The 72089-nt window shown below is 43.9% G+C and overlaps 1 pseudogene across 1 annotated transcript; it reads right to left on the bottom strand.

Annotated features, from left to right (window-relative positions):
• Positions 1-25582: 25582 nt before the first annotated feature.
• On the bottom strand, positions 25583-58870 carry LOC311138328 (protein phosphatase 1H-like; annotated as a pseudogene). Its single transcript has 9 exons — positions 58639-58870; positions 43900-44018; positions 40749-41087; positions 40319-40431; positions 39642-39731; positions 38502-38565; positions 37564-37671; positions 37152-37303; positions 25583-25739 (listed from the first exon to the last, which is right to left on the bottom strand). The product of its transcript is annotated as a protein phosphatase 1H-like (transcript).
• Between the last annotated feature and the right edge of the window lie 13219 nt (positions 58871-72089).

Here is a 72089-nt window from a genome sequence, read left to right as displayed (position 1 = left end):
AGCATGTATTACTTAACAACTGTAAAAACAACTGAACCTCTGCTACCCAGAGGTGTGACAGAATGGGGGTTGGTGAGATTATACAGCGTTTCTAAGACAACACAGAGGAAGCCTTGCATAGTGTCACTTCAGGGGGCGGGACTGCCCTACAAAGGTTCTAACAATGAACTTAGCCTTAAGATGCTTCTGGAAAACCGGGCTCTGGTAGTACAGGAGAACAAATCCCATTGACATAACATCTGTCGTGGAAATTCTAACCAATAAGGAGAGACTTTGTTATTTCATCAAACAATTAAACTTTATTTATCGATTAATTATTGCAATAATGAGGCTGGTCGGTCATGCACTTCTGAGGTGAAAGTCTGAGAGGTCTAAAACACAAGGAGTACAGAAGCCTCATATAGTCAAGCTGTCTTATGCAAGCGTGTAAAAAACATGTGATCTTGGTATGTGTATGTGTGTGGAGGATTAAGACGAAACTGGGGTACAGGTTACAGACTAACTATGAAAAAGGTTGTCTCATTCTGTAGCAACTGCTTGTCATTCTAGTCTTCTAGTGAGGACAATAGAATGTCAGAGCGACAGGAGATCTCTCCAGACAGTTCCTCAAAAGTAGATGAATGGTTCCCCAAACCAGACAAGCAAGGTCTGCCTAGATGATGTGGGGTTTTACACCCACACACATACACAAGCATGCACCTTTCGCCCATCAACAGGCTCGGGCCAGGACAACAGCTTTATCACTGGTGCGCAGGGTTTAACACTTTGCTCTGTTTTCAGTAGATTAAGAGGAATCAATTATTTCCCTTCTGACTAGCAGGAAACCATACGTCTCGTCTGTCAGCTCTTGGCTGTGTCCCAAGAACATCATGGGACATGCTTCCCTACTTAGGTTCTTATGCTACACACAAAACAATTAAAACATGCCTATTCTAATGCACACACAATTCCATCTCATATGATCTAGTTTCTTTAACAATTTCAACCTTAATGTCCAAGCAAGTAGGCTTAAGGAAAGATCTTCTAGTATACAAGCATTACTAAGGTTTAACAGAATTTTCCCTCATACATCCCATCTGCTGGCCTTGCCCTGGACTGGCCTCCAGACAGCTAGGCTACTCCTGATGACCAAGAGCCACTACCTCTACACTCCAAAACGAGACTGTTCGTTAACCAAAGCCTTATGAAGAGGATGGGAGGATACACCAGAGAGACAGATTTGTTTACGAACGCAAAAAAAATATTCAAGTATTATGTTTACTGTGTGGCTGTGTGGCTGTGTGCTGTATGATTGTGTGGCTGTGTGGCTGTGTGGCTGTATGATTGTGTGGCTGTATGATTGTGTGGCTGTGTGGTTTTGTGGCTGTGTGGTTTTGTGGCTGTGTGGCTGTATGATTGTGTGGCTGTGTGGCTTTGGTAGAATGATTACTTTATCCTATCCCAGGTATTCCTTAAAGAGGTGGGGTTTCAAATGTCTCCGGAAGGTGGTGAGTGACTCCGCTGTCCTGGCGTCGTGAGGGAGCTTGTTCCACCATTGGGGTGCCAGGGCAGCGAACAGTTTTGACTGGGCTGAGCGGGAACTATGCTTCCGCAGAGGTAGGGGAGCCAGCAGGCCAGAGGTGGATGAACGCAGTGCCCTCGTTTGGGTGTAGGGACTGATCAGAGCCTGAAGGTACGGAGGTGCCGTTCCCCTCACAGCTCCGTAGGCAAGCACCATGGTCTTGTAGCAGATGCGAGCTTCAACTGGAAGCCAGTGGAGTGTGCGGAGGAGCGGGGTAACGTGAGAGAACTTGGGAAGGTTGAACACCAGACGGGCTGCGGCATTCTGGATGAGTTGTAGGGGTTTAATGGCACAGGCAGGGAGCCCAGCCAACAGCGAGTTGCAGTAATCCAGACGGGAGATGACAAGTGCCTGGATTAGGACCTGTGCTGCTTCCTGTGTAAGGCAGGGTCGTACTCTCCGAATGTTGTAGAGCATGAACCTACAGGATCGGGTCACCACCTTGATGTTAGCGGAGAACGACAGGGTGTTGTCCAGGGTCACGCCAAGGCTCTTCGCACTCTGGGAGGAGGACACAACGGAGTTGTCAACCGTGATGGTGAGATCATGGAACAGGCAGTCCTTCCCCGGGAGGAAGAGCAGCTCCGTCTTGCCAAGGTTCAGCTTGAGGTGGTGATCCGTCATCCATACTGATATGTCTGCCAGACATGCAGAGATGCGATTCGCCACCTGGTTATCAGAAGGGGGAATTACATTCAAAATGTAACGAGTACTTTTGGGTGTCAGGGAAAATGTATGGAGTAAAAAGTACATAATTTTCTTTAGGAATGTAGTGAACTAAAATTAAAAGTTGTCAAAAATATAAATAGTGAAGTAAAGTACAGATACCCCCCAAAATTACTTAAGTAGTACTTTAAAGTATTTTTACTTAAGTACTTTACACCACTGGCTGTATGAAGACTTTACACTTAAGTTGCACTTACGTAAGTATGGATCATTTCTGCATTTTTTATTTCCTGGATGGTATTCTACACACCTCGATATCAGCGATGTACTGTAGTTCTCGAACACTGTGGGCACATAGACCTCGGGGAATTGGTCTTTACTGTAGACGATGAGCAGACAGGTCTTTCCACAGGCTCCATTATTATTCCTAATGGCTGCCATCACTGTGGAGAAACACAGGGAACACTTTACAGTCACAACACTGGATTTTCCTAATACTTTGACAACCCTAATAATAGTTGGAAAGTAAAATAGTTTTCTGAGTCTGAATCTGCTCAGCGAGAGTATAGAGACAAGAAACCTGTGAGGGAATAAGAGTGTGATAAGGAACCAGGATGTAGCTATGCCTATTTCTGTTCTACCCCCGCAACAAAGGGATTTTTATTTTTTACAAACATTTGGACTACATTGACACTTCTATGACATCACATCTCTAGAGGGAGGCCATTTGATCTCCAGGTCGAGAGAGAGAGAGGGAGAGATCTTGAATCCCGATAATGCCAGATCTAGATTACAGAGAGGAGAGGAGAGAGGTTGAGACAAGCTGGGACAGGGAGGAATGTTGTGTTCTATCACCCCCTTCTCTGACTATACCCTTCTTGTTTCCTACTACAGTCGTTCGGTGGAAAGGCGGGCAGCACGCGGAAAGGGAAACTAACAGCTGGAGAAGCACTGAGCCGTTTCCTTAAAGTAGTCCAAACAGTATTGTTCTGTCTCTGTCCCTTTCAAGTTGCCTGGTTACATCTGTTAAACCTACATTTCATCAGTAGCGCCCGATATACAGTATCTTCTGATGTTGAAATTTAAAAAAATATATATCCAGATTGCCTTCCCTAAAAACCACTGAAATATAATCATACTAGCCATAATGGAAATGCCTCTGCCTATGATTACAATTAATGAAAGTAGATAATACAGGTGGCTCCAAGAGATAAGTATAAATATAAGTATACAGTGGGGAAAAAAAGTATTTAGTCAGCCACCAATTGTGCAAGTTCTCCCACTTAAAAAGATGAGAGAGGCCTGTAATTTTCATCATAGGTACACGTCAACTATGACAGACAAAATGAGAAAAAAAAATCCAGAAAATCACATTGTAGGATTTTTAATGAATTTATTTGCAAATTATGGTGGAAAATAAGTATTTGGTCAATAACAAAAGTTTCTCAATACTTTGTTATATACCCTTTGTTGGCAATGACACAGGTCAAACGTTTTCTGTAAGTCTTCACAAGGTTTTCACACACTGTTGCTGGTATTTTGGCCCATTCCTCCATGCAGATCTCCTCTAGAGCAGTGATGTTTTGGGGCTGTCGCTGGGCAACACGGACTTTCAACTCCCTCCAAAGATTTTCTATGGGGTTGAGATCTGGAGACTGGCTAAGCCACTCCAGGACCTTGAAATGCTTCTTAGGAAGCCACTCCTTCGTTGCCCGGGCAGTGTGTTTGGGATCATTGTCATGCTGAAAGACCCAGCCACGTTTCATCTTCAATGCCCTTGCTGATGGAAGGAGGTTTTCACTCAAAATCTCACGATACATGGCCCCATTCATTATTTCCTTTACACGGATCAGTCATCCAGGTCCCTTTGCAGAAAAACAGCCCCAAAGCATGATGTTTCCACCCCCATGCTTCACAGTAGGTATGGTGTTCTTTGGATGCAACTCAGCATTCTTTGTCCTCCAAACACGACGAGTTGAGTTTTTACCAAAAAGTTATATTTTGGTTTCATCTGACCATATGACATTCTCCCAATCCTCTTCTGGATCATCCAAATGCACTCTAGCAAACTTCAGACAGGCCTGGACATGTACTGGCTTAAGCAGGGGGACACGTCTGGCACTGCAGGATTTGAGTCCCTGGCGGTGTAGTGTGTTACTGATGGTAGGCTTTGTTACTTTGGTCCCAGCTCTCTGCAGGTCATTCACTAGGTCCCCCCGTGTGGTTCTGGGATTTTTGCTCACCATTCTTGTGATCATTGCGTGGAGCCCCAGATCGAGGGAGATTATCAGTGGTCTTGTATGTCTTCCATTTCCTAATAATTGCTCCCACAGTTGATTTCTTCAAACCAAGCTGCTTAGCTATTGCAGATTCAGTCTTCCCAGCCTGGTGCAGGTCTACAATTTTGTTTCTGGTGTCCTTTGACAGCTCTTTGGTCTTGGCCATAGTGGAGTTTGGAGTGTGACTGTTTGAGGTTGTGGACAGGTGTCTTTTATACTGGTAACAAGTTCAAAAAGGTGCCATTAATACAGGTAACGAGTGGAGGACAGAGGAGCCTCTTAAAGAAGAAGTTACAGGTCTGTGAGAGCCAGAAATCTTGCTTGTTTGTAGGTGACCAAATACTTATTTTCCACCATAATTTGCAAATAAATTCATTAAAAATCCTACAATGTGACTTTTTGGAATTTTTTTCCTCAATTTGTCTGTCATAGTTGACGTGTACCTATGATGAAAATTACAGGCCTCTCTCATCTTTTTAAGTGGGAGAACTTGCACAATTGGTGGCTGACTAAATACTTTTTTTCCCCACTGTAAGTATAGATAAGTATGTGTGTAACCTTAAATATATTTAAAAACAATGATACAAAAATATTTGTATCCAGTTGGACGGCAGGCATGTTTTAATCCACCGAGCATACCATTGAGACATATTCAGCAAGATATGGAGGGATTTGTATACCTCCACTAATATACACTACATGGCCAAACATATGTGGACACCTACTCGAACATCTCATTCCAAGGTCATGAGCATTAATATGGAGTTGGTCCCCCCTTTGTTGCTATAACAGCGTTCACTCTTCTGGGAAGGCTTTCCACTAGATGTTGGAACATTGCTGCAGTGACTTCCAATCAGCCACAAGAGCATTAGTGAGGTCGGCACTGATGTTGGGCGATTAAGCCTGGCTTGCAGTCGGCGTTCCAATTCATCCCAAAGGTGTTCGATGGGGTTGAGGTCAGGGCTCTGTGCAGGCCAGTTAAGTTCTTCCACACTGATCTCGACAAACCATTTCTGTATGGACCTCGCTTTGTGCACGGGGGCATTGTCATGCTAAAACACGAAAGGGCCTTCCCCAAACTGTTGCCACAAAGTTGGAAGCACAGAATCGTCTAGAATGTCATTGTATGCTGTAGAATTAAGATTTCCCTTCACTGGAACTAAGGGGCCTAACCCGAACCATGAAAAACAGCCCCAAACCATTATTCCTCCTCCACCTAAATTTACACTTGGCACTATACATTGGGGCAGGTAGTGTTCTCCTGGCATTTTTATTTATTTATTTTTATTTAACCTTTATTTAACCAGGTAGGCCAGTTGAGAACAAGTTCTCATTTACAACTGCGACCTGGCCAAGATAAAGCAAAGCAGTGCGATAAAAACAACAACACAGAGTTACATATGAGATAAACAAAAACGTACAGTCAATAACACAATAGAAAAATATAAAATCTATATACAGTGTGTGCAAATGTAGTAAGTTATGGAGGTAAGGCAATAAATAGGCCATAGTGCAAAATAATTACAATTTAATATTAACACTGGAGTGATAGATGTGCAGAAGATGATGTGCAAATAGAGATACTGGGGTGCAAATGAGCAAAATAAATAACAATATGGGGATGAGGTAGTTGGGTGGGCTAATTACAGATGGGCTGTGTACAGGTGCAGTGATCGGTAAGCTGCTCTGACAACTGATGCTTAAAGTTAGTGAGGGAGATAAGAGTCTCCAGCTTCAGAGATTTTTGCAGTTCGTTCCAGTCAATGGCAGCAGAGAACTGGAAGGAATGGCGGCCAAAGGAGGTGTTGGCTTTGGGGATGACCAGTGAGATATACCTGGTGGAGCGCATACTACGGGTGGGTGTTGCTATGGTGACCAATGAGCTAAGATAAGGCAGGGATTTGCCTAGCAGTGATTTACAGATGACCTGGAGCCAGTGGGTTTGGCGATGAATATGTAGTGAGGGCCAGACAACGAGAGCGTACAGGTCACAATGGTGGATAGTATATGGGGCTTTAGTGACAAAACGGATGGCACTGTGATAGACTACATCCAATTTGCTGAGTAGAGTGTTGGAGGCTATTTTGTAAATGACATCACCGAAGTCAAGGATCGGTAGGATAGTTAGTTTTACGAGGGCATGTTTTGCAGCATGAGTGAAGGAGGCTTTGTTGCGAAATAAGAAGCCGATTCTAGATTTAATTTTGAATTGGAGATGCTTAATGTGAGTCTGGAAGGAGAGTTCACGGTCTAACCAGACACCTAGGTATTTGTAGTTGTCCACATATTCTAAGTCAGACCCGCCGAGAGCAGTGATTCTAGTCGGGTGGGCGGGTGCAAGCAGCGTTCGATTGAAGAGCATGCATTTAGTTTTACTAGCGTTTAAGAGCAATTGGAGGCTACGGAAGGAGTGTTGTATGGCATTGAAGCTCGTTTGGAGGTTTGTTAACACAGTGTCCAATGAAGGGCCAGATGTATACAAAATGGTGTCGTCTGCGTAGAGGTGGATCTGAGAGTCACCAGCAGCAAGAGCGACATCATTGATATACACAGAGAATAGAGTCGGCTCGAGAATTGAACCCTGTGGCACCCCCATAGAGACGGCCAGAGGTCCAGACAACAGGCTCTCCGATTTGACACATTGAACTCTATCTGAGAAGTAGTTGGTGAACCAGGCGAGGCAGTCATTTGAGAAACTAAGGCTATTTAGTATGCCAATAAGAATGCAGTGATTGACAGAGTCGAAAGCCTTGGCCAGGTTGATGAAGACGGCTGCACAGTACTGTCTTTTATCGATCGTTTAGGACCTTGAGCGTGGCACCCATGACCAGCTCAGAAACCAGATTGCATAGCGGAGAAGGTACGGTGGGATTCGAAATGGTCGGTGATCTGTTTGTTAACTTGGCTTTCAAATACTTTCGAAAAGCAGGGCAGGATGGTTATAGGTCTGTAACAGTTTGGATCTAGAGTGTCAACCCCTTTGAAGAGGGGGATGACCGCGGCAGCTTTCCAATCTCTGGGGATCTCAGACGATACGAAAGAGAGGTTGAACAGGCTAGTAATAGGGGTTGCGACAATTTCGGCGGCTAATTTTAGAAAGAAAGGGTCCAGATTGTCTAGCCCAGCTGATTTGTAGGGGTCCAGATTTTGCAGCTCTTTCAGAACATCAGCTATCTGAATTTGGGTGAAGGAGAAGCGGGGGGGGGGGGGGGGGGGGGGGGGCATGGGCAAGTTGCAGCGGAGGGTGCAGAGCTGGTGGCCGGGGTAGGGGTAGCCAGGTGGAAAGCATGGCCAGCCGTAGCAAAATGCTTGTTGATTATCGTAGATTTATCGGTGGTGACAGTGTTTCCTAGCCTCAGTGCAGTGGGCAGCTGGGAGGAGGTGCTCTTATTCTCCATGGACTTTACAGTGTCCCAAAACGTTTTGGAGTTAGTGCTACAGGATGCAAATTTCTTTTTGAAAAAGCTAGCCTTTGCTTTCCTAACTAATTGTGTATATTGGTTCCTGACTTCCCTGAAAAGTTGCATATCGCGGGGGCTGTTCGATGCTAATGCAGTACGCCACAGGATGTTTTTGTGCTGGTCAAAAGCAGTCAAGTCTGGAGTGAACCAGGGGCTATATCTGTTCCTAGTTCTGAATTTTTTGAATGGGGCATGCTTATATAAGATGGAGAGGAAAGCACTTTTAAAGAACAACCAGGCATCCTCTACTGACGGAATGAGGTCAATATCCATCCAGGATACTCGGGCCTGGTCAATTAGAAAGGCCTGCTCGCTGAAGTGTTTTAGGGAGCGTTTGACAGTGATGAGGGGTGGTAGTTTGACCGCGGACCCATTACGGATGCAGGTAATGAGGCAGTGATCGCTGAGATCCTGGTTGAAGACAGCGGAGTTGTATTTAGAGGGTAAATTAGTCAGGATGATATCTATGAGGGTGCCCATGTTTACGGATTTATCCCTGATAATTTGTGTGAGATTGAGGGCATCTAGTTTAGATTGTAGGACGGCTGGGATATCCCAGTTTAGGTCACCAAGCAGTACGAACTCTGAGGATAGATGGGGGGAAATCAATTCACATATGGTGTCCAGAGCACAGCTGGGGGCTCAGGGGGGTCTGTAGCAAGCGGCAACAGCGAGAGACTTATTTCTGGAATGGTGGATATTTAAAAGTAGAAGCTCAAACTGTTTGGGCACAGACCTGGATAGTATGATGGAGCTCTGCAGGCTATCTCTACAGTAGATTGCAACTCCGCCCCCTTTGGCAGTTCTATCTAGACGGGAAATGTTGTAGTTGGGGATGGACATTTCTGAATTTTTGGTGGCCTTCCTAAGCCAGGATTCAGACACTGCTAGAACATCAGGGTTGGCGGAGTGTGCTAACGCAGTGAATAACTCAAATGTAGGGAGGAGGCTTCTAATGTTAACATGCAAGAAACCAAGGCTTTTACGATTACAGAAGTCAACAAATGATAGCGCCTGGGGAGTAGGAGTGATACTGGGGGCTACAGGGCCTGGGTTAACCTCTACATCACCAGAGGAACAGAGGAGGAATAGAATAAGGATATGGCTAAAGGCTTTAAGAACTGGTCTTCTAGTGCGTTGGGTACAGAGAATAAAAGGGGCAGATTTCCGGGCGTTGTAGAATAGATTCAGGGCATTATGGACATACAAGGATATGGCATCCGCCAAACCCAGATTCATCCGTCGGACTACCAGATGGTGAAGCGTGATTCATCTCTCCAGAATCCAATGGCGGCGAGCTTTACACCACTCCAGCAGATGCTTGGCATTGCGCATGGTGATCTTAGGCTTGTAAGCTGCTGCTCAGCCATGGAAACCCATTTCATGAAGCTCCTGACGAACAGTTCTTGTGCTGACGTTGCTTCCAAAGGCAGTTTGGAACTCAGTAGTGAGTGAGAGCATACATTTGACGAACTGACTTGTTGGAAAGTTGGCATCCAATGACTGTGCCACGTTGTAAGTCACTGAGCTCTTCAGTAAGGGCCATTCTACTGCCAATGTTTGTCTATGGAGATTGCATGGCTGTCTGCTCGATTTTATACACCTGTCAGCAATGGGTGTGGCTGAAATAGCCGAATCCACTCATTTGAAGGGGTGTCCACATACTTTTGTAGTGTATCTGTGTTGACTGAGGAGATGGCATAACACTGGGAGCTGTTTGCTATTCTCAGTTAAAACGTCCATGAGGGTAAAACACACTTTCTCAAAACCAGAAAGACACTGTTGAGGTACAGAACAAGCCACTTTTGCAGGTTTATAACCAGTGCTTAATTTGTAAATCGGGAGGTGCCGGAACAAAAAGTGAGCGTGAGAGGGGGGTGACCTGGGGAGCTCTGAGGTACCGGAATGCATGAGAAGAAAAAAATAATAATTACATGCATATCATCGCATTTGCGTAGTGGCATAGAGCAGTAGAGTTGAGGCACTTACAGAAGTTGCACACATGGGGAACATTTTTAGTAACCTAGGGTCTGGGAAAAATGTGGCCTTTTATAAACGCATTTCATGCAATTCTACATCATTTTACATGACTGGAGACTGGTATTATCTATTTTAATACTGTACAAATTATCTAAATGATAGGCTACTTTGACACTGACAAACTGAGATCAATAAAAACGACCTTGTCTTGAATCCATCAATAGCCAAGGCCTAGGTGTGTGTGGAGAGGTACATACTGTAGGCTACAATATGAGGAAATGATAGTCCTAAAAATGCTTTCCAGTTTCACTGACTCACCAAATGATGCACAGCTCACTCCTTGGTGATGGCACAGGTGGCGCTCGTGCCAAAAGCCTCTCTCTCTTGTTTTACTTTGTAAAACAATATTTGGAAGTTGATCAAATATTTTGGTAGCATACAGCAGACAGATTAGAGTCTTCTCTTTTCAGTAGGAGCCATTTGCTTTCCAACCTATGTTTTCCCGCTATTGTATTAGAAATATTGCGAAAGACCTGTTGTCTGCATTCCCGACTGTGCCTGGTTATTGGGCTACATCCATAGCTAGGCTATGTAAAAAAAAACGAAGCTATTGATCCTCTGTGGCTAAATTATAGGCATTCCCATACAGGGGAAGGAAAAAAGTATTTGATCCCCTGCTGATTTTGTACGTTTGCCCACTGACAAAGACCTGATCAGTCTATAATTTGAATGGTAGGTTTATTTGAACAGTGAGAGACAGAATAACAACAAAAAAATCCAGAAAAACGCATGTCAAAAATGTTATAAATTGATTTGCATTTTAATGAGGGAAATAAGTAATTGACCCCTCTGCAAAACATGACTTAGTACTTGGTGGCAAAACCCTCGTTGGCAATCACAGAGGTCAGACGTTTCTTGTAGTTGGCCACCAGGTTTGCACACATCTCAGGAGGGATTTTGTCCCACTCCTCTTTGCAGATCTTCTCCAAGTCATTAAGGTTTCGAGCCTGACGTTTGGCAACTCGAACCTTGAGCTCCCTCCACAGATTTTCTATGGGATTAAGGTCTGGAGACTGGCTAGGCCACTACAGGACCTTAATGTGCTTCTTCTTGAGCCACTCCTTTGTTGCCTTGGCCGTGTGTTTTGGATCACTGTCATGCTGGAATACCCATCCACGACCCATTTTCAATGCCCTGGCTGAGGGAAGGAGGTTCTCACCCAAGATTTGACGGTACATGGCCCCGTCCATCGTCCCTTTGATGCGGTGAAGTTGTCCTGTCCCCTTAGCAGAAAAACACCCCCAAAGCATAATGTTTCCACCTCCATGTTTGACGGTGGGGATGGTATTCTTGGGGTCATAGGCAGCATTCCTCCTCCTCCAAACACGGCGAGTTGAGTTGATGCCAAAGAGCTCGATTTTGGTCTCATCTGACCACAACACTTTCACCCAGTACTCCTCTGAATCATTCAAATGTTCATTGGCAAACTTCAGACGGGCCTGTATATGTACTTTCTTGAGCAGGGGGACCTTGTGGGCGCTGCAGGATTTCAGTCCCTCACGGCGTAGTGTGTTACCAATTGTTTTCTTGGTGACTATGGTCCCAGCTGCCTTGAGATCATTGACAAGATCCTCCCGTGTAGTTCTGGGCTGATTCCTCACCGTTCTCATGATCATTGCAACTCCACGAGGTGAGATCTTGCATGGAGCCCCAGGCCGAAGGAGATTGACAGTTCTTTTGTGTTTCTTCCATTTGCGAATAATCGCACCAACTGTTGTCACCTTCTCACCAAGCTGCTTGGCGATGGTCTTGTAGCCCATTCCAGCCTTGTGTAGGTCTACAATCTTGTCCCTGACATCCTTGGAGAGCTCTTTGGTCTTGGCCATGGTGGAGAGTTTGGAATCTGATTGATTGATTGCTTCTGTGGACAGGTGACTTTTATACAGGTAACAAACTGAGATTAGGAGCACTCCATTTAAGAGTGTGCTCCTAATCTCAACTCCTTACCTGTATAAAAGACACCTGGGAGCCAGAAATCTTTCTGATTGAGAGGGGGTCAAATATTTATTTCCCTCATTAAAATGCAAATCAATGTATAACATTTTTGACATGCGTCTTTCTGGATTTTGTTGTTGTTATTCTGTCTCTCACTGTTCAAATAAACCTACCATTAAAATTATAGACTGATCATGTCTTTGTCAGTGGGCAAACGTACAAATTCAGCAGGGGATCAAATACTTTTTTCCCTCACTGTAGTGTAGTAGGCTATTCAGAATTATTTCATTTATTTCTGAAAAGACAGCAGTAATTCTATAACTTTGGCGAATGTATTTGAATTTATCACGGGTGCTGCAGCTCCTCCGGAACCCTTGGCGCGGATATGATTCTATAAGGAAATAAAGGATGAAGTGCAATGCTGGAGAGATGAAAGTTGCAGGCTCATGTCTATCAGAGCAGAGAGAGGGAGAGAGATCAAGGAACTTGAATCTCATTCTCGTTCTGTGAGAGATACAGGCGCTCTTCTCACACAGCGACGGCCACGCGTTGGTCTCAAACATAGGTTACTCTAGAATATCAGGCCCGGCCTGAAAAACTACTTTTTCACATGATGTTCTTTTGGGTAACTAAGGAGGATTGAGAGGTAACTTGAATAAACTTTGTCTCTTTGTTTGTAACATATTTTATTCTAATTTTTACATTGCAAAAAGGCATGAGAGGTACCGGATCTGGCCAAATAGGTTCTGGAATGAAACAGTCCAAAACGGAGCAGGATCCGGCTCAAATTAAGCACTGTGCATAACATTCAGCATTGGATGACGGCTAACTTTTATGCAATTAATCTAACACCTGACATGATCTAATCGATCAAGCCTAATATTTTGGAATACACATCCTGAATGACCAGAAAAGGAAACCGGGTCATACTTAAGTAGATGTAAAGCGAAACATCCACCAGGATATGTAGACCTACCACCTGTTCAGGGAGCACCAGACTAGTGTGACCTAATAGAAGGGGAGACTGATGCAACTCTGTGTGAGAGTGAATCCACTACTAGCAGAAAAACCCTCCCCTCCCCCTCAAAGTTAACAAACACTACACCTTTCCTAAGTTTCCTGAGGCCTTGCCAGGCAGCCAGACAGTCAGACACCCAGCAGTTTTGCAACCAGAGCAGTCCTAGCGGTACTGAGGACAGTGACCCAGGCCCGGTCTGGTGGAGCAGCTTTCATCTCTCCGTTGTAGGAACAATAAACCACACACACACACAAACACACACACACAACCAACCTGGGCAAGCATAAACATCACATAATGTGATGACCAAACAGGGAATTCAGGAGTGGTTAAGGAAAAACATTGCAGGCCATAATCCAAACAGCATTTTTTCGTATCTCCTAACACTCCACGACTTTCAAAATCCTAACATCGCTTACGATTTGAAGTTCAGTCATTCACCCTTGCCATACAGAGTTTAAATATCTAAACAATACATTTTGAATTGAATAACACTGCTTGTGAACTTCAGAGCTGTAACGATTTGACGCTTTGGTTAAAGGCAAGTACAAACGCATTCTAGTAGTAGTCATCGCTCCTGCTCCAGAGTCTACACATTCTGGGTGATGCGATACAATGTCATCATTGGCTTCATCTCTGGCGAGTGCTCATTGGCTATTGCTGATCATCGTTCTCAAAACGTGTCGTTGCACATCTCACACTACAAGAGCATTGCATATTTTGTGGCGATAAAATCTAAACGTTTGAAAATATCAGGACGGCTCAAAGACGGGACCGGAAGTGCTCAGATTGCTTCTCTGACCCCCTCACATTAAACAAGGTTCGTTGACGGCCTCGCTCCCTGAGTAGGCAACCATGTGGAGATTTTGTCTCCGATCTAAAAAATGTGTCTGGGACAGCTAAATTGGGGCCAAAATCGTGTAGTGTTACCCGGCTTAACAAGTGAGAGGTTTCTTCTAGTAGCCTATACTACACAAGTCCAGCATTTTAAGTCAGCTGACATCAATGTTCAGAGGTCATTTCCTGATTGGGAAATCTCGCCAGCAAGTGTTGAGTAACTTTACGCACAGTTCAGACGGCAAATTTATGGCGAGTCAAACTGAAACAGTTAAGAGCTTTCCCACTGGGCACAGACGTCAATTCAATGTCTATTCCACGTTGGTTCAATGTAATTTAATTGAAATGTTGATTCAACCAGTGTGTGCCCAGTGGGTTGCTTGACGTACCGATTGGTTTCATACAACCGCTCAACACTGCAGCAGACTTCCTCATTGGTTTTGGGTCAAATTCAGGCATAACAGCAACCTAACACAGAAGTCCTCCACCTGCGAATCCGAGGCCATGATTGTGCTTCCGTTGTGTGAGTGGTAGAGAAGAAACCTTTATTTGCATGCAATTATTATGCAATACCATTTCTCCCGACAGTAGAAGAACTGCTCTGCCGAAGAAGTGGTAGAGGTTGCCGAACTATTCCAAAAGCCAGACTAGGCGCACTCCATTGTTTCAGATGGCATGCTTTCACCGCTCTTCCAAAGAGAAAGTGATGTATTTCTCAGTTCGGTGCGGCGATAGAGCGCTGTTTGAACTAGGGCTAAGTAGTCTTGTAAAACACAAATAAAACCCTAACCTGCACAGTTCTAGAGAAACTAGTTTTATTTACCCGTTTTTCATGATATCCAATTGGTAGTTACAGTCTTGTCCCATCGCTGCAACTCCCCTACGGAATCGGGAGAGGCGAAGGTCGACAGCCATGTGTTCTCCGAAACACGACCCTGCCAAGCCGCACTGCTCGCTTAACCCAGAAGCCAGCCACACCAATGTGTCGGAGGAAACACCGTCCAGCTGGCGACCGAAGTCAGCTAGCAGGCGCTCGGCCTGCCACAAGGAGCTAGAGTGCGATGGGACAAGGAAATCCCAGCCGGCCAAACCCTCCCCTAACCTGGACGACGCTGGGCCAATTGTGCGCCGCCTCATGGGTCTCCCTGTCACGGCCGGCTGTGACACAGCCTGGGATTGAACCCTTGGTCTGTAGTGACACCTCAATCACTGCGATGCATTGCCTTAGACCGCTGCACACTCGGGAGGCCCGAGAAACTAGTTTTGTATACGGCAGTCGTAGAAATAAACATTTTACTGGAAAAATGTGTACGTTTGACTATGTCGGTCAGTATTGATAGGTGGAATTTCAAAGGGTATGTGAACCAAAACGTAGCATTTTCACAGAATTAGAAACATATCCTGATTCATTTGCCACTGCCAGCTAGACAGTCTAGACCACATGGGGCCAACTCACAGCATGGTTTCTGTGTGGGTGGTACAATAACCAAGCATTAAAGGTGGGTGGGCAAAATGAATTTATTTCACTTCTGAGCGTATCTGAGAAATGTGCCAATGACTCAGGTTGGCTCCATACCTGCCTAGCACATGTCACATTGTATGCTAACACCACAGCTTATAAGTGTAAATAGGATCTTGGTCACATTTATCACTAGTGGAAATAGACTTCGTTCTCTCTCCGAGGATATGTACCATGTTACCATGTAACGAGAGACTGCTTGGGCCTATGTGCTACTGTAACATCTTGTGTTAACTATCAGCAATAATGGCTTCATCCTCATGTGGGTGCTAGCAAGCATGCTACTATAGATAGTGCTAGGTATCAACAGCCAATCCAGTAGGAGCTAGAAGCTATAGTGAGCTTCGATTGGTCAATTGCGACGCGATATCGCAGAGTATTTGCATAAAGTTCAGCTTTCCCCAACTTATGTCCCGCCCTGGTCATGCCCATGCTATCGTTGCCCAATGGAAAATGGCTTCCGTTGTTTTACCATATTCAGTTAACACATACTGTAACTTCACATTTCTATGCAACAAGCTTATTAATGATCTTACGATTTAGGTCTAGGCTCCTTGGTCCTTAACACACATTGTTTTCCATCTTCAATCAAGCCTAGTTAAACTTAGAGTACCTCTGGCCCTATAGTCAGACCCGGCGCAAGGATAAAGTGACTAAGGGGGGAGTTGAAATCAGTGAGGGTGCAAAATGATACTGAATTCTGCTTATATCACACTATACCACAATAAACAAAGTTCAAATGCTGAGACTCTGAAACCATTGAGTGCTTTCGAAGTGACAGGTTGGCGCGAAATCTGTAGCCTATCAGCACAATGGACAGCGCCCTACACACTAAAGCAAGGCCGTTTTGGTGATTAATATAGGCTACAAGATAGATAGGGTAATTTACCTATTACAAACAGCCTATGTGAATTCAACCTGTCAGCTGTCTTACCAAAATTATGCAAACTAAATGCTGAAAGTAGTAGCCTAGTTATTTATGCATGCAAACAAAGATACTGAATAGCAGTTTGACTTAGAATACTGACGTGAATGCAAACGAATTAATGCGAACAGAACAAAAACAGCGGTACCAAGTAGGCCTATAAAAATATCAGATTGATAAAGGCGTGACACAATCTATATTAGGCTAGTTACATTAACAGTAAACAAACGCAATACACAAAAGGCGAATGGAGATCCAAATAACCAAAACACAGCCTACAGCCTACTACAGTGAGATGCAGCCATGCACAGCTGTCTTGCCAAACAAATAGGCCTATAGGCCCACTTCAAACATGAAAAATCATGGCACTCGTGTTCAGCAACACGTTGTGATATGGCACAATACACATCTGTGGATCAAATTCTACCCACGTAATCAATTAAGCAATGCCAGTTCCATTTACAACCACGAAAATCAATAGGGTACCATGAAAACCATAATAGAATGTGTCTATTGCGAGCTCACAGAAGAGGGCTCCGGGCAGCCGAGCGGAAATGGAGGAAAACTAGACTCCCTGCGGACCTGTCATCTTTTCACTCCCTCCTCTCTACATTCTCTTCCTCTGTTTCCGCTGCTAAAGACACTTTCTACCACTCTAAATTTCAAGCCTCTGCCTCTAACCCTAGGAAGCTCTTTGCCACCTTCTCCTCCCTGCTGAATCCCCCTCCTCCTCCCCCTCCCTCATCCCTCTCTGTGGATGACTTCGTCAACCATTTTGAAAAGAAGGTTAACGACATCCGATCCTCATTTATTAAGTCAAATGACCCCGCTGGTCCTGCTCACACTGCCCTACCCTATGCTTTGACTTCTTTCTCCCCTCTCTCTCCAGATGAAATCTTGCGACTTGTGACGGCCGGCCGTCCAACAACCTGCCCGCTTGACCCTATCCCCTCCTCTCTTCTCCAGACTATTTCCGGAGACCTTCTCCCTTACCTCACCTCGCTCATCAACTCATCCTTGACCGCTGGCCATGTCCCTTCCGTATTCAAGAGAGCGAGAGTTGCACCCCTCCTCAAAAAACCTACACTCGATCTCTCTGATGTCAACAACTACAGACCAGTATCCCTTCTTTCTTTTCTCTCCAAAACTCTTGAGCGTGCCGTCTCTAGCCAACTCTCCTGCTATCTCTCTCAGAATGGCCTTCTTGATCCAAACCAGTCAGGTTTCAAGACTGGTCATTCAACTGAGACTGCTCTTCTCTGTGTCACAGAGCCTCTCCGCATTGCTAAAGCTATCTCTCTCTCCTCTGCTCTTATCCTTCTAGACCTATCCGCTGCCTTTGATACTGTGAACCATCAGATCCTCCTCTCCACCCTCTCCGAGTTGGGCATCTCCGGCGCTGCTCACTCTTGGATTGCGTCCTACCTGACAGGTCGCTCCTACCAGGTGGCGTGGCGAGAATCTGTCTCCGCACCACGTGCTCTCACCACTGGTGTCCCCCAGGGCTCAGTTCTAGGCCCTCTCCTATTCTCTCTATACACCAAGTCACTTGGCTCTGTCATATCCTCACATAGTCTCTCCTATCATTGCTACGCAGACGACACACAATTAATTTTCTCCTTTCCCCCTTCTGATAACCAGGTCGCGAATCGCATCTCTGCATGTCTGGCAGACATATCAGTGTGGATGTCGGATCACCACCTTAAGCTGAACCTCGGCAAGACGGAGCTGCTCTTCCTCCCGGGGAAGGACTGCCCGCTCCATGATCTCGCCATCACAGTTGACAACTCCATTGTGTCCTCCTCCCAGAGTGCAAAGAGCCTTGGCGTGACCCTGGACAATACCCTGTCGTTCTCCGCTAACATCAAAGCGGTGACCCGATCCTGCAGGTTTATGCTCTACAACATTCGCAGAGTACGACCCTACCTTACACAGAAAGCGGCACAGGTCCTAATCCAGGCACTTGTTATCTCCCGTCTGGATTACTGCAACTCGCTGTTGGCTGGGCTCCCTGCCTGTGCCATTAAACCTCTTCAACTTATCCAGAATGCTGCAGCCCGTCTGGTGTTCAACCTTCCCAAGTTCTCTCATGTCACCCCGCTCCTCCGCACACTCCACTGGCTTCCAGTTGAGGCTCGCATCTACTAAAAGACCATGGTGCTTGCCTACGGAGCTGTGAGGGGAACGGCACCTCCTTACCTTCAGGCTCTGATCAGACCATACACCCAAACGAGGGCACTACGTTCATCCACCTCTGGCCTGCTAGCTCCCCTACCTCTACGGAAGCACAGTTCCCGCTCAGCCCAGTCAAAGCTATTCGCTGCTCTGGCACCCCAATGGTGGAACAAGCTCCCCCACGACGCCAGGACAGCAGAGTCACTGACCACCTTCCAGTGAGACTTGAAACCTTACCTCTTTAAGGAATACCTGGAATAGTATAAATTAATCCTTCTTCCCCCACCCCCCATAAAAAAAATTAAAAATAAAGTGGTTGTCCCACTCGCTATCATAAGTTGAATGCACCAATTTGTAAGTCGCTCTGGATAAGAGCGTCTGCTAAATGATGTAAATGTCTATTTGTATGATGAAACACCAATATGTAGCTATACCCAGGGGCATCATTTGGGTTCTTGCATTAGGCTCAGGGATAGTGACACTCTGCTTTACCATTGAAACACTTTAGCATTAGGCTCAGGGATAGTGAAACTCTGCTTTACCATTGAAAAGTTTTGCATTAGGCTCAGGGATAGTGACACTCTGCTTTACCATTGAAAACTTTTGCATTAGGCTCAGGGATAGTGACACTCTGCTATACCATTGAAAAACTTTAGCATTAGGCTCAGGAATAGTGACACTCTGCTTTACCATGGAAAACTTTAGCATTAGGCTCAGGGATAGTGACACTCTGCTTTCCATTTAAAACTTTAGCATTAGGCTCAGGGATAGTGACACTCTGCTTTACCATGGAAAACTTTAGCATTAGGCTCAGGGATAGTGACACTCTGCTTTCCATTTAAAACTTTAGCATTAGGCTCAGGGATAGTGACACTCTGCTTTACCATTGAAACACTTTAGCATTAGGCTCAGGGATAGTGACAGTCTGCTTTACCATTGAAGACTTTTGCATTAGGCTCAGGGATAGTGACACTGCTTTACAATTGAAAAACTTTAGCATTAGGCTCAGGGATAGTGACACTCTGCTTTACCATTGAAACACGTTTGCATTAGGCTCAGGGATAGTGAAACAGACAAGATAGAAAGTGTGTTGTCTGACATGTCCAGGACATGGTGACCCTGAAAGGTATGCCATCGGCAATCACTCATGTGGAGATGCAGAAGGCTGATATCTCACGATGGGAGACCCAGACTAAACTCAAGTGGATTATGGCATATTTAGGCATATTTGAAATGTTTAAATTATGACATGGGGCGTCATTTTATTTCCATGGCATTTTCCTACCTTCCACTAGGGGCAATGCAAGCACCAATTACTATCTAGTAGGCTCATGATGAGCTAGGGCAGGGGTGTCAAACTCATTTTAGCTCAGGGGCCACATGGAGGAAGATCTATTCCCAAGTGGGCCGGACCGGAAAAATCATGGTATATATAACTTAAAAACAACAACTTCAGATTGTTTTCTTTGTTTTAATACGATCAACATACAACATAAAGCTGGAGCCTGAGGACAGTGTGTCCAAAATAGTACAAGCACAACATCACTATTAATCATAAAACACGTCAAGTTTATTTGAAAATTCTAAAGAAAAAGAACACACAAACACACAATGCCTCAGTGATTAACAGAACTGTTTCACAGATCACAGAACTATATCAGGGTGTCATTTCTCAGGCAGAAATGTAGATAAAAATAATGAAATCCTGTTCCCCAAACAAGTGCAAGAACCACAGAGTCAAAAATAGGTTAAATATACAAATAAAATAAAATCAATTAAAAACAATAGCACATCAACATAAAAACATATAAACATAAATCTGAAAGCGTTGCTCAAACTCCCGTAACAGTCCCGTTATTTTATCTTTGAACCGCTTCATGTCTGCCACATGTTGGGTCGCGCACACATTTTTCAGACAGGGGAAGTGAGCTGCATCACCACCGGCAAGTTGCGTCTCCCACAATGACAGCTTCAACTTGAAAGAACGTATGCTGTCATAATACTGCGTGACAACTTTGTTGCGCCCTTGCAGCTGTTTGTTCAAGTTATTCAGGTGCTCTGTAACATCCACCATAAATGCAAGGACCGGCATCCATTCTGCGGAATGAAATTCTAACACTGGTTTGCCCTTTTCTTCCATGAACTGTTCAATTTCTTCTCGTAAATCAAAGAAACGCCTCAGCACAGCACCTCGGCTTAACCATCTTACCTCAGTGTGGTATGGCAGGCCATAGATGTGGTCTTTCTCTCTGAGAAGGCTGTCAAACTGACGGTGATTCAGGCTTCTGGATCAGATGAAATTAACAGTTTGGATGATCACCTTCATGACGTTATCCATCTTTAATGACTTGCAACACAAAGCCTCCTGGTGCAAAATACAGTGAAAAGTCAAAAAATCACGTCCTCCATTTGCAGATTGCACTTTCTCTCTGAACTTTGTCACAACGCCTGCTTTTTTCCCGATCATTGAGGGCGCACCATCTGTAGCCAGGCTGACAGCGCGGGACCAGTCCACTCCGACCCTGTCCAGCGCGCCGACGAGTGCGGTAAAAATATCAGCTGCTGTCGTTGTATCTGTCATCGGCACCAACTCCACGAACTCCTCGGTGACGGTCAATGTGTCATCAACTCCGCGGATGAAAAAATGGCCAGTTGTGCAACATCTGTAATGTCCGTGCTTTCATCAATTCATCAAATGACTTTACTTTTTGCTTCAACTGGCTGTCCAAATCCACTGAAAGATCGGAAATCCTGTCTGCAACTGTGTTTCTTGTCAGGCTGATATTTGCAAAAGCCTGGTGCTTTTCAGGGCACACAATCTCCGCTGCCTTCATCATGCATGTTTTTACAAATTCACCCTCACTAAATGGTTTTGAAGCCACTGCGATTTCATTAGCAATGAGGTAGCTAGCTTTCACTGCAGCGTCACTGATGTCTCGGCTGTGAGTAAACACAGACTGCTGTTTCTTCAGACCCGCCAACAGTTCATTCACCTTCTCTCATCTCCGTTGTCCTTTAAAGTTGTCATATTTGTCGGCATGAAGACTCACATAGTGGCGACGAAGGTTATATTCTTTCAGCACTGCAACATGCTCTGAACACACCAAACATACAGCTTTCCCATTCAATTCCGTGATTAAATAGGATGACCATTTTTCTTGGAACACTCTGCACTCTGCGTCCACTTTTCTCTTTTTTGACAGCGACATATTGGGGCAATGAGGGTGCCAAAGCACATAATGTTAAAAGTAGAAGCCGTAATAAATATCGCGGGCAAAGCAAAGTAGCTCATTGGCTGCACGTGCTTGACCTACTTGCTCTGCCCCGGTATAAACAGTTTGCTTGCTTAACACAATTGCTATTGCGCCATCCAGTGGACGCAATTGGAACAGCAGCTTATTTTATTGAAAAATTGCAGCGCATTTTTATACTTTACCATTTTTATTTTATTTATTATTCTTTTTTTTTTTATCATCTCGCGGGCCGGATTAAACCCGTTTGCGGGCCTGATCCGGCCCGCGGGCCGTACGTTTGACACCCCTGAGCTAGGGCATTGGGGTTGGGGTTAAATCGCAAGCTACGGCTCTGAGGATCGCAGGTTCAATCCCAGTGCTAGGCACTTGTTTTGTAATTTCTGTTTCTGTTACTTTAACCACTCTGAATTAATACCTAAACTTAACCATCAAGGTTAGTTTCCGTTTCACTTTTGCCCAGTTTGAATGACAGCTAACATATGGCAAAAAATAAACGGCAACACACTCCATAATCTACAGACGGCACCACATGCCATAATTAAAACGTCCAGACATGCCACATCTCTGTTGCTGCAGTTATGGCGAGGTATGGTGTTTTCGTCAGAGCTTGTGTTGCAGAGACCAGACTCTTCATGACTCAATGTCACTTTTACTCAACAACTCAGGCAAAGCAGCCCTAACAGGACCGGATGGCTGACAGGTCGGCTCTGCAAGCTTTCCATTACAACTCTCTTCAGTAAGGGGCACAGGCACACCGCCTACATTCCTTTCCAAATCACAGAACAGCCCTTAGCCCTTCACCATGACAGATTATTTTTTTAAAGTTGGGGATTTGTTTTAACTATTCAACTTAAAGTTGAACAATGTCTGTTCACAAATGAGTAGGCTAGTAGGCTTTTCAGACCACCAGCAAATTACTGTATTGTTTTCTGGCACTTTTATTATGTGGAAATCCACATAATCAGGCTGAAACTGGCTGAAACTCAAACAACGCCCTCGCTTGAGTTTAGGCTACATTATTTCAATTCCTAAGCCAAAGAAGCTCGACAGGGCCTACGTGTTTTAAGTTGACCGCTTTAAAAAAATAGTTTGGCCTATTGAAAACCTTTCAACTGAACAGCAATCGATATACGACTTGTCAGTGCAGTATGTTGTACCCCATGAATGATGCATCGCCCCCCTTGGGCCAATTGAGATATTGCGTGTGACTAAGACATGTTAATTCCTATAGCTCCCGCCTTAGGCCAATCAGTGTAATTTAGTAAATGCCGGATCTCTATGGCAAGACTCATCATTCACCCAAATTTCATCAAAATCAGGCCAGTGCTGTCTGAGAAATCGCGTGTGACTAACGTACAAACGTATAAATGGACCGAGACAGATCCACAGTCACCTCCCCGAAATCAGTTACATTGAAACGGTACAGGGCGGTAATAAAAATTACTCGGAGTCACTTTAGAATACCAAGGAATAGATTAAACATAAAGAAAATAAGAAACTTGTCGATTGACTAACTTTAGTCCAGTGGCGTCAGTTCAGCTAAACCTAGGGCATGGCAAAATTCTCCTCCAAGGAATTGTTTGGAAGTTGAAGAATTTACAGCATTTTTACAAAAATGCTATTTGGAGAACAGCAAAAACAATCCCAAAATTACCCCAGCCATTAATTATTGCCACAATATAAGGTTTAGAGGTCTGTGGAATGTCATATACAATGTCAACCGCTACTCAATCTCATCACAAATGTACTCATTTACAGTGGGGGAAAAAAGTATTTAGTCAGCCACCAATTGTGCAAGTTCTCCCACTTAAAAAGATGAGAGAGGCCTGTAATTTTCATCATAGGTACACGTCAACTATGACAGACAAATTTAGAATTTTCTTTCCAGAAAATCACATTGTAGGATTTTTTATGAATTTATTTGCAAATTATGGTGGAAAATAAGTATTTGGTCACCTACAAACAAGCAAGATTTCTGGCTCTCACAGACCTGTAACTTCTTCTTTAAGAGGCTCCTCTGTCCTCCACTCGTTACCTGTATTAATGGCACCTGTTTGAACTTGTTATCAGCATAAAAGACACCTGTCCACAACCTCAAACAGTCACACTCCAAACTCCACTATGGCCAAGACCAAAGAGCTGTCAAAGGACACCAGAAACAAAATTGTAGACCTGCACCAGGCTGAGAAGACTGAATCTGCAATTGGTAAGCAGCTTGATTTGAAGAAATCAACTGTGGGAGCAATTATTAGGAAATGGAAGACATACAAGACCACTGATAATCTCCCTCGATCTGGGGCTCCATGCAAGATCTCACCCCGTGGGGTCAAAATGATCACAAGAACGGTGAGCAAAAATCCCAGAACCACACGGCGGGACCTAGTGAATGACCTGCAGAGAGCTGGGACCAAAGTAACAAAGCCTACCCTCAGTAACACACTACGCCGCCAGGGACTCAAATCCTGCAGTGAAGTTTGCTAGGGTGCATTTGGATGATCCAGAAGAGGATTGGGAGAATGTCATATGGTCAGATGAAACCAAAATAGAACTTTTTGGTAAAAACTCAACTCGTCGTGTTTGGAGGACAAAGAATGCTGAGTTGCATCCAAAGAACACCATACCTACTGTGAAGCATGGGGGTGGAAACATCATGCTTTGGGGCTGTTTTTCTGCAAAGGGACCAGGACGACTGATCCGTGTAAAGGAAAGAATGAATGGGGCCATGTATCGTGAGATTTTGAGTGAAAACCTCCTTCCATCAGCAAGGGCATTGAAGATGAAACGTGGCTGGGTCTTTCAGCATGACAATGATCCCAAACACACCGCCCGGGCAACGAAGGCGTGGCTTCGTAAGAAGCATTTCAAGGTCCTGGAGTGGCCTAGCCAGTCTCCAGATCTCAACCCCATAGAAAATCTTTGGAGGGAGTTGAAAGTCCGTGTTGCCCAGCGACAGCCCCAAAACATCACTGCTCTAGAGGAGATCTGCATGGAGGAATGGGCCAAAATACCAGCAACAGTGTGTGAAAACCTTGTGAAGACTTACAGAAAACGTTTGACCTGTGTCATTGCCAACAAAGGGTATATAACAAAGTATTGAGAAACTTTTGTTATTGACCAAATACTTATTTTCCACCATAATTAGCAAATAAATTCATTAAAAATCCTACAATGTGATTTTCTGGAATTTCTTTTCTCATTTTGTCTGTCATAGTTGACGTGTACCTATGATGAAAATTACAGGCCTCTCTCATCTTTTTAAGTGGGAGAACTTGCACAATTGGTGGCTGACTAAATACTTTTTTACCCCACTGTATATAGTTATTTTCTCACAGAGCTCCACTGTCTTCTGAGAAGTGGCTTCACTCTTCAACTGATATCAGAGTCGCGCTATCTGCGTTAAACAATGTGCATGGCCATCTACCTCCACCTGTCATACTGTACTCTACACAAGCCATAAATTAGATTATTTTAGCAATTTAGCATGACATAAATCACATGTGGGGGTCATAAGGTGATAAGGAGGTTTTATACAGAAGGGCGAACCAAGCACTGAGATGATGGGCAAACCAACCCTGCTGAAATTATCAGCCATTCAGTTAGAGAGATTAAAATGTGAAACTACAGGGGCAGGTTTCAGAAATGGACATGTGTCGGTCGGTCAGGTAATAGGTAATGTCACTGAACACCGGTTACAGGAGTACCAAACATTAACAATAAGGAGAGTGTGTTGTTGTAGAAGCCAGGGAAATGGGCCTGTCAACAGGTGTTAGCAGCAGGCTCTCCAACCTGAGGCTTCCCTATAAGGGAGGTGTTTTCTTTGCCCCTCCCCCAGGGTAGGGTAGGAGGGACGGAGTGACACTGGTCGGTCCTAGGGAACTAGTCCTCTCCTGCGGGGTGGTGGGACAGGGCCTGTCATTTCTCTGTCTCGGGCCCCGCCGGTCCCGCCAAGGGGATCACATAACAAGTGATGTCGTCTCCTGAACCCAGCCTCTCATTGGGTAACCACCAGCCCCTCTCCTTCAGGACCCCTCGCGACCGCATCAACAGGTCCTGGGCGGCCAGTGTGTATCTGGATGAGTGCAATTTATTTCAAATGTGTATTTTTTTTTTTATGTTCATGAATTGAATTTGAAATGTACTGCATCCCAAATATGTGTTATGTGAAGGTGTTTGTCCAAATGGTATTGCCATTTCAAAAGTACCGTATTCATTTTTACAGGCTAGATACTGACCTCTAGTGGAGATATTGTTTAATTACTCCTCCTTTACTAACCAATATTCAGTAGTTTCTTTCAAGGCCACCTGACTATTCAATATCTAATAGTGGAGGCTGCTGAGAGGAGGATGGCTCATAATAATGGCTGGAACGGAGCAAATGGAATGACATCAAACATATGGAAACTATGTGTTTGATGTATTTGATACCATTCCACTTATTCCGCTCCAGCCATTACCACGAGCCCATCTTCCCCAATTAAGGTGCCACCAACCTCCTGTGATATCTACTCTGTATTAATTGGTAGCAACTGTAATAGTATAAGCCCTCTTACAATGTATTCCCCTGATATGAATCACATCCTTCCATGACAAGGCAACCAGCCATTCTCTGCCTCTGGTATGTTGGACAATCACCTCCCTGGCTCCGTCGCCTTGGGCGTCCGGTGAGTTTACAGAAAAAGAGAGGGAAATGTGCATCCGGTAATGGAAGTTGTAGAGATGGCCTATTCATAGTTTGAGTCGTGAGTATTATTCGTACAATGTTGACTATGCTTACATATTTATGCTACTGCTGAACTTCATGTGTGGCTCTTACCTATATGACCATGTGTCCTGGTATTGTCTCGTCCTACCGCAATGGTTTATTAGATTATGGTTTATGAATAAGGCGTTGCCATATTTATGTCAAGCTATTTATTTAGTTCTGCCTACCAAGCATGTTGTTATACAGTGAGGGAAAAAAGTATTTGATCCCCTGCTGATTTTGTACGTTTGCCCACTGACAAAGAAATGATCAGTCTATAATTATAATGGTAGGTTTATTTGAACAGTGAGATACAGAATAACAACAAAATAATCCAGAAAAACACATGTAAAAATGTTATAAATTGATTTGCATTTTAATGAGGGAAATAAGTATTTGACCCCCTCTCAATCAGAAAGATTTCTGGCTCCCAGGTGTCTTTTGTACAGGTAACGAGCTGAGATTAGGGAGTGCTCCTAATCTCAGTTTGTTACCTGTATAAAAGACACCTGTCCTCAGATTCCAAACTCTCCACCATGGCCAAGACCAAAGAGCTCTCCAAGGATGTCAGGGACAAGATTGTAGACCTACACAAGGCTGGAATGGGCTACAAGACCATCGCCAAGCAGCTTGGTGAGAAGGTGACAACAGTTGGTGCGATTATTCGCAAATGGATGAAACACAAAATAACTGTCAATCTCCCTCGGCCTGGGGCTCCATGCAAGATCTCACCTTGTGGAGTTGCAATGATCATGAGAATGGTGAGGAATCAGCCCAGAACTACACGGGAGGATCTTGTCAATGATCTCAAGGCAGCTGGGACCATAGTCACCAAGAAAACAATTGGTAACACACTACGCCGTGAAGGACTGAAATCCTGCAGCGCCCGCAAGGTCCCCCTGCTCAAGAAAGAACATATACAGGGCCGTCTGAAGTTTGCCAAATAACATCTGAATGATTCAGAGGAGAACTGGCCGTGTTTGGAGGAGGAGGAATGCTACCTATGACCCCAAGAACACCATCCCCACCGTCAAACATGGAGGTGGAAACATTATGCTTTGGGGGTGTTTTTCTGCTAAGGGGACACGACAACTTCACCGCATCAAAGGGACGATGGACGGGGCCATGTACCGTCAAATCTTGGGTGAGAACCTCCTTCCCACAGCCAGGGCATTGAAAATGGGTCGTGGATGGGTATTCCAGCATGACAATGACCCAAAACACACGGCCAAGGTAACAAAGGAGTGGCTCAAGAAGAAGCACATTAAGGTCCTGGAGTGGCCTAGCCAGTTTCCAGACCTTAATCCCATAGAAAATCTGTGGAGGGAGCTGAAGGTTCGAGTTGCCAAACGTCAGCCTCAAAACTTTAATGACTTGGAGAAGATCTGCAAAGAAGAGTGGAACAAAATCCCTCCTGAGATGTGTGCAAACCTGGTGGCCAACTACAAGAAACGTCTGACCTCTGTGATTGCCAACAAGGGATTTGCCACCAAGTACTAAGTCATGTTTTGCAGAGGGGTCAAATACTTATTTCCCTCAGTAAAATGCAAATCAATTTACAACATTTTTGACATGCGTTTTTCTGGATTTTTGTTGTTGTTATTCTGTCTCTCACTGTTCAAATAAACCTACCATTAAAATTATAGACATATTATGTCTTTGTCAGTGGGCAAACGTACAAAATCAGCAGGGGATCAAATACTTTTTTCCCTCACTGTATGTGTCTCTGCGTTTGGTTAGTTTCTGAATGTGGTCCATCCATGCTATTCATTGACTATGGCTCAGCGTTCAACATCATAGTGCCCTCAAACTCATCACTAAGCTAAGGACGCTGGGACTAAACACCTCCCTCTGCAACTGGATCCTGGACTTCCTGACGGGCCGCCCCCAGGTGGTAAGGGTAAGTAACAACAAGTTCTGGGCTGATTCCTCACCGTTCCCATGATCATTGCAACTCCACGAGGTGAGATCTTGCATGGAGCCCCAGGCCGAGGGAGATTGACAGGTCTTTTGTGTTTCTTCCATTTGCGAATAATCGCACCAACTGTTGTCACCTTCTCACCAAGCTGCTTGGCGATGGTCTTGTAGCCCATTCCAGCCTTGTGTAGGTCTACAATCTTGTCCCTGACATCCTTGGAGAGCTCTTTGGACTTGGCCATGGTGGAGAGTTTGGAATCTGATTGATTGATTGCTTCTGTGGACAGGTGTCTTTTATACAGGTAACAAACTGAGATTAGGAGCACTCCCTTAAGAGTGTGTGTCACGTGAATTTCTATCTCTAATCCACCCTAAGCTTGAATCATTACCAGAGGTTGTAAGGCTCTGGTTTTAATCATCAATGATTCAAGGTCCACAACTCACAAGTCTTATCTGTATTTTTATTCATGGCGAGAGCTCTGCTCAAAAACACAAATCTCCTTTCTTTATACCTCTTGACAAACAAAAACACTATGCTCCTCCCACCTTTCTTTAAACAGTTCCCGCCTCCCCCCTTGAATGGTTAGTAACGCCCCTTCTGTTAGTGGGTTGACACTACATGATAATTCTAACATTTATACTGTGTTTGGGGTGAAATTCTTTAGTCATTATTCTTAAAATCCAAATTAATCTAACAATCCACCCCTTTGACTAAATATTCCCACATTCAGGATAAATGTATTTTACAAGCATGATTAATCTCAGAGATCACATCAGAACTAATAAACATTTCATCCAATTGCGGTCTTTCAGGGTCCAAATCTTCATCATCCACCAAGCCTGGAGGATTGTTTTTCACATTCCCCTGGTCAGAGTCCGGAGTCAGTCCATCTCTCATCATTGTTTAGATACTGCATTTCACCAACGCCTGACTCACCAATCCTCGGACACAGGGAACAAGACAACAACCACATAATACAAGAATACCCATACAAACACTGATCGCTCCTAAGATGGTGGCTGCTAGGGTTTTCCATTTACCAAATATTTCATCAAACCACCCTATCCACAATGTACTAACTTCTGAGTTCAGTTCATCCTTCACTCAGTGCAGTTAATTCTGTAAGAGCTCTGGTGACTGTCCCATCCAGTGTGGTGTTGTTAGGGATAAATATGCAACAATGGCTTATCTTTCTATAGACACCGGCCCTTTCTGCCTGATCTAGAACCAACCTCTACTAAGTTACGAGCGGGATGGCGGATAATCGCTCAGAGATCCCCTTACTGCATCTCTAGTCTTGTCAATAAATCGCTGTTGGTTGTAATAGATATAATTTATCCAATCCATATTTTTGTTTGTCCCCCACCAGAAAAATGTTGTAGTAAAACTCTCCCATATTTGATTTATAGCTTTGTATTCGTCTAGAACACCCCTGGGGATGCCTATACCATCTATCCAAATTGGGCTATTTCATTCCTGACTTATTTATTTTTCTCCTAATTATTCTTCCTGTCACTGGTCTTTGATGACCAATTCTTACAGGTTGGACCAACAATACTGGTACACAAGTACCCACCCATCCCTCTGGTAATGTCTGCCGAATGCTCCCTGTTTAGTGCATGCCCACCACACATCAGTCAAAGGGATGGTTAGGTTCCTAATCTTTTTTCCCTTCCTTCCTTATCTAAATCAGTCACATTAATTATCTCCTTACAGCCATCAAAATCACCCAAGTTACGGGTGCCATTTCTATGTCTGTAACACTGGTATTCGCCAGGAGTTAAAGTGAATCTAGGTGGGCTGGCCGAGTATGTCAATTTTGCCAGCCCAATCCCTGTGCAATTTGGCTCTTTTTGATTGGACCCCAGGTCTAATACACAGGGAAACATTGCCTTTGGCATTGGGGCGGTCAACATTGCTGGTCACCCAATGGAGCATGCATAACAATTTGTCTCCCCCAAGGCCCTAGCGGTGTATTTCATCCACTTTAACCAGAGATTCTCATCAGGGACCCCCTCCACTTCCCCATTGTTCCATTCCTGGAGGAGAAAATCTTTCATAGTGGACGGGTTAGTCAAATTGACTCCGTCATCCCTTGACTGATTTACTCGGTCTATTGTCATTAATGGATTAATGCCAGTACCTGCTCCCTCTATATCTTTTAACTCCATTAAATATAATCTTAGACAAGTATCCCGTCCGTATACGTCCGCGCAAGCCCAGTAAGTTCTTTTCATGTCCTCTTTAGTGACCTTTACTATTGTTACTACCATCTTCGTGGGGATGTCGTTATACCTTCTTATCCTCCATCTGGACGTCCAGCCCCCCCCCCCCGTCTCATATCTCCTTCCCCCAGTATGTCTAAATACCTGAGCCCAGGAACAATCCGCTGAGGGGGCTGAACATAAATACAACGGGATCTTATAATCCCATGTTGCTTGCTTATCCGCTCTGATAAGATCCCTAATCATAATTTTGAATCTTACTCCCCACCCTTCTCTGACTCCTATTTTGTAGATCACTCGCCCTTGATGGTCAGTATGTCGGGTCGCTTTCCCTTTATTTCTTAATAATGGTAAGGCCATAGCGTAATTGGTGTGAGGTGGTGGTGGATTTTGACATACCACGACTATTGCCGAGACTATGATGCAGTTCAGGGTCACCCATATTCTCAAAAAAAACCCAACCCTCTCCTGTCTTGAGTCCTTCTGCTCGGTACCACCCCATACTCACACCCTAGGAACACACTACAGTGATGATAGGTCTGGGTAGGAGATCTTCGTTGACAGAGGTGACCCCCGCACCCTGTGGCGCAGTTCCGCTCGTCAACTCTGCGTGTGCTAAGCGGTGCTTGTATGTGGTCCTACCTTCTTGCAGTGGGTAACATGGACCCAGGTTCCTCTCTCTGCTTTTCTAATGGCAAAGGCGGTTACCAACATAACCTGATAGGGGCCCTTCCCAACAGGCCTGCTTCCAGTTTTCCTTCTAGTGTCTGGATGCTCACCAGTCACCTGGTTAGATAGTGGGTCACCTTCTCCTTTAGTTCACCTGTGGGGCACAAAACCTCTGACATACGGGTGTGGTTAATAAACTATCTTCACACATGTTCAGATTAATGTAACAATTTCTGACTGCATTCTCTTTTTAGACTATCTAAAAAATGTTTTTTTTTAAAAGTATTTTGTCCTCTCCTTCGTATATTATCTAATACAATTAGCCTCTTCCCCCCTCTTGACACATAGTTCTGCTTATGTGTCAATTTTTTCCACCTTCCTAAACATTCCCTTAGATTATTTATCAACCAATTGCCATGCCTTTCATTTTTGAGATTCTTTTTTGCTTCTTTATTGCTCCTCCCACTTCCTTTCTCTTTATGGCGGCTAAATTCGACTTTCATTCAGTTCAGAATCAATTAGTAATCCAATCAAACAATCTCTTATCTTGTAAAAACACTTATGTTTAGTTCAACCTCTGTTCTACCCCGGCTCTCCCGGGCTTGACCTGAAGACTGATTGTTGGACATGATAAGTCTATTTTTTAAGTCACCTAAGTCTTCTGTCTAGCAACAAAGAATAAAAAATCTCTATGTTCATGATTAACCCAGTTATATCTAATAGCCCACCAAAAAAACTTCATCATCTCTAAATCACTACCAATGTCATATCCCTCGTTACTCTCTACCATTTGGATAACATCCCTGATGTATGTATGCCTCCTTAGAGTTCCAAATTACTTTACCATGGGCTACCATTGCCTTCTCATAGATAAGATCACTTAATTTACCCGTATGCAGTACATAATGGAGTACGCAAACTTTACAGCACTTTATCATTATCAATAAGCTCATCATTTGTTTTTTGTTTTAACGGTTTTGGCGCTTCAAATATAGCAGTTTTCCTGGATGAGTTTAACATTCGCCCCTCCTGTGTTATAGTGTGTCCTAGGTAAATGACCTCTACCAAAGTTGAAGTTTCTTTTTGCTCACTTTGTGTCCCTGTTCTGCCAGGAAGGTTAACAATTGGATTGTATCCCTCTTACATCCTTCCTGAATGGGATTAGCCAATAGAATATCATCTACATAAACTAACATTTGCGTCCTTCCCTATGTTCAAACTTTCCCAAATTCCTAGTTATAGCCTGGTCTAAGATTGTAAGACTTTCCGAGTAGCCTTGAGGCATCCTAGCCTAAATCCATTTCCTTCCCTGAAAAGTAAAGCCAAACCACCCCTGACTATCCGGATGAACTTGGATACTAAAGAAAGCATTAGCTAAATCTATCACTGTAAAATAGGAGTTCTCTGGTTTCAATTGGTTCAGCAATGTATTTCAGCAATTATATTTCTATTAACCCCCTGCAAGTCCATGACCATCCTCCAGTCGGCGCTAGGTGCCTCCTTTCTAACAGGAAAAATTGGAGAGTTTCATTGTACCTCATCTCCAGGAATTATCACCTCTCCCTTAAATAAATGCTCAAATGTAGGTGTTATCCCTTTTATTGCTTCTGGTTCCATAGTATATTGCTTTTGGTATGGTCTATTATCGAATCGAGGAATCACTTGTACTGGAGCTACCCCCTTAATTAGTCCTACATCTGCTGTCCTTGTCTATCCTGGAGTTCTACCGATCCCAGCTATTTCCCCTAGTGGCCATTAAATACTCTGCTCTTGTCTGTTCCTTTTCTTACTCTGTTAGTCTCTGCTTTTCAAGCTCCAGAAACTGTTATCTCTGTCTCTCAGCCTTTTATTCTCTCCCTCTCTAACTTCCTCTGTCTCTCTAAGTATGTCTCTGCCTCTCCTTTTTCCCGCCAACCAGAGCCACAAATCATTCTCCTTGTCCTCAACTCTCAACCCTCTCAGCTCTATCGCTACTTCCCTCCTATCATTACTGAATCAATGATAATACATTTACATTCTAGTCACCCAGCAGACGCTCCTATCCAGAGCAACCTAGTGAATACATTTGTATTATTTTTATCTTTATTTTTTTTTTACTGGCCTCCCCCCGTGGGAATCGAACCCATAACCCTGGCGTTGCAAACACCATGCTCTATTAACCGAGCTCCATCCCTGCCGGCCATCCCCTGGACGACACTGGGCCAATTGTGCACCGCCCATGAGTCTCCCGGTCGCTGTCGGCTGCGACAGAGCCTGGATCCGAACCAGGATCTCTAGTGGCACAGTTAGCCCTGCGATGCAGTGCCTTAGACCACTGCGCCACTCAGGATAATAATAACTGCAATAACTATCAATAATAATTATAATAACTATTACGAATTATATTGTCCTTTTTCTGATGTTCAAATTGTAGTCTATTTATTTTAGTTTAAAATATAAAGTTATTTATAACAAATCCAGAACCCACCACAGGCTGGCGCTATTCCCCCAGCACAACAGCCAATGCCACTTGCTTCCTAACCAAAATAAATTATCGTTTTAAAATCGTCCAATTATTCTGTATTTTATGCCTTTCATTTTCAGTTCGCTATTCAATATATTTAACAGTTTTCTCTGATTCGGCCCCAATCAATAAAACAAACGCTTGATATTATTTATCAGCATACACTTAATGACATCCCTACCATTTGAACGATGTCCTGTCTCTCACTCCCCCCCTCCCCTGCTCCTTCCTACATTATGGGGAGGCGCGGGAAAGTACTTATAACATATTTTCATAGCTTTAGTAATATTCTAGATATGTCTATCTAATGCAACTTTTAATACACGTAAAAAACTCTCTCTCCACCCATTCCTTTTTGAATAAGTGCGTCTTCCTAGTTCCCCCATAACCACGCCTCAAATCTTTTATTTAGCATTTAACCAACCAAATACTAAGTAGTATCCGGTTATCATTCATACCCGCCGTTGAATTTCCTCATACACACATATTTCACCTTCTGCCATTCAAATGCCCAACACGACAGAATAGTTCCATGCAAACCACTATTGGCTCTTCAAGTCGCTCCGGATTAGAGCGTCTGCCAACTGACCAAAAACGCAAATATTCTCTACTTTCCCACTCATAACGTACGTCTACGCTTGAGTGCGAAAGCTCATACACACGCATAATAACATGTCATTTAGCAGACGCTTCCATCCAAATCGACTTACAGTCATGCGTGCATACATTTTTTAAAATTATTTTTTATTTTTTTATTAGTGGTCCCGGGGATCGAACCCACTACCTTGGCGTTACAAGCGCCGTGCTCTACCAGCTGAGCTACAGAGGACCACTCGTTGGACTTATATAGGTACCTCTCAAATAATCGCTTTGTGGTGTTTTTAGCCAATTCTTAATTGACACTAATCATTTTTTCAAACATTTTACCCGTTGAACCAAAAAAATTGACTGTCCTATTCCTTTTCCCCTGCAGTCATGATGGTTAAATATTCCTTTGTTCCCGTTAAAGCACTTTCGCGCTTAAAAAAACACACTCCCTGTCTTCAGCCCCTCCTTTCGCTTTTTTTTTCCATCTAATTTTATATGCATCTGCCCACTAACTTTTTTACTTCGAGATGCCCAATAAATTCATACCTCTTCTCCCAAATGGATCCCTAAAACATATTTCTTTCATCTCCCGTTAATTCTCGGACTTGTTTAGAAGATGTCTTTCCCATGGCGGAACAATAAGAAATCCCTCCCCCCCTTTTTGTTTTTTAAATAATTCCCTCCCGAATTATTTTCGTAGGAGCTAATCTCTTAGTGCCCCTCTTGCTTTTGTAATTAACCCTTTAAAATTATTTAACCCCTAACCCCGAGTTTCTATTTAAAACTCCGGTTTCAGGAAAAGAGTAAGTTACCCAATTTTCCTCACGATTTTTTTCCTTTTCCCTCCACCCCTGAAATAATGATCACGTCTCCGAGGGATTAAGTCTCACACACATACGACCTTATCATCCGTCAAACTTGTTTGCACAGTTCTAGCAAATGCCCAGTCGCATATATGAACTCCCGACACACCCCTATCATACGATGATAATTATTTCCCTGTTTATACTGAACATTGCAATTCGTACAATGACAATATTAACTTAGTTTACATTTGTGATTGCAATTCACTACCATGTCATTTCGGACTAGTTTTTTTTTGTAATAGCTATTTACCTCTAGGATCAATTGCGGACCCTCCCTGTCGTAATAATTATTACCTTCTTTGGTAACTAAGTTCAACTCATTTTACCAAAATCCATGAATAAAAATTACTGACCTTTTCCTTGCAGTCTGGATTAAAATGCTTTTTCAAACTTGTTAACGTCTTTATCGTTCATAAAGAGTAATCACCGGCCTGTTTTTTAACCTTAACGTGGAAGGCCAGGACTCATCTGTAACGGATGCTATCACCCGCCCGTGCACGGATTTCGGTGTCTCTAGAACGATAAAGATGTATTAAGCTCCGCTCAGAAGGACCAATCTGTCACGTGAATTTCTATCTCTAATCCACCCTAAGCTTGAATCATTACCAGAGGTTGTAAGGCTCTGGTTTTAATCATCAATGATTCAAGGTCCACAACTCACAAGTCTTATCTGTATTTTTATTCATGGCGAGAGCTCTGCTCAAAAACACAAATCTCCTTTCTTTATACCTCTTGACAAACAAAAACACTATGCTCCTCCCACCTTTCTTAAACAGTTCCCGCCTCCCCCCTTGAATGGTTAGTAACGCCCCTTCTGTTAGTGGGTTGACACTACATGATAATTCTAACATTTATACTGTGTTTGGGGTGAAATTCTTTAGTCATTATTCTTAAAATCCAAATTAATCTAACAGTGTGCTCCTAATCCCAGCTCGTTACCTGTATAAAAGACACCTGGGAGCCAGAAATCTTTCTGATTGAGAGGGGGTCAAATACTTATTTTCCTCATTAAAATGCAAATCAATTTATAACATTTTTGACATGCGTTTTTCTGGATTTTTTTGTTGTTATTCTGTCTCTCACTGTCCAAATAAACCTACCATTAAAATTATAGACATATCATGTCTTTGTCAGTGGGCAAACGTACAAAATCAGCAGGGGATCAAATACTTTTTTCCCTCACTGTATGTGTCTCTGCGTTTGGTTAGTTTCTGAATGTGGTCCATCCATTATGTTGGCCTAGTCCAGATATGACTCAGTACTCATTTTCAAGTTTTAGCTGACCTCTATAGACCTATAGCCGCGGCATATTCTTAATTGAATGCCCCTTTGCCCTGCCATTCTTTGACTCTGTTATTGCCTGCTTTCCCTGTTGTCCTTCAGACATCTCTGAATCAGTGCATAGTTCAATGCCTCTCAAAAGTGAAGTATATTGCAAGGATATTAATATTTATCTTACAAATGCAGTGCAGCAATGTTTTGTTATAGCTTTGCGTGTTTCCTTTACTACCCATCTGGGGCAGCACCTGCCTGTTTTGTGGGACTCATTAGCTGACAACAGACAGGTGTGAACCACAGACAGGTACAGACTGGTGGGAACCACAGACAGGTGGGAACCACAGGCAAGTGTGCACGTAAAGTGAAAACAAAACATTGGCATCCATATTAGATTTGTATTTGGGTGGGTAGCATCTAAAAACGGGATTTAATCGTTTCTTGTTCACTGCTCGGCAACACAAACAGCGATTCTTCAATCAGAACTGTCTACCGATTCTGGATGTAGCTGTGGACGTGGGACACATGCTGCTAGCAGGCACAGACTTTGACCCATGAGTTATCTCGAACGCAGTCGCTATGGAATGCCCTTAGACCTCATCTTATTAATTCATTAAATAATTAATCAGAGGTCTAATATTTGGCTACAGGACTTTATACTGTGTAGATTATAGACTAGAGATTACAGTACAGTACCTCACAGGATCAGTGGGCTCGCAGCAGGACAGGAAGCCTGAAACTGCGTCTGCTACCTCCCTGTCCGTGGTCACGTCCCACAGCCCATCTGTACCCATCACCAGCACGTCATCAGGGCCATGCTTGTACTCAGACATGTCGTACACTATCACCTGTAGGAGATAAGGGAGGGAAGGAGTGTATGCAGAGTATTAAACATGGCTATAATAATAGGATAAATCATCTAGCAATGAATTTGGATCAGATACCTTCGACAATATATACATTGATGAGCCAAAATAAAGTAAACGTATGTCATTAGATGTCGTCCAAGATTCGGAACACACTGGGATGCTTCTAGACAAGCCTTGATCTGGCAGATGGTGGGCGATACATGGTTCTAGACACAAACAGCATGACATCTCTCATTCACCTCTGGGCAGCAGGAGAGAAAGGGCTTGATGTAGATGTTGGAGTTCTACACCTTCAGGTCATGATCCCCTAAGCCACGTGTTACCCCAATGGTGGCCATGACACGGGTCTACACACACACACACACACACACACACACACACAAACACAAAATGTGGGTTAGTGCCTGTGGATATGCTTAGATTTGAGAGAAATGTGACTCAGGAGCATTTATCTTTAACCACACAGCTAAAGACTGGGAGAGTTCAGTAACAACCACACAGGTAAAGACTGGGAGAGTTCAGTAACAACCATGAAATCCTCCCACACATACAGTGGAATGAACAACTAAAAGTTATATCTTGCTATGTCTGTACTGCAGGTGAACTGTCCTGCAGCGTAAACAAGGCAACCCCCCTTGGGCCAAATGAGATATTGCGTGTGACTAACACATTTCTGTTCATTACTTTAGCTCCCGCCTTGGGGCCAATCAGTGTAATTTTGTAAATGCCAGATCTCTATGGCAAGAAGCCCAAGTTTAGTCAAAATCAGGCCAGTGCTGTCTGAGACATCGCGTGTGACTAAAGTACGAACGAACGGAGACAGATCCACAGTTCCCTCCCTGATTTCATAGTGGGGAACAACTAAGCTAAGCAGCTAAGCATTCTTCCTGTCAGGGAAACATGACGAGGGTGGGAGGATAACAGCAACTCTACATGTGGTTTGAAGACCCAGATATACTTTACTGTATAGCCAATCCAATGTCCCATGTCTTGGGCAGGGTTTTACCTGGTCAGGTGGTCAGGAAAAATGTGGTCCTACCCACGGTAGACCTTACAGCACCATACATCTACTGTGGACCTACCCATGGTAGACCTTACAGCACCATACATCTACTGTGCTGTTCTGTTATGATGTCCACCAGGACCCAACGTCCATAAACATGACGAAGTGTTTCACCTTTTTGCCCTCTCCATATATGAGTGGGAACTTGAGGTCGTCTTCTACGATGGTCTTGTAAGCCCTGCAAAAATACAATAGGATTACGGGTTAGGGATTACTGATTCTATTCTTTCAAGAAGTTCAGTGTACTTCCTGAATTGTCTGGAATTGAAATGGAATTTACCCCAACCCTGATAAACATATCGTCAAGTAAGTGTCATGGCAGTAAGAAAAGTGAGGGCGGAACATTATATAGCTGTGATGCACAATCAACAGTACTATTCATCCCTCTCCCTGGAGGTTCCACCACTCTCCAACACAGCCACCCACTCCAGCTTAACTTAGACCAAGCAGACAATTAATAAAGATGTAGTCTGAATCAGACATTAAATAACATCACCCTCCCTCTCCCCTGCACCTTCCTCGTGGCCAGGGCACCCTTGGAAAAGCAATTCATATCCCGTGGTGATGGGACTCACCTGGTTAAAGGGGCATTACACTTTAAAATCAAGATTTCTCAGATGTTTTCAAATCAAATCAAATCAAATCAAATTTTATTGGTCACATGCGCCGAATACAACAGGTGCAGACATTACAGTGAAATGCTTACTTACAGCCCTTAACCAACAGTGCATTTATTTTTAACAAAAAAAGTAAAAATAAAACAACAACAAAAAAAAGTGTTGAGAAAAAAAAGAGCAGAAGTAAAATAAAGTAACAGTAGGGAGGCTATATATACAGGGGGGTACCGTTGCAGAGTCAATGTGCGGGGGCACCGGCTAGTTGAGGTAGTTGAGGTAATATGTACATGTGGGTAGAGTTAAAGTGACTATGCATAAATAATTAACAGAGTAGCAGCAGCGTAAAAAGGATGGGGTGGGGGGGCAGTGCAAATAGTCCGGGTAGCCATGATTAGCTGTTCAGGAGTCTTATGGCTTGGGGGTAGAAGCTGTTGAGAAGTCTTTTGGACCTAGACTTGGCACTCCGGTACCGCTTGCCGTGCGGTAGCAGAGAGAACAGTCTATGACTAGGGTGGCTGGAGTCTTTGACAATTTTGAGGGCCTTCCTCTAAAGTCTGAAAACATCTGACAAACTTTAATTTATGAGTGAATCTCCCTTTTAAATAAGGAATACATAAATACATGAATTAACCCAGACCTCACCAGATACTGCAGGCACTGCCTCTCAGACTCTGGTGTGAACTCGTTAGACATGGCGATGACTTCACCGTTACGGATGATGATGGCTCTGTAGAGACAGAGGAAGAACCAAAGTAGAATGAGTAGTGATTCTATTTCAATGGGAGGGACAACGACATACTGTATGAAGACAAAGACAGACGCCATAATGTGACCCCATATTAGGAGGACACTCAGGACAGATAATGTGGTGTTAAGAGGGAAGACACAGCATGAAGTCCAGGGATGTTACAGGATGATTATTGCCCCTAGACGCTGATCTAAGGTAGGTCTAGACTAAGATTGACAAGCAGTATACTGATCCTAGATCTGTGCCTCTGGGCAAGTTCTACCAGGAGCTTACAGTTCATGAAGAATTATGTTGCAGTACAAAGAGTGGCCAACCGAGGTCAAAAGAACTGCTGTGTGACATTATTATTTGCATGACCAAATGAAACTTCTTGGAATCAATGGCTTTGGGCATCATGGTGTCACTTTAACCTCTGTTTCAGTCATTCAACTCTGCATTGAATGACTGAAATCAAATACATTTGAGTTGAATGTGTACAACAAGTAGGCCTGTAATACAACAGTCATTAGCCATTAGGCTAGGGCATTAATCAATCCTGCTGCTATCTGTTGGACCTGTTGACCTACCTACTGTCTCCTGCATTGGCAACGTAGAGCTTCCCCATCAAATGAATGGCAGCCAAGGCACAACAGCCACCAGAAATGGTATAGGACATCTTCTCTTTCTCTATCAGTTCATCCTGTAATCAACAGAACAGGAACCGAAAACAAAAGCAAAAGCTTATTCATTCATTCATTCATTGGGTTGCAGAATAAAGTCAGCAGCACTTATTGCATTAAAGAGGTTATACTTAACATGAAATATTAGAGTACATTGAGAGATAAAGACTGCCTAAAGAAAAATAATCATTGCATTTGATTCTGGGAAACCCATTTTGCTCAATAGCTACTGTATCCCCTCTCTCATCCTAAGGTGGTAAAAGCCTCAGATGCCGAGGCTTTGCTGAGAGGAGATTTGGAAGGATGGTCTCACGAGACTAGTAGAACGCTATTTCACAAAATAAGGTGATATGCTGTGAGCGTGACACCCATGATCAGACTCTCCAGACTGACAGCCTTCTCCAATGTGGAAGCAGGTAGAGGGATCAGTGATGGCGTCAGGGTCCTCTGGGTCCAGGGTGGAATTCTCCCCCTTCTTCAACGCAACCTGCTAGGGGCTGCCATTCTTGGCCAGGTAGATAGGGGGCGCCGCAGAGGGGTTCTCCAACAGGTGGGCAATGTCCCCCAGTCTGTCTCTGATGAGGCCATGGAGGAGTTTGGATGCCATGATGGCACACCTTGAGCCGGCGTGGCCGTCGAACATGCCCCAATACTGCAGAGGGATTCCTGTGCCATCCTGGAAAAGGTTTAAGTCACATCAAGATCATATCAAACATGCATTTAGATATATCAATACAATTAGGCTGACAGTAAGAAAGGAGATAAATAGCCTGAAATATAACACTGGCCACATGGGTCTCTCTAGCAGGTCTCTCGCAAGATTTTATCTCAATGAGAATTACAAGCTCAGTGAATGCCTAAAGGATTCCCAGCATGGACATTTCTGTCAGAGAATGGATGGGAATAATTCTAACTTTATGACATCATTGTAAATATGTGCTCAATGCCAGCAGTTACTGTGCCACAGAGAAACATCCTAAAGATGGATTAAGACAGTGAATATCCCACTTGATTTCATTCCCTTCCAAAGGATTTAATTATGCCGGTAAATCCCACTAACTAGATTTCCACCAAACCTTACTTCTCACCGTCTTCTTATGAAGTAATAATGTTTAGTATAGTGTAGTAGTGTATGGTCAGACGGTTAGGGCATATCTAAGAGCCCAATGCACAGAATGGACAGCAGTATGGGAACTCTGTTTACCTCTTACTGGACTAGAGTGGAGGAGGGGCACACGAAGCAAATATGTAATTAATTAACGGGAGGGACAGAGGGTGAACACAGAGAATAGAGGAGGGGATGGGGTTGGGAGGCCAGCAGAAGGACGGGAGGGATTGACCCGACATGACACAGACCCTTGAACAGCACTGTATCGACTGCTATAGACTCTGCTGTGTAAATACAGTTGAAGTCGGAAGTTTACATACACCTTAGCCAAATACATTTAAATTCAGTTTTTCACAATTCCTGACATTTAATCATAGTAAAAATGTCCTGTTTTAGGTCAGTTAGGATCACCACTTTATTTTAAGAATGTGAAATGTCAGAATAATAGTAGAGAGAATGATTTATTTCAGCTTTTATTTCTTTCATCACATTCCCAGTGGGTCAGAAGTTTACATACACTCAATTAGTATGTGGTAGCATTGCCTTTAAATTGTTTAACTTGGGTCAAACGTTTCGGGTAGCCTTCCATAAGCTTCCCAAAATAAGTTGGGTGAATTTTGGCCCATTCCTCCTGACAGAGCTGGTGTAACGGAGTCAGGTTTGTAGGCCTCCTTGCTCGCACATGCTTTTTCAGTTCTGCCCACAAATGTTTTATAGGATTGAGGTCAGGGCTTTGTGATGGCCACTCCAATACCTTGACTTTGTTGTCCTTAAGCCATTTTGCCACAACTTTGGAAGTATGCTTGGGGTCATTGTCCATTTGGAAGACCCATTTGCGACCAAGCTTTAACTTCCTGACTGATGTCTTGAGATGTTGCTTCAATATATCCACATAATTTTTCTTCCTCATGATGCCATCTATTTTGTGAAGTGCACCAGTCCCTCCTGCAGCAAAGCACCCCCACAGCATGATGCTGCCACCCCGTGCTTCACAGTTGGGATGGTGTTCTTCGGCTTGCAAGCATTCCCCTTTTTCCTCCAAACATAACGATGGTCATTATGGCCAAACAGTTATATTTTTGTTTCATCAGACCAGAGGACATTTCTCCAAAAAGTACGATCTTTGTCCACAGGTGCAGTTGCAAACCGTAGTCTGGCTTTTTTATGGCGGTTTTGGAGCAGTGGCTTCTTCCTTGCTGAGCGGCCTTTCAGGTTATGTCGATATAGGACTCGTTTTACTGTGGATATAGATACTTTTGTACCTGTTTCCTCCAGCATCTTCACAAGGTCCTTTGCTGTTGTTCTGGGATTGATTTGCACTTTTCGCACCAAAGTACGTTCATCTCTTGGAGACAGAACGCGTCTCCTTCCTGAGCGATATGACGGCTGCGTGGGCCCATGGTGTTTATACTTGCATACTATTGTTTGTACTTTCAGGCATTTGGAAATTGCTCCCAAGGATGAACCAAACTTGTGGAGGTCTACAAATTTTTTCTGAGGTCATAGCTGATTTATTTTGATTTTCCCATGATGTCAAGCAAAGAGGCACTGCGTTTGAAGGTAGGCCTTGAAATACATCCACAGGTACACCTCCAATTGACTCAAATGATGTCATTTAGCCTATCAGAAGCTTCTAAAGCTATGACATCCTTTTCTGGAATTTTCCAAGCTGTTTTAAAGGCACAGTCAACTTAGTGTATGTAAACTTCTGCCCCACTGGAATTGTGATACAGTGAATTCTAAGTAAAATAATCTGTCTGTAAACAATTGTTGGAAAAATTACTTGTGTCATGCACAAAGTAGATGTCCTAACCGACTTGCCAAAACTATAGTTTGTTAACAAGACATTTGTGGAGTGGTTGAAAAAATAGTTTTAATGACTCCAACCTAAGTGTATGTAAACTTCCAACTTCAACTGTACATTTGAGAGATTATGGAGCCATCTCTTAGTGAGTGGGTTTTTGACGTTATGTGCTAGCGGCGGTTAGCTGCTCTATGGACCCACACGAAGCTGTTTCTAAATACAGCAGCGTACAACGGTCAGTCTTAAGGAAATTGTCTGCTTTGTCAGGAAAAAAACAAATCCCCAGGCACCCAATGATGTCTGGTGCTTCGAAGTTTGGATTGGAGACATTTGAACAGACATGGTTTTATTAGAGAGAGACCTGGGTGAACCTTGCTGTAATGTAATGTGTCACCAAGGGTCCAACCTTCACTATAGAGGCAGTAGTACATAGAATACAAACATTGGACCAGGATGTGCGTATGCTTTGCCCTTTCTCGTATTGTAGTGCTGTAGGCCTAGTCTATGGGCCGTTTACTAATATAACTATAATTACTAGAACTAATGCTCAACATTCTATGATTCCAGTAGTCTCACCCCATTGTCGTCCAGCAGTGTGGAGTTGCGCTGTTTTTTTGTCGCTCAGCTTCTTCACGTAGAGCAGTTCACAGGACGCTTGGTCCTCATTCAGCATGCTCTTCCCAGCATTGATGGTCCTGAGGAGGGTGGGATGGTGGTAGAGAAGGCATCTCCTTGGACAGACAAAACACCCAACCAAGGTGCGTCTCAGATAAATCCCTGAAGAGAGCATATCAGCATGGCAGTTGTTTCATTTTGTCATGGTGAGATAGTAATGTTATGATCTATGTAAAAACATAAAAGTGGAACAGATCGTGCCGAAGGAAGCTGCAGGACTGGGATGAAGTGTTTTCATTACTGGCCTACGCTGATTAACGACAATGGCTTTGTGCAGCATGACATCTCAGTGGAATGGGGCTCAGTGGGCATGTGGCTGTGCTTGCAGTATGTAGGAGTAGACACTGCAGTAGTCTGAGGAGACGTGTAAGATGTGTAGTGCTTTTTTTCTCATACTTGTATAATATTACCTTAGTTAATATCATACCATCCATTCACATGTATTAGATATAGCCCCTTTAAGATTACTTTGCCACAGAGGACGGTTTCCAGCTCTATCCCTTCACCTCAGATCACTGCAATGTTTACTCTTTTGAGGACACTGAAATGGAATGAAGTCATGCATTGCATTACAAAGCCATTATCCTTAGGGCTTTGTGATTCGGAAGAGGGGCTGCCAAAAGGTTTCACCCCTGTTGTACCGTTAAAGCGGAGAAACGATGACTCTCTGCCACTTCGGTACGAGGATCGAACAGAGTCAAGCCACTTTGTTTTTATAGCCTATTCAGATTCATTTAGCGGTATCTAGAGCAATGGGTATTAGCCGTATAGCCTATTCAGATTCATTTAGCGGTATCTAGAGCAATGGGTATTAGCCGTATAGCCTATTCAGATTCATTTAGCGGTATCTAGAACAATGGTTATTAGCCGTATAGCCTATTCAGATTCATTTAGCGGTATCTAGAACAATGGGTATAAGCCATATAGCCTATTCAGATTCATTTAGCGGTATCTAGAGCAATGGGTATTAGCCGTATAGCCTATTCAGATTCATTTAGCGGTATCTAGAACAATGGGTATTAGCCATATAGCCTATTCAGATTCATTTAACGGTATCTAGAGCAATGGGTATTAGCCGTATAGTCTATTTGTCACAAGCCGGGCTAGAACTCCGGTCTCAGATGTGTAGAGCTGGGGGTACTACCCCTTAGCCACAGAGGAGATGTTGTAGGACCCAAATGAAACACCCAAGGCAATACTCCAGGCAAGTAGATTTAATGTTCCAAAACAGGAGGCAAAACAAAACAACTCCACGAGGGGAGAAAAACAAACTAAAGATAACTTCGAACAACTTACTAGGACTGACACGGTGGGACAAAGCAGGAGACACATAGTCAGGACGCAATAACCAAGTGAGAAACAAGGGGAAAACACACAGCTAAAATACTAAAGGGAAAACAAGGCACAGGTGACCTGGATCAAACTAATGAGGACACATGAGGAAGAACAAAGGCAGAGGGGAACACAGCTGACCTCTAGAGGCCAGGAGACAAACAGGAGAAGCAGGAAGCTGACAGGACCCCCTCCTCTAGGAACGACTCCTGACGTTCCTTCCAGAACACCCTGGCCTCAGGGTGCGAAAATCTCGGACCAACCCTGGATCCAGGATGTCCCTGGCTGGAACCCAGGAGCGCTCCTCTGGCCCGTAGCCCTCCCAGTCCACCAGATACTGCAGAGAGTTCTGGACCCTCCGGGAGTCCAGTATCCGGCGGACTGTGTAGGCTGGCTGGCCGTCAATAATCCTGGGAGGTGGCGGGGGTCTGCGTGGGGGGGCAAAGGGAGAAGACAAGACAGGTTTAATAAGTGAAACATGGAAAGTGGGGTTAATACGAAGGGAGCGAGGGAGAACCAAACGATAAGACACAGGGTTAACCTTTCTAGCAATGCGGAAAGGGCCGATGTATCTCTGGGAAAGCTTCTTGGATTCGACCCGGAGGGGCAGGTTCTTAGTGGCCAACCAAACTCTCTGACCAGCTCGGAAACTAGGGGCCGTCCGGCGGTGGCGATTAGCCTGACTTTGGTATCTCTGGGAGGTCCGAAGGAGGGCACGCCTGGCCTTCTTCCAGGTCCGCCTACAGCGTTGGACAAAGCGCTGGGCCGAGGGAACACCAACCTGCGCCTCCTCCTCTGGAAATAATGGAGGGTTGTAACCGAACTGGCATTCGAATGGGGACAATCCGGTGGCTGAGGACTGGAGGGTGTTGTGGGCATATTCAGCCCAAATGATATAGGTGGCCCAAGACGTGGGATTACTGGCCGCCATACACCGCAGGGTGGTCTCCAGATCCTGATTAATCCGTTCTGTTTGGCCATTAGACTCTGGATGGAACCCCGACGATAGGCTGGCTGTGGCCCCAACAAGCCTGCAGAAGGCCCCCCAAAACCGGGACGAGAATTGGGGACCTCGGTCAGAGACCACGTCCAGGGGAATACCAAATATCCGGAAGACATGGTTCATGAGGAGCTCAGCAGTCTCCTTATCCGAGGGCAGCTTGGGCAGGGGGATAAACCGGGCAGCCTTAGAGAACCGGTCTACCACCACTAGGATGACGGTGTTGCCCTGGGATAGAGGAAGTCCCGTAACAAAGTCCAGAGAAAGGTGTGACCATGGCCTTCGAGGAACAGGTAAGGGATGGAGCAGTCCCTGGGGTCGCTGGCGTGTCGACTTTCCCTGGTTGCACACAGGGCAGGCCTCAACATAGACCTGCACGTCCTTCTTGATGGACGGCCACCAAAACCGCCGTCGGAGGAACTCCAGTGTGCGAGCACTGCCTGGATGGCATGTCAAGGGCGACTCATGACCCCACTGCAAGACGCGGGCCCGAACAGAGAGAGGAACGTACAGGCGACCGGCAGGACCACCGCCTGGATCGGGCTCCTGGACAAGAGCTTCTCGTACCCCTCTTTCTAGTTCCCACTGAAGAGGTGCGACGATCCTAGACCTCGGAATAATCGATGCCAAGGGCTTCTCTTGTACCTCGGGAGAGTAGACTCGAGACAGAGCATCCGGCTTGACGTTCTTGGTGCCAGGTCGGTAAGTCAGGAGGAACTGGAATCGATTGAAGAAAAGAGACCATCGTGCTTGCCGAGGGTTCATCCGCTTAGCCTGTTGGAGATATTCCAGGTTCTTGTGGTCTGTGAGAACCTGGAAAGGGTGCTGAGCCCCCTCAAGCCAATGGCGCCACTCCTCCAAGGCCAGTTTTACCGCAAGCAACTCTAGATCCCCCACGTGGTAGTTGCGCTCGGCCTCAGACAGGCGGCGAGACATGAAGGCACAAGGGTGTAATCTCCCATCCGCACCCCTCTGTGACAGGACGGCTCCTACCCCCACTTCTGAGGCGTCCACCTCCACCACGAAAGGTCTTTCTGGGTCAGGGGTCACCAGAATCGGAGCAGAAGTGAAGCGGCGCTTGAGATCCTCGAAGGCCCCTGCTGCTTCCGGACCCCAGTGAATCTTGGTCCCTCCTCCCTTGGTAAGCGTCGTCAAGGGGGCTACCACCGAGCTGAAATTCTTGATGAACTTCCGATAGAAGTTAGAAAAGCCAATGAACCGTTGAACCTCCTTGACCGTGGCAGGTGTGGGCCAATCGTGGACCGCCTTGACCTTCTTGGGATCCATCTCTAGGTGCCCGGGAGTGACAATAAACCCGAGAAACTGAGTCTGAGAAACATGAAATTCACACTTCTCAGGCTTAACGTAGAGGTGATTGTCAAGGAGCCTCTGGAGAACCCGGCTAACATGCCCCTCATGCTCCTTCAGTGACCTCGAGAAGATGAGGATATTGTCCAGGTACACGAAGACGAACAGATTAAGCATATCCCGGAGAACATCATTAATCAGGGCTTGGAATACTGCGGGGGCATTGGTGAGCCCGAACGGCATCACCCGATATTCATAGTGCCCCGTGGGCGTGTTGAACGCCGTCTTCCATTCGTCTCCTGGCCGGATCCGCACGAGATGGTAAGCATTGCGGAGATCCAGCTTAGTAAAAATGGAAGCCCCTTGAAGCAGCTCAAAAGCAGTGGCCATGAGAGGAAGGGGGTATCGATTCCGAACCGTGATCTTGTTGAGTCCCCGGTAATCAATACAAGGCCTAAGACCCCCGTCTTTCTTTTCAACAAAAAAGAAGCCCGCCCCAGCCGGGGAAGTAGAGGCATAGATGAGGCCGGCTGCCAAGGACTCCTTAATGTAGGTGTCCATAGCTGCGTGCTCGGGGGAGGACAAGGAAAAGATCCGACCTCTAGGAGGGCAGCACCCAGGGAGTAGATCAATGGCACAGTCATACGTGCGATGAGGCGGTAAGGCAGTAGCCCGGGCCTTGCTGAACACTGCCTTGAACCGATGGTAAACACTGGGGACTCGGGAGACGTCAACAGACTCTTGAAACTGGGTACTAGGGGCTGAGGGACTCTGAAGCATGCAGGTGAGTTGGCAAGTGGGACCCCAGCTTAGAATAGTGCCAGTAGGCCAGTCGATCTGGGGATTATGTCTGCATAGCCAAGGGTGACCCAGGATAATAGGATACTCGGGAGAGTCAATGAGATAGAAGGTCTCCTCCTGCTGGTGTTGAGAGATGGTAAGTCGCAGGGACTGAGTCGCCTCAGTAACCTTTCCTGGTTCCAGAGGTCTGCCATCTAAGGCTGTAACTGCCTGGGGTTGAGGAAGTAGTTGGGTAGGGATCTTAAGTTCCTTCGCCAAGGTTACATCCATAAAATCACCTGCGGCACCGGAATCGATCATAGCCTGGACCCGATGCTGGTGGCCCTCCCAGGACAGAGTGGCTGGAATAGCTAGGACCGCGTTAGTAGGAGGAGCTCTAATTTTCCCCATCACAACCCTCCTGTAGCTGGGCGGGGACAGGCGTTTCCCGAAAGCTCGGGGCAAGTGGAGCGGAAGTGGCCGGCAACCCCGCAGTAGAGGCACCGACGCTCCCTCATGCGACGTTCCCTTTCGTTGGGAGAAAGCCTGGAACGGCCTAACTGCATGCTCTCCGGGGAATCCTGGGGCAGTTCAGGAGCCGGGGCAGCTCTGAATGACGGAGTCCAAACAGGAGAAACAGAGCTGCTCAGAGGAACTTGGGACTGAGACACCTGACGGCGAGCCGTTCTCCGCTCTCTTAGACGATTGTCCAGGCGGATGGCCAAGGCTATGAGGGACTCGAGATCTCCAGCTGGTTCTCGGGTGGCTAACTCATCTTGAAGGGGCTCAGATAACCCTCCCTGAAAGCAGACCCTCAGCGCTTCATCATTCCATCCGCTCCTTGCTGCTATGGTCCGGAAATCAATGGCAAAATCTGCCGTGCTTCGGGAGCCCTGACGGAGAGACAGTAGGCGCTTGGAAGCCTCCCGCCCACTGACAGGATGATCGAACACCCGCTTGAACTCTTCTACAAATGCAGCGTGGGAGTCACAACAGGCCTCCTGGGACTGCCACACCGCAGAAGCCCAGGCGAGCGCCTTTTCTGAAAGAAGGGTAATGATGTAGGCAATCTTGGAACGGTCTGTGGGAAAACTTGAGGGTTGGAGCTCGAAGGTGAGGGAGCATTGGGTGAGGAAACCCTGGCAAGAGCTTGGATCCCCAGAAAAGGGCTTGGGAGGTGGTAGTCGGGGCTCCGCCAACCGAGAAGGCCTGTCGTCACTGGGGGGTGACCTGGGGGAAGGGAGAGGACCAGGGAGGCGTTCAAAGAGCTGGCGAAGGGCACTCATCATTTCGGCCAAGAGTTGAGAATGACTAGCCATCAGCTCCTCTTGTCGGCTGAGAACGGCTTCATGGCGCTGGAAAGAAGCCTCATGTCGAGTGATCACCGCCAACAGGTCCTGGGAACTGAGTGTTTCTGGGTCCATGAGTGACTTGGTTATTCTGTCACAAGCCGGGCTAGAACTCCGGTCTCAGATGTGTAGAGCTGGGGGTACTACCCCTTAGCCACAGAGGAGATGTTGTAGGACCCAAATGAAACACCCAAGGCAATACTCCAGGCAAGTAGATTTAATGTTCCAAAACAGGAGGCAAAACAAAACAACTCCACGAGGGGAGAAAAACAAACTAAAGATAACTTCGAACAACTTACTAGGACTGACACGGTGGGACAAAGCAGGAGACACATAGTCAGGACGCAATAACCAAGTGAGAAACAAGGGGAAAACACACAGCTAAAATACTAAAGGGAAAACAAGGCACAGGTGACCTGGATCAAACTAATGAGGACACATGAGGAAGAACAAAGGCAGAGGGGAACACAGCTGACCTCTAGAGGCCAGGAGACAAACAGGAGAAGCAGGAAGCTGACACTATTCAGATTCATTTAGCGGTATCTAGAACAATGGGTATTAGCCGTATAGCCTATTCAGATTCATTTAGCGGTATCTAGAGCAATGGGTATTAGCCGTATAGCCTATTCAGATTCATTTAGCGGTATCTAGAACAATGGGTATTAGCCGTATAGCCTATTCAGATTCATTTAGCGGTATCTAGAGCAATGGGTATTAGCCGTATAGCCTATTCAGATTCATTTAACGGTATCTAGAACAATGGGTATTAGCCGTATAGCCTATTCAGATTCATTTAGCGGTATCTAGAACAATGGGTATTAGCCGTATCGTATAGTAAAACTGTATTGCACAAATTGGAGCGTAATCCTTAAAGTATCCCTAATTATTACAGAGGTGGCCTAGCGGTTTGAGCGTTGGGCCAGTAACCGAAAGGTCACTAGTTCAAATCCCCGAGCCGACAAGGTGAAAACTCTGTTGATGGTCGCCGTTGATAATGGCAGATCCTGGCCAAGACCCCACTCTCCGAGGGTGTCTCAGGGAGAGTTAGGTTAAGCAAAAAACACATTTCCAATTCACACGTGGATATAAGCACTACCAAATTATTATTATTAATGATGTACTAGGAGTAGTGTGGAGAAGGAGAGAGTGAGTGAGTGAGCGAGAGAGGCTGTTTTATACAGCTGTGCCCTTACCCCAGTCATATAAAGGAGATATACTTTATCACCTGAGAGGATGGGTGATATGAAACCAACATTTTTACAAGCTGGTCCATCATGTACATTAGCCACCTGTCTAGGATCATTAGGATTAGTGTATTTGAGAGGGCAGAGTCAAGATACTGACTTTCACAATGGTCTTGCACTAAACAAATTATTACTTTAAAGCCTTAGTTAAGCCTATACATATCCTTCAGAAATCATTCTTAAAGCTGCAATATGTAACTTTTTGGGCGACCTGACCAAATTCACATAGAAATGTGTGTTATATCTCTGCCATTCTAATTGAAAGCAAGTTTAAGAAGTGGTAAATCTGTTCTATGTGAGCTATTTCTATGCTTCCCATTCTTAAGTTTAGCTTTTACATTCGGTTTTGTACACCAGCTTCCAACAGCTGAAAATACTATATTTTAGGTTATGGAAAATATATTTCACAGTGGTTTAGATGGTACAATGATTCTCTACACTACACTTGCTTGTTTTGTCACATAAACTGAAATTAAGCAAACAATTAGAATTTTAGCAATCAGGAAATTGTTATTTCTGCATAGTGCATCTTTAAGCAAATGTCTTGCTATATAAAGGTGGCAAAATGGGCAAAATGTCAAGTTTGGCAAAATAAATGCTATTTCAACGGGTAGAATTATTGCTGAGGGAAATGATCCCTATTTGGTTTGATGTTCTGATATCAGTGTGTTCTAATATGAGGCAGAAACAGTAATGGCTACCCAAATCGGGATTATAAAAAGCCATCCAGTTTGTAATCAGTTAAAAGCAGTAAACTGGCACCATAGAGTAGTGCATTAGTCCTGATGACACGGACATGAATTACAAGTCATGGTGGACATGTAAACTTTGAGGCCAGGTCAGTGTCATGTTGTTCCATGTTTTACAACCAATGATGTATATAAACCCTGGATTGCTTATTCTATGTAATGGCCATTAAGAGGCTTTGAAGCCACCGGTCGGCCATATTGGCACTCCCCAGTAGCAGCAGTCCTCCACAGCAATGAATGAAATTCTACAGTATTTCAATTAAATGTTTCAAATGTTTAAGTATTTTTGTTGTTGTAGTGGGGACAGTATCATTAGTAACCTTAAAGGTTTACTAATACTTACTTGTTTTTATATATATATTTTTTATGTTTAGCTAACATAATATAAAGTATGCATTAACGTATCTGTAATAGAGTAAATGTGGCAAAAACGAATGTAGACAATAAATGCATTTCTGAAGCTTCCAACATATTTTTTACAACGGTAGTGCCAAGATGGATTCATGGTGGCTTCAAAACAGTGCATTCGTAAAGTATTCAGACCCCTTCACTTTTTCCACATTTTGTTACGTTACAGCCTTATTCTAAAATGGATTAAATCAATGTTTCCCCTCACCAATCTACTTACAATACCCCATAATGACAAAGTGAAAACAGGTTTACATTTTTGGGGGGAAATTTATAAAAAAAATAAAAACAGAAATACATTATTATTCAGACCCTTTGCAATGAGACTCGAAATTGAGCTCAGGTGCATCCTGTTTCCATTGATCATCCTTGAGGTGTTTCTACAACTTGATTGGAGTCCACCTGTGGTAAATTCAATTGATTGGACATGATTTGGAAAGGCACACACCTGTCTATATAAGGTCCCACAGTTGACAGTGCATGTCAGAGCAAAAACCAAGCCATGAGGTCGAGGGAAACAGGATCCGAGACAGGATTGTGTTGAGGCACAGATCTGGGGAAGGGTACCAAAAAAATTCTGCAGCATTGAAGGTCCCCAAGAACACAGCGGCCTCCATCATTCTTATATGGAAGAAGTTTGGAACCACCAAGACTCTTCCTAGAGCTGACCGCCCGGCCAAACTGAGCAATCACGGGATAAGGGCCTTGGTCAGGGAGGTGACCAAAACCCGATGGTCACTCTGACAGAGTACCTCTGTGGAGATGGGAGAACCTTCCAGAAGGACAACCATCTCTGCAGCACTCCACCAATCAGGCCTTTATGGTAGAGTGGCCAGACAGAAGCCACTCCTCAGTAAAAGGCACATGACAGCCCGCTTGGAGTTTGCCAAAAGGCACCTAAAGGACTCTCAGACCATGAGAAACAAGATTCTCTGGTCTGATGAAACCAAGATTGAACTCTTTAGCCTGAAGTGTCACGTCTGGAGGAAACCTGGCACCATCCTTACGGTGAAGCATGGTGGTGGCAGCATCATGTTGTGGGGATGTTTTTCAGCGGCAGGGACTGGAGACTAGTCAGGATCGAGGGAAAGATGAACGGAGCAAAGATCCTTGATGAAAATCTGCTCCAGAGCGCTCAGGACCTCAGACTGGGGCGAAGGTTCACCTTCCAACAGGACAACGACCCTAAGCACACAGCCAAGATAACACAGGAGTGGCTTCGGGACAAGTCTCAGAATGTCCTTGAGTGGCCCAGCTAGAGCCCGGACTTGAACCCGATCGAACATATCTGGAGAGACCTGAAAATAGCTGTGCAGCAAAACGCTACCCATCCAACCTGTCAGAGCTTGAGAATGGGAGAAACTCCCCAAATACAGGTGTGCCAAGCTTATAGCATCATTCCCAAGAAGACTCAAGGCTGTAATCGTTGCCAAAGGTGCTTCAACAAAGTACTGAGTAAAGGGTATGAATAGTTAAGTAAATGTTTTTTATTTGTAACAAAAAAAAAAAAAAAAAAAAAACGGTTTTTGCTTTGTCATTATGGGGTATTGTGTGTAGATTGATGAGGGGAAAAAATTATTTGATCAATTTTAGAATAAGGCTGTAACGTAACAAAATGTGGAAAAAGTCAAGGGGTCTGAATACTTTCCGAATGCACTGTAAATCATTGTTTACAACACATCTGCAACCGGTTTGTCAATATCATACATTTGGGTTAGAGAGGCCTGTTTCTTTTAGCCTGCTGGATGCGTATTCTGTTCTGCCAAAGCCAAGTCCTTTGTCCGAGTTGGAACTAAGGCTGCGTTCCTTAGAACCTTGCAGCTTTTTCTGCTTTTTCAAAATGTTCACTAAAATGTAACATCTCACAATTCAGGGGATTTATTTTGTATAAGTCACATAAGCTAAATCTATTTTACAATTTAATTATAACTTATTTGGCAACCAAGGAATGTACTGTATGCCTATGAGTAAATAGACATCCGTTTTAGTGAGTCCATTAAAGTGCAAGCCAGTCATTCCCTGGCCTTAATCATGTAAGAAAACAAAACAATGAAGATCTACTCAATTTGTGCCATATTTTCTCTTAAGGGGACAGTTTCAGTCATTGTAAAGATGTGACTGAAATACCTTGTCTGCGTTAAACAGAAGAACATCTGTGATTAAATCTCGCTAACTCATGTAGGGGACTTTCAAAAGAGGAAGCCTCCAGTTCCACTGAGTTCCTCATCAGTTGCTGATGAAAATCGTTCATTCCTTTTTTCTAAGTAATGATGACGTTTGCTGTACAGTACCATCTACATTTTGTATTCTATTTGTTATATAATTCATTCTCACAAGATAATTTAGCATACATCACAAACCAGAGTGATGATTACAATTAACTGAACCAAATCAAATCAAATGTTATTAGTTGCGTACACATATTTGCAGATATTATCGCAGGTGCAGCGAAATGCTTATGTTTCTAGCTCCAAAAGGGCAGTAATACCTAACAATAAAAAACAATACACACAAATCCAAAAACTAGAAATTAAGAAATATCAGAACGAGCAACGTTAGAGTCCGGAATATAAATATATATGTATATGATGGTGTGTTTAGACAGTATGGACAGTATATGAATAGAAAAGGTGTGTATAGTAGTTATATAGGATGGGCCTTGACTAGAATACAGTATATACACATGAGGTGGGTAAAACAGTATGTCAAAATTCTTAAAGTGACCCGTGTTCAATGATTATGTACATAGGGCAACAGTCTCTAAGGTGCAGCAGGGTTGAGTACGGGTGGTAGCCAGCTAGTAACAGTGACTGAAGTTAAGGGCAGGGTACTGGGCGGAGGCCGGCTAGTGGTGAATATATAACAGTCTGATGGCCTGGAGTTAGAAACTGTTTTTCAGTCTTATCTTAGGAACATGTGATAGTTGATCTGATATCAAATTTGGAGGTGGACAACTGTTCGCTCTATTACATTGAGATTGAGACAAGGAGGGTGGTAAAAAAGATTTTGAGTGCAAATATGCTAATAGTATAGTCGAAACCTTGTAAGTACAAGGTTATACAATTATATACTGAACAAAAATATAAACGCAACATGCAACAATTTCAAAGATTTTACTGAGTTACAGTTCATATAAGGAAATCAGTCAATTTAAATGAATAAATTAGGCCCTAATCTATGGATTTTACCTGACTGGGCAGGGGTGCAGCCAAGGGCATAGGGCCACCCACTTGGCAGTCAGGCCCACCCACTGGGGAGCCAGGCCCAGCCAATTAGAATGAGTTTTCCCCACAAAGGGGCTTTATTACAGACAGAAATACTCCTCAGCATGCCAACTGCACACTCCCTCAAAACGTAAGACATCTGTGGCATTGTGTTGTGTGACAAAACTGCACATTTTAAAGTGGCCTTTTATTGTCCCCAGCACAAGGTCAACCTGTGTAATGATCATGATGTTTAATCAGCTTCTTGATATGCCACACCTGTCAGGTGGATGGATTATATTGGCAAAGGAGAAATGCTCACTAACAGGGATGTAAAGAAATTTGTGCACAACATTTGAGAGAAATAAGCTTTTTGTGCGTATGGAACATTTCTGGGATTTCTTATTTCAGCTCATGAAACATGGGACCAACACTTTACATGTTGTGTTTATAACAATTGAACTTTCAAAAGTAGTTCACAGGTAGAAACAACTGAAAAGTAAACACACAAACATTTAGACTCTAAAGTCTTGATAATGCAGTGTTCACAGCCTTTTTGGTTTAGGCAGTGTTCACAGCCTTTTTGGTTTAGGCAGTGTTCACAGCCTTTTTGGTTTAGGCAGTGTTCACAGCCTTTTTGGGTGATCTGTAAATTGTGCTTCTATTTTAATTTGACTGAAGGCTTTTAAAGTGAAATGTAATGGAAGGTAGTGCCAGGTTACAGATAATTGATGCCAGGCTCACTGAAATGGATCGCTACTGTAAGATTAATTCAAAAGGCTTCTGAGCTCCAGCATGCCAACTTTGAAAAAGGTTACAGAGTCGTCCTTTGAATTCCTGTACAGTAAGCCTTATTGTGACTCTCTGTTCCCACCTAAAAGCTTTCACAGCATATGACATGACAGCTCTGTTGTTTGCTAATAGTTTGTGTGTGAATGCACTCTGCGTATGCACCCAATGTGAAAATATTGACACAGTACGCAGTATAATGGCTCCAAACAGTTCCAAGGCTGGAAAAGCATTGGTAGCTGTCTGGTTTGCCATAGGTGTCATAATTGAACAACATAATCAACTGTATTGCAATGATGAACATCAGCACACTGGCCACAGTCATGCTGCTTAACATTTATCTCAGCCTCACTCAGTGAATCAGTGAAGGATCTGTCAATTGATGCCACGAGGAGATTACATTGACATTACACTCACTCATTTAGCAAACGCTCTTATCCAGAGCAACTTACAATAAGTGCATTCAAATGAGGGGGCATGAACAATTGCATAACATGCGTCAAATCCAAAGCCAAACACCACAGTAGTGTGTGAGTCATGGTTAAGTGCCGCTCCATAAGTGATCTAGGTAAGACAAAGATATAGTAAAGGAGATGGGAGGCGAGGGACTCTCTGGAGTCTAAAATTGCTGGAGGCCAGAGTGCTTTCAGTCTGAAGAGATGGTTCTATTAAGTCTGCTGTCCTGGCCGTAGTGAAGACGAGGTCATTCATGTAGCGGCCAGAACAGAAAGGAGTTGTGACTGCTGGCTGCCGATTCTGCTATCAAAATGGCCACATCTGAACTTACATAGTTAAGTTTGACCAGCTGACCCTCTCCAACTGGAAAGTCCAGAGTCCATCTTCACTGTGTGCTCATTGTTTCCACCCTGTCCTGACTAAAGTGATTTGGACTGCACTTTAAAAACCAGCATGGAGGATATCAATGGTCTTAGTAATGATCATCCGTACAGAGGGAGCAGCTAAATTCTTCTCCATTATAAAATGGCTGTGCAATACTGAATGTACACTTTTAATGTCACTCATTTAGCTGTTGCAGTTTGATGAAATAATACATCCAATCTTTGTATGAGGCCATTTCATATTTGTGGGAAACCTTTTCATTCATTCTCCTCTACTCTTTGCTGCTGCTTGGGAGTGAGAATCCCTGCCTGCAATTGTGTAAAATCCCTGCGTCTTCTTCACTTCACTGCAAAGTTTCAACTATGGCAGGGGTTCTCAAATGTGGAGGTACTGCATGGGGTATGTGGCCAGATCATAAAATACAGTATATGTAAATGTATTTCATTTTTCTTTGACATTTACATTTTTTTAATGAATATTACTAACAGATTAGGGCTGGGTGGTAAATCGTATTTTACTATATATCAGTATTGAGGCAAGGACCATTTTTGGTTTTTACTTTACCTTTTATAATGGTATTTCAATGTTGAGTTTGTTAAATATGATACGCCACTCTGACGCATGTAATGTCCATTTTTATAGTTTACTCCGTTTGTATAAAACAATCATAATGGCTAAAAAAAACCCGGTGGTCATGAACTACTCCTAAAGAATATTTAGAACTTTTATTATTCAAAAACATAAAACACCGTCAAATACCATCATATTGTGATATGATATTTTGCCCATATCGCCCTACAACAGATTAAACACATTTTGGCCAAGGGATCCGTGGATAAATAACATTTAGAGGGTGTAATACAATACAATACAATGCAACATTAATCTACAATTTATGTTCTTAACCCTGGGCAACATGGGCCTGGGAGGTTTAAACGGATATTGGTATCCACATACATTTTTTTACTCCCTACTTCTTGTACTCTTGTAATGTGTAGAATTGCAGGAAGTTACTTTGAAAAGAGCAACATTTTCTCTCTGATGCCAAGGGCCTTTAAAATGTTCCTTCCCAGGGCCCAAGACTTGGTTTGTCTGGCCATGTACTAACAAAGTCATAGCAAAGCAAAAACCTACAAAACGGTACAAAAAAAACCCTGAACTATGGGACTTATTGAATCTTTATAAAAAAGACCAAACGTATTTCGACACATTCAAGTAGTATAGTAGTATCCATAAGATACACATTTCCAGCAATAGCTTTAAGTCACATGATTTATATTATTTGATGTCCAGTTAACAAAGAAAAGGCTTATAATAGATCATTAGTGAGGTGGACAAATTATCATAGCCTACTACTGGAGACATCACACTGTAAGTCTGTAGCGTTTCAATGTTTTTGTTTGTCCTACATTTTGTGAGATCCTATTAAATACAAGATCCAATAAACTATTGAACTGCAACATCTGTAGCAGTTCATTGTTTGTTACACTGTTTCATAGTAACCAGACAAGTGGCTGCTACAGCATCAGTTACAGCAGCAGCAGAAGGCTGTGTGCTATTTGGTGAATTTGCAATATCAACACCGTGTCCATATTCGCCACACACCGCTTATCAATGACCTGTCGAGAAACCACTCACTCTGCGTATCCCGTCCGCCAGGGAAGCCTGCTGTCCCTCTTCAATGTCAGCACAGGTCGAGATGCATGTTCTGTCGAGTATTGAAGAAGCTCCGGTGTAAGGTCCAGAAACTCGGGTGGGCCGTAGAGGAACCGTGGAGGCAGACCGTCCTGGATCCGTGGTGCTGGTGATGACCGTGGGGTATCATTCCTCCCACCAGCGTGGACATCGCATTTTTTACTTTGCTTATCATTGCGGTAGAAATAATAACCTACCCCGACACAGAAATGAATTACTAACCCAATACTACTGTAGCGAAGAACAAAATAATCCAATGACAATAAACAACATTTCAGGAAGCGATCGTTTCCGGCCTCATGTGACAGACACTGTTTTCCTCATTGAAAATATAGCCTACCCCTTCCCCACTCAGTGCATATAATAACCAAGGAGTCACTCAGAGGGCAGGGGTTTAGTGAACGCTGCTGTCTGTGGGGGGCCACACTGCAAATTGCGCGCTAGTCTGGACTGGACACAAAATAACCATTCCCTGTCACAATGAAGATAATGCACACTCTTGAGCAGTGCAGTGGTCCATTTATCAAAACAAATTGATAGGCTCTATCAGGGATCGGCAACTTTGATGGGGTTGGGGGCCACAAAAAAATCAGAACTCATCATGGGGGGCCGCAGTGGCTCATGGGTCTGCATACCCACATCCAGTCAGAGCCGGCCCTAGCCTTTTGGGGGCCCTAAGCGAAATTTGAAGTTTTAGAGTTAATTTCCTGCAATTCTACACATTTTGCCATAGGGCATAGAGTAAATGTTGCAGTTTTAAAGCAAGTTTGGTGCAAGTCTACATATTTTGCCATGGGGCGTAGAGAAGATTTAGCAATTGTATAACTAATTTCATGCAATTTGACTCATTTTGCCATGGGGCGTAGAGAAAAATGTGCAATTTTACAGCTAATTTCCTGCAATTCTACACATTTTGCAATACAGAGGAGAAAATTTTTGCAGTTTTTAATATGATATCTGACTGAGAGTGACTAACAAAATCAATGCCCCCCCCCCCCCCCGTTGGTAATTCGACCATGATTACAAGTTTAGATAGCTGGCTGTGAGACTAATTTACAATCTAAAAAAATGTAGCTGACATGGGCTAATTGGGTGACTGTCAGTAGCTAGGTTTCTACCCAACTGGCGACAGACTTTCATGCGAATATTCTAAAATCTGCATAAATAAAATATGATCATTTTCCCACCAGAGACGTGTTTCCATCAAATTAACTTGTCGTGGATAAAGTCTGCGTGTGATGACGTAGTGAACATAAAAATAACTTTTGCGGTTAAATTCCCATGTACCGAATTAAATGGGTTTCCCTCGCATTTCCAACTCTACTGATGCATAAACATACTGTATATAGCGAATGTGCCCACTCTGGTATTGGCACGTGCGCTCTAGCCAACAGCTGGCAGATACAGTGTGGGTATAGGCTACATGATGATATTATTATGGACAAAAGAGAGAGATTATTTTAATTTGTCAAACGGCAGCCAAGCATCGATCATCGTGTCACCAGAATAAGACCCTTGATATTTATTGGAAAGGAGCATCAAGCTCATCACCTTACACTTTCCCCACCCTGTGAAGTTCATATAATAAACTGCATGCTTTCCAGAGTTGAAAATAGATCTGTGGGCCTACAAAATCCCTGGCCTATATCACAAGGACAAATTCACATTCACTTGCATTATTTTTGTGATGATACATTTCAGTCTGATTTAGATTTGAAAGCCTGAGGGGTCTGGACCTTTATGACACTCCCTGTTCCCCTACAACGCTACACTGGTGGCAGTGGTGGGACAATCCCTCAGTGTTTGTTCCCATTGGGGCACCACTACACATGAGAGGGGTTATAGTGTTGCCATCCTTGTATCGAAGCATAGGCCTACTACTGTCTCTGTAAAGAGGTCTGGACCTGGCACAGGACAGGTTGTTCAAGTTCCAGAGCTGATGGAGCTGTTCCCCTTCAATTGCTACACTACTACAATGACTTTAAGGGACTACCAATTCCACACACAGTTTTGTTTTTCCAGGTCTAGGATGATGCATATATTTTAAGGTCTTTGACAGAAGAACATCATTCAAAAACGTGTGTTGTGTTCAGTTAAAAGATCAAGTCACCTTTTCTCTAAAATGACGACTGTTGTGGATGGAGCCCTTCTACCGTACATGTGTAGTTACACTGCAATTACTCCAGGGCCATGTAGTGTAAATATTTCCCCAATAGAGGGAGCCAGAGTATAGGAGATGAGAAGCAGTTTGGCTCATCAGCTGATAAACAGATGGAAATGTAATGTATTAATGGTTATTTAGAAGACACTTGTAAACAAAGTGACTTGTAGTTACCATTTATTTAAATTAAGTATATATGGCCCATGCAAGAATCAAATCCACAAATATGTTGTAGCAAACATCATCAATAACCCAAGCCCAGCTCAGTTAATCCCTACCAATGTGACGCTGAGATGTCATGATGCTTCAGCAAATGTACATTATACCAGGGGCGTTGGTAGATACAGTGTAAGTAACCTAATTTATGTCCCTCTAACTGCCCTGAATGCCTCTGCTGATCCTACAGCTATTGTATGCAGTAATCATGTGCCTATGAACCAGAGTTATACTGTTAGCGCTGAGGCGGTGTGCCCTAGTAGGAAGTCCACTGTATGCAGCTCACCCTGCACTAACATAAATAACATGAACATATCTACTTCTGCTAAGCTTCCCAGTAAAGCAATGAAAACAAGTAAGCATCCCAGAAGAAAAGTGCTCAAAATAGCCCACATTAACATACAGTGGGGAAAAAAAGTATTTAGTCAGCCACCAATTGTGCAAGTTCTCCCACTTAAAAAGATGAGAGAGGCCTGTAATTTTCATCATAGGTACATGTCAACTATTACAGACAAATTGAGATTTTTTTTCTCCAGAAAATCACATTGTAGGATTTTTAATGAATTTATTTGCAAATTATGGTGGAAAATAAGTATTTGGTCACCTACAAACAAGCAAGATTTCTGGCTCTCACAGACCTGTAACTTCTTCTTTAAGAGGCTCCTCTGTCCTCCACTCGTTACCTGTATTAATGGCACCTGTTTGAACTTGTCATCAGTATAAAAGACACCTGTCCACAACCTCAAACAGTCACACTCCAAACTCCACTATGGCCAAGACCAAAGAGCTGTCAAAGGACACCAGAAACAAAATTGTAGACCTGCACCAGGCTGGGAAGACTAAATCTGCAATAGGTAAGCAGCTTGGTTTGAAGAAATCAACTGTGGGAGCAATTATTAGGAAATGGAAGACATACAAGACCACTGATAATCTCCCTCGATCTGGGGCTCCACGCAAGATCTCACCCCGTGGGGTCAAAATGATCACAAGAATGGTGAGCAAAAATCCCAGAACCACACGGGGGGACCTAGTGAATGACCTGCAGAGAGCTGGGACCAAAGTAACAAAGCCTACCATCAGTAACACACTACGCCGCCAGGGACTCAAATCCTGCAGTGAAGTTTGCTAGGGTGCATTTGGATGATCCAGAAGAGGATTGGGAGAATGTCATATGGTCAGATGAAACCAAAATAGAACTTTTTGGTAAAAACTCAACTCGTCGTGTTTGGAGGACAAAGAATGCTGAGTTGCATCCAAAGAACACCATACCTACTGTGAAGCATGGGGGTGGAAACATCATGCTTTGGGGCTGTTTTTCTGCAAAGGGACCAGGACGACTGATCCGTGTAAAGGAAAGAATGAATGGGGCCATGTATCGTGAGATTTTGAGTGAAAACCTCCTTCCATCAGCAAGGGCATTGAAGATGAAACGTGGCTGGGTCTTTCAGCATGACAATGATCCCAAACACACCGCCCGGGCAACGAAGGAGTGGCTTCGTAAGAAGCATTTCCAGGTCCTGGAGTGGCATAGCCAGTCTCCAGATCTCAACCCCATAGAAAATCTTTGGAGGGAGTTGAAAGTCTGTGTTGCCCAGCGACAGCCCCAAAACATCACTGCTCTAGAGGAGATCTGCATGGAGGAATGGGCCAAAATACCAGCAACAGTGTGTGAAAACCTTGTGAAGACTTACAGAAAACGTTTGACCTGTGTCATTGCCAACAAAGGGTATATAACAAAGTATTGAGAAACTTTTGTTATTGACCAAATACTTATTTTCCACCATAATTTGCAAATAAATTCATTAAAAATCCTACAATGTGATTTTCTGGATTTTTTCTTCTCATTTTGTCTGTCACAGTTGACGTGTACCTATGATGAAAATTACAGGCCTCTCTCATCTTTTTAAGTGGGAGAACTTGCACAATTGGTGGCTGACTAAATACTTTTTTCCCCCACTGTATGCCCACATTAAGCGAGCTTCCCAGTGACACAAGCCTACCAGACGAGCTAAATTACTTCTATGCTCGCTTCGAGGCAAGTAACACTGAAACATGCATGAGAGCATCAGCTGTTCCGGATGACTGTGTGATCACGCTCACCGTAGCCGATGTGAGTAAGACCTTTCAACAGGTCAACATTCACAAGGCCGCAGGGCCAGACGGATTACCAGGACGTGTACTCCGAGCATGCGCTGACCAACTGGCAAGTGTCTTCACTGACATTTTCAACCTCTCCCTGTCTGAGTCTGTAATACCAAAGTTTATCAAGCAGACCACCATAGTCCCTGTGCCCAAGAACACTAATGTAACCTGCCTAAATGACTACCAACCCGTAGCACTCACGTCTGTAGCCATGAAGTGTTTTGAAAGGCTGGTCATGGCTCACATCAACACCAGTATCCCAGAAACCCTAGACCCACTCCAATTTGCATACCGCCCCAACAGATCCACAGATGATGCATTCTCTATTGCGTCCCACACTGCCCTTTCACACCTGGACAAAAGGAACACCTATGTGAGAATGCTATTCATTGACTATAGCTCAGCGTTCAACATCATAGTGCCCTCAAACTCATCACTAAGCTAAGGACGCTGGGACTAAACACCTCCCTCTGCAACTGGATCCTGGACTTCCTGACGGGCCGCCCCCAGGTGGTAAGGGTAAGTAACAACAAGTTCTGGGCTGATTCCTCACCGTTCTCATGATCATTGCAACTCCACGAGGTGAGATCTTGCATGGAGCCCCAGGCCGAGGGAGATTGACAGGTCTTTTGTGTTTCTTCCATTTGCGAATAATCGCACCAACTGTTGTCACCTTCTCACCAAGCTGCTTGGCGATGGTCTTGTAGCCCATTCCAGCCTTGTGTAGGTCTACAATCTTGTCCCTGACATCCTTGGAGAGCTCTTTGGACTTGGCCATGGTGGAGAGTTTGGAATCTGATTGATTGATTGCTTCTGTAGACAGGTGTCTTTTATACAGGTAACAAACTGAGATTAGGAGCACTCCCTTTAAGGGTGTGCTCCTAATCTCAGCTTGTTACCTGTATAAAAGACACCTGGGAGCCAGAAATCTTTCTGATTGAGAGTGGGTCAAATACTTATTTCCCTCATTAAAATGCAAATCAATTTATAACATTTTTGACATGCGTTTGTCTGGATTTTTTTGTTATTATTCTGTCTCTCACTGTCCAAATAAACCTACCATTAAAATTATAGACTGATCATTTCTTTGTCAGTGGGCAAATGTACAAAATCAGCAGGGGATCAAATACTTTTCTCCCTCACTGTACATGTACATATTACCTCAATTACCTTGACTAACTGGTGCCCCCGCACATTACCTCGGTACCAGTACCCCCTGTATATAGCCTCGCTATTGTTATTTTTACTGCTGCTCTTTAATTATTTATTACTTTTATTTCGTATTATTTTATATCGTATTTTTTTTGTGTGAATTTATATATATTTTTTTGTATTCTTTCTTAAAACTGCATTGTTGGTTAAGGACTTGTAAGTAAGCATTTCACTGTAAGGTCTACACCTGTTGTATTCGGCGCATGTGACAAATAACATTTGATTTTGATTTGATTTGATATGTAGCTTAAGAAACAAGGTTCATGAAATCAATAATTTGCTAGTAACAGATGACATTCATATTATGACTATCTCTGAAACTCACTTAGATAATACATTTGATGATACAGTGGTAGCAATACAAGGTTTACAGAAAATACAGAAATGCTAATGGTGGAGGTGTTGCTGTTTATATTCAGAACCACATTCCTGTAAAGCTTAGCGAGGATCTCATGTTAAGTACTGTTGAAGTAATATGGCTACAGGTTCATCTGCCTCACCTAAAGCCCATTCTTGTGGGAAGCTGCTATAGACCACCAAGTGCTAACATCCAGTACCTGGCTAACATGATTCCTATGTTGTTGATGTAAAGAATATTTGTTGGTCCGTGGCTTGTAATGAGGAGCAAACATACGCTGCACTTGACACATTTATGAAATTGCTTATTCCAGTTACTAATAAGCATGCACCAATTAAGAAAATAACTGTAAAAACAGTTAAATCCCCGTGGATTGATGAGGAATTGAAAAATTGTATGGTTGAGAGGGATGAGGCAAAAGGAATGGTAAATAAGTCTGGTTGCACAACCGATTGGCAAACGTATTGCAAATTGAGAAATAATGTGACTAAACTGAATAAAAAGAAGAAGAAACTACACAAGGATACAAAGGTAAATGACAAAGAATTATAGTAAAAAGCTTTGTAGCCCCTTAAATGAAATTTTGGGAAAAAAGGCAAACTCAGCTCCATAATGAGATGGCTCATTCATCACAAAACCGACTGATATTGCCAACTACTTTAATGATTCTTTCATTGGCAAGACCAAATTGAAAGACAAGCATTGTAATTTTGAATTCCGTAAAGTGAGTGTGGAAGAGGTGAACAAATTATTGTTGTCTATCAACAATGACAAGCCACCGGGTTCTGACAATTTGGATGGAAAATTACTGAGGATAATATCGGACGATATTGCCACTCCTATTTGCCATATTTTCAATTTAAGCCTACTAAAAAGTGTGTGCCCCCAGGCCTGGAGGGAAGCAAAAGTCATTCCACTGACTAAGAATAGTAAAGCCCCCTTTACTGGCTCTAATAGTCGACCAATCAGCCTGTTACCAACCCTTAGTAAACTTTTGGAAAAAATTGTGTTTGACCAGATAAATGCTATTTTACAGTAAACAAATTGACAACAGACTTTCAGCACATTTATAGGGAAGGACATTCAACAAGCACAGCACTTACACAATGACTGATAATTGGCTGAGAGAAATTGATGATAAAAAGATTGTGGGGGCTGTTTTGTTAGACTTCAGTGCGTCTTTTAACGTTATCAATCATAGTCTGTTGCTGGAAAAACATATGTGGATAAAGAGTTACCTGTCTAACAGAACACAGAGGGTGTTCTTTAATGGAAGCCTTTCCAACATAATTCGGGTAGAATCAGGAATTCCCCAGGGCAGCTGTCTAGGCCACTTACTTTTTTCAATCTTTACTAACGACATGACACTGGCATGCGGATGACTCAAGAATATACACGTTAGCAACTACAGCGACTGAAATGACTGCAACACTTAACAAAGAGCTGCAGTTAGTTTCAGAGTGGGTGGCAAGGAATAAGTTAGTCCTAAATATCTATCAAACTAAAAGCATTTTATTTGGGACAAATCATTCACTAAACCCTAAACCTCAACTAAATCTTGTAATAAATAATGTGGAAATTGAGCAAGTTGAGGTGACTAAACTGCTTGGAGTAACCCTGGATTGTAACTGTCATGGTCAAAACATATTGATACAACAGTAGCTAAGATGGGGAGAAGTCTGTCCATAATAAATCACTGCTCTACCTTCTTAACAGCACTATCAATGAGGCAGGTCCTACAGACCCTCGTTTTGTCGCACCTGGACTACTGTTCAGTCATGTGGTCAGGTGCCACAAAAAGGGACTTTTTGCAATTGTCTCAGAACAGGGCAGCATGGCTGGCCCTTGGATGTACACTGAGCGCTAACATTAATAATATGCATGTCAATCTCTCCTGGCTCAAAGTGGAGGAGAGATTGACTTCATCACTACTTGTATTTGTGATAGGTATTGACATGTTGAATGCACCGAGGTGTCTGTTTGAACTACTGGTGCACAGCTCGGACACCCATGCATACCACTACAAGAAATGCCACAAGAGGTCTGTTCACAGTCCCCAAGTCCAGAACAGACTTTGGGAGGCGCACAGTACTACATAGAGCCATGACTACATGGAACTCTATTCCACATCAAGTAACTGATGCAAGCAGTAAAATTCAATTTAAAAAACAGATAGGAATACACCTTATGGAACAGCGGGGACTGTGAAGCAACACAAACATAGGCACAGACACATGCATACACACACACGATAACAAATGCACTATACACACACGTACACATGGATTCTGTATTGTAGATACGTGGTAGTGGTGGAGTAGGGGCCTGAGGGCACACAGTGTGTTGTGAAACATGTGAATGTATTGTAATATTTTAAAAATTGTATCACTGCCTTAATTTTTCTGGACCCCAGGAAGAGTAGCTGCTGCCTTGGCAGCAGCTAATGGGGATCCATAATAAATACAAATGCAAATGCTCAAATCAACTGGGCCGTTGGAGCCAAGTGTGTATGAAGGGATACAGGCCATATTAGTACTTACTGTTAATGCCTGATGGCCATTATGTTGCTGAATAGAATGCATTAATATTACATTTTTTGCATGTTTTTGCTTACCATAACTAATAACTGTGGTTATGTTGCAACCCTGGCAAATTATACCAGAAAACGAAATGAGAATTTTAGCCTCAAAAGATAATTCTTTGTACTTTTCTATTTTGTCTAAAATAGAGTATTCCCAACTTACCAACCGACTGTGGTTGGCATTGAAGATGTAATCTCTGAGCTGATAAAAGGCCCTCTACTTGCCTGTCGAAGGAATGATTTACTGGGCCCAAATGTGTAACCCCAGACCTGAGCTGTATCATATTGGGAACAGGGAGAATGACACGTCAATTAGTTTCTTTGATCTCCTCCTCTATCTCTGTGTGGGGGTGTGTGCTCTGGGAGAGGCAGCCAAGACTGACAGGTAAAGCTGAGTTGGGATAGAGGGGGAGGGAGGGAGAGAGAGAGGGAGAGCGGGGGGAGATGGAGAGAGAAAGATTGAGAGAGACAGAGAGAGGGAGAGAGAGAACGCCAGGTTGGTGGGCGTGCAGAATAAGGACAGAGAATGAGATGAAAGGCAGTCCTGTGTAAATTATCTGTGGTTCATCTTGGCTAGATTTACAGTTCATCATTGAATCATATGTTGGCTGGTTATACTGTAAATGAATCATCACATCACAGGACAGACAGCTGATCGTCCTCACAGTGGCAGACCACGTGTAACAACACCTGCACAGGATCGGTACATCCGAACACTACACCTGCGGGGCAGGTACAGGATGGCAACAACAACTGCCCGAGTTACACCAGGAACGCACAATCCCTCCATCAGTGCTCAGACTGTCCGCAATAGGCTGAGAGAGGCTGGACTGAGGGCTTGTAGGCCTGTTGTAAGGCAGGTCCTCACCAGACATCACCGGCAACAATGTCGCCTATGGGCAAAAACCCACCGTCGCTGGACCAGACAGGACTGGCAAAAAGTGCTCTTCACTGACGAGTCGCGGTTTTGTCTCACCAGGGGTGATGGTCGGATTCGCGTTTATCATCGAAGGAATGAGCGTTACACCGAGGCCTGTACTCTGGAGCGGGATCAATTTGGAGGTGGAGGGTCCGTCATGGTCTGGGGCGGTGTGTCACAGCATCATCGGACTGAGCTTGTTGTCACTGCAGGCAATCTCAACGCTGTGCGTTACAGGGAAGACATCCTCCTCCCTCATGTGGTACCCTTCCTGCAGGCTCATCCTGACATGACCCTCCAGCATGACAATGCCACCAGCCATACTGCTCGTTCTGTGCGTGATTTCCTGCAAGACAGGAATGTCAGTGTTCTGCCATGGCCAGCACAGAGCCCGGATCTCAATCCCATTGAGCATGTCTGGGACCTGTTGGATCGGAGGGTGAGGGCTAGGGCCATTCCCCCCAGAAACGTCTGGGAACTTGCAGGTGCCTTGGTGGAAGAGTGGGGTAACATCTCACAGCAAGAACTGGCAAATCTGGTGCAGTCCATGAGGAGGAGATGCACTGCAGTACTTAATGCAGCTGGTGGCCACACCAGATACTGACTGTTGGTTTTGATTTTGATTTGACCCCCCCTTTGTTCAGGGACACATTATTCAATTTCTGTTAGTCACATGTCTGTGGAACTTGTTCAGTTAATGTCTCTGTTGTTGAATCTTGTTATGTTCATACAAATATTTACACATGTTAAGTTTGCTGAAAATAAACACAGTTGACAGTGAGAGGACATTTCTTTTTTTGCTGAGTTTAGTTATATTAACAGATAAAGATGCAGTACTGAGTACCAGTTTGTGGACTTTATCTTAGAATTTTACTGCAGTCTGATTTGTGGAACTGAACGTTTCTTATTGATATGACGCATTGAGAGTGGGTGTTGTGGTACTAAATTGTAAAATTAATTAGACAAACCAGGTCATAATGATTTCATATCATTAGAGCACAAGGCTTTCTTATTGTTTCAACTGTTCTTCCTTTCTTTCGCATTTAGTTATGTTACTTTTGATTAAAAACTAAAAGGGTGGGCAACTCTTGAAATATGATAGCACAGAGCCCAATGGAGGTGCTTTCTCTTATATTAGGTTATATGCAACAAATTGCAGCAATATCTTCAATAGTCTTCTATTTTCCATATTCTTGCAGTTGAGAGAATTGCCACTGAGAGCAAAGGTAGTTGGAAAGTGGAAACTACTGCACATTTACAATGCCCCTTGATGCCAGTATTTGGATGGAGTAGCTACTTGGAAAGACCTGGTACAAATACCATTGCAGTAGCCATTAAGCCTGATGCCTCTCTCTGCCTTTCTCCTGTGTATCCGCTCTCTGTGGTCTAAATGACGGAAGATGAAAAGAAGTGTCTGTGAGTCTGCGGACCTGTTGAATCAAGGGGCACTAACTGCTGCTGCCGCTGAATAATTGATGGACAGCTACATCCCAGAAGCCCTTACGCCTACTATTTTACCTCCTGCACTTTTTTGCTGGATGTCACGCCATCTTCATCCCATCCACGGTGAAGACAGGGAGGGGTTCAGGACGAGGACTGCCTGGGGAGGAGGCAAGGAGGTTACTCCACTCGCAGGGCCTGTTATTTTAAGCAGAGCCACCACAATCATTTCCTGGGAGTTTTTCAGTGTTCTTTTCCCCCCTGCTCGAAGTGAGAGAAAGTAGGCGCTGACATTATTTACATTTAAGTCATTTAGCAGACGCTCTTATCCAGAGCGACTTACAGTTAGTGAGTGCATACATTATTTTTTTTCATACTGGCCCCCATGGGAATCGAACCCACAACCCTGGCATTGCAAACGCCATCCCTGCCGGCCAAACCCTCCCCTACCTTGGACGACGCTGGGCCAATTGTGCGCCGCCCCATGTCTCCCGGTCGCAGCCGGCTACGACAGAGCCTGGATTCGAACCAGGATCTCTAGTGGCACAGTTAGCACTGCGATGCAGTGCCTTAGACCACTGCGCCACTCGGGAGGTTGTCTATATGGGGTCGACACAGAAGACTCATCAGTCCCACTTTGCACTCACTGCTATCACTATTATTCACAGTTGAGGTCCTTCACGGAGATGTCAAATGCGCATATGATAGCATCCCCATATAATTGAATTCCCTCTCATTGCTTTAGCTACAGAAGGTGCCCGTTATGTGACCCCGACAGATATTAGGAACAGTGTTGAATGGCCATGAGGCTTCATGGCTATCCCTTTATGTGTCTAATGCTGCGGCCTTGGTGAAGTATGCCCATAATAAAGATGTGTGGGTATGGCTCCGTGGCTGGGATTGCTTTGATCTTTCCTTGTGGAGCCTTACCTCATGGCCGAAGCCATCCAATCACGACTTAATGAGAGCGGTATGTCCACAGAAATGTGTCAGTGGAATGAGCAGCTGCTCCCCTTATAGAGTAAATACACATTAGCACTGGAGATTAATCTCATTTTAGTATGCGTGTGTGTGCGTGCATGAGTGTATTTGTGCGCACTTATGTTATGTTTGTTTGTGTGTGTGTGTGTATGTTTGTTTGTGGTTGGGAGGTTGTTTTCAGGGAGATATTGACAGGCTTCTATTGATCCAAAGCTCCCCGTTAAATCTACACATTCTGGTAAGATTTGTGTTTTGATAGACATGTCTGTTTATCAAGTGGAGAAATCATGACCAAGCCAATACACTGAAGCGTTTGTAGGGCTGGGATCAGATGAAGGATCCCCTGTATGACGGTATAATTGAAAGGCATGGATTTTTCAATTACACATTCTGTAAGGAGTGATGCGATGTCTGTAGCCATGACTTCAGTAAATTCCTTCAATAACGACACAGAATATAATGTCATAAGTCAATGATAATGGCCAGATGTTTTCCCCCCCAATCATGAATCATCAGTCATGCAGTGATTTTCATGTCCTGCCCCCTGGCTCCGTTCACTGTCTGTGTGTGTGTGTGTGTGTGTGTGTGTGTGTGTGTTTTCTCTGAGAGGTATATGGCTTGAGTTTATGATGATAACACTCCGAGGGTGTCCAAAAGCAAGTCAAATCCAAATGTTTGCCTCCTCTCTCCGCAGGCCATTTCAAAGCATTATATTGATTAGTCCACCCATTCCTGTCTTTTTGGGAAGACAAAATACAGCGCTTGAGAAATGGAGAGATGATAGAAGATTTGTATGTTTAGAGTAATGACTAAAAGTATTCCACCCCGATACTGTTTAACTATGTAAACTGTGTTAGAGTTATAAGACAATAAACCCACTAACAGAGAAGAGGGGTAGAAACTGCTGGAGACAAACATTCCAGGGGAAAGGAGACCTAGAAACTGTCAAACTTAAACATTCTATACTGTGGAAAGTCACAGGCCGCCTAAAGGTGGGCGGAGCAAGTTCCTTTGTGTGAATGCATATAAAAAGGCTGTGTGTGTTTTTAGCGGGAGAGCTCTCATGAATAAAGAAACTGATTCATTGCAGAAATGGGACGTTGTTTAATTCATTATTAACTAGAGTCTTACAACCTCTGGGAATTTCAAAGCTTGAGTTATTAGAGATAGAAATCCTCATGACAATTGGTCCTTCAAGGCGGATCTCAACACTCCTCTTCTGTCGTTCCAGGGAACCCCGAAACCGTGCACGGGCGGGTCAGTCCCCTGTAGCTCAGTTGGTAGATTATAGCGCTTGCAACGCCAGGGTTGTGGGTTCGTTTCCCACGGGGGGCCAGTATGAAAAATGTATGCACTCACTAACTGTAAGTCGCTCTGGAAAGAG

Source organism: Coregonus lavaretus (assembly GCF_964263955.1).
Source record: "Coregonus lavaretus genome assembly, chromosome: 12".
NCBI lineage: Eukaryota > Metazoa > Chordata > Actinopteri > Salmoniformes > Salmonidae > Coregonus > Coregonus lavaretus.
This window is presented reverse-complemented; position numbering and strand designations above follow the sequence as displayed.